At 47.8% G+C, this 60,948-nt stretch overlaps 3 protein-coding genes across 3 annotated transcripts in view; 2 read left to right on the top strand and 1 right to left on the bottom strand.

The window, feature by feature from the left end:
- Nucleotides 1-18,157, top strand: part of PRSS8 (serine protease 8) — a 25,085-nt gene extending 6,928 nt beyond the window's left edge. Inside the window, exons 2-6 of the mRNA XM_040356016.1 lie at nt 8,906-8,929; nt 10,586-10,730; nt 12,063-12,334; nt 14,657-14,826; nt 16,861-18,157. Of these exons, the coding sequence (XP_040211950.1) occupies nt 8,906-8,929; nt 10,586-10,730; nt 12,063-12,334; nt 14,657-14,826; nt 16,861-17,190 (941 nt within the window). The 3' untranslated portion in view covers nt 17,191-18,157. The remainder of the gene's footprint in view (nt 1-8,905; nt 8,930-10,585; nt 10,731-12,062; nt 12,335-14,656; nt 14,827-16,860) is intronic.
- A 5,361-nt stretch (nt 18,158-23,518) lies between these two features.
- Nucleotides 23,519-40,975, bottom strand: KAT8 (lysine acetyltransferase 8). Its single transcript, XM_040356018.1, has 11 exons — nt 40,704-40,975; nt 33,785-34,030; nt 33,626-33,700; nt 31,976-32,151; nt 31,643-31,696; nt 31,368-31,532; nt 29,132-29,362; nt 26,904-26,997; nt 25,265-25,415; nt 24,988-25,142; nt 23,519-23,859 (listed from the first exon to the last, which is right to left on the bottom strand). The coding sequence occupies exons 2-11, from the start codon at nt 34,014-34,016 to the stop codon at nt 23,795-23,797; spliced, it is 1,398 nt and encodes a 465-aa protein (XP_040211952.1). The 5' UTR covers nt 34,017-34,030; nt 40,704-40,975; the 3' UTR covers nt 23,519-23,794.
- A 306-nt stretch (nt 40,976-41,281) lies between these two features.
- On the top strand, nt 41,282-58,934 carry LOC120942999 (nuclear factor 7, brain-like). The gene is made up of 9 exons (XM_040356017.1): nt 41,282-41,609; nt 45,584-45,658; nt 49,551-49,687; nt 54,818-55,273; nt 55,354-55,449; nt 55,551-55,784; nt 56,141-56,163; nt 56,258-56,388; nt 58,235-58,934. Exons 1-9 carry the CDS (start codon nt 41,411-41,413, stop codon nt 58,771-58,773), a joined length of 1,890 nt encoding a protein of 629 aa, XP_040211951.1. The 5' UTR covers nt 41,282-41,410; the 3' UTR covers nt 58,774-58,934.
- Nucleotides 58,935-60,948: the final 2,014 nt, after the last annotated feature.

The following is a 60,948-nucleotide window of genomic DNA, read 5'->3' on the forward strand; positions in this document are numbered from 1 at the left end:
ATTTACTTTTTTGGTTGTAACATGACAACATGTGGAACATTTCAAGGGGTGTGAATACTTATTTTAAGACACTGTGTATTACATCTTGCGTAGAACATTACACCCTCCAGGCCACGCCCCATTCTATATGCAGAAAATCTTTCCTGCAGATCCTTCCTCCAACACTTTCACTATGGGTCACACTTCCCTATGACCGTCCTACAGAGCTGCACCCCCAACACGCTCATTACGCCCCTCATTCAGTTCAATGAAAAGCCTAACTACAAAAAGTGTTCCCAGCTCTGCCCAGAACTGGAGGCCAAGTGGCTGCAATCCCCTGTAAAGTTCAGAAGTATATTGAGGGAACTCTTGTGTTAGAAATTCTCACGTCGGAGACTGGCTGAGGTTTAATGATCTGCCCCTCCCCCGGGCTGTTTACACATCTCTGTATACCTGGAACAAACAGATCGGAGATAAGACTGTGTACAGAACCCGACTGCTGTAATCACTAATTATTACTATTCTTCTCTCTTGTTTGACCTCTTCCTGCAGGGCACATCACACTTTCTCACGCCGCCTTTAGTCTCCTTTTTAACCAATGAGAGGGCTGGCATGAAGGGGTTCAAAGTCTAATAAAGGTCTTTGTTCACAATAAGACACACATAAAAAAATTAAAAAATAAATTAAATCAACGCGTTTCAGGGGTACTACAAATACACCTCCCTTCCTCAGGGCTCGAAATATTCTGTGTGCCCAGAATGTGCCGTCCCTTCTGGAAATTTCCAGATCATTCAAGTAGAACTAGGGGGAAAAACGTCGTCTTCTTCTTCTTTTTTTTTTTTTTATTCTTTTTTATTTTGAATAGTAGGAAAGAGGAAACTGTCAGTATTTTTATTAAATCTGTGTCCCATTGGGGAGATTTTCTTTTACTTCCTGTCCCATATCCAAACAGGAAATCCCTGGCTGTCTCTGGGGTCAGCAGAGATAAGAAACCAAGAGATCTGTGTTTAAAAATCGTCACACATTTGCCATTGTTAGGCACACCCCTAGAGGTTAACCCAGTGGCGGTGCGTCCATAGTGGGTGCAGGAGCGCCCCCCCCCTGCATTGCATGAATCTATTGTCGCCGGCACCGCTGCCGCCCACTATTCAGATGGCCGCCCCCCCTAGTGAGCACCGGCCATCTGAATAACGGCAGCTGGCTGGCTATGGAAGTGTCTGTGCCAGCAGCTCTGATAGGCTTCCCGATTGCAGCCTGTTGGCTGTAATCGGCTTCCAAATAGTTAACCAGGGGACGCACAGGGTGTGCGTTCCCTGGTTAACACTGACACTCGTCTCAGCCAATCAGGTTCACAGGGTCTGGTTACTGGTAACCTGATTGGCTGAAGCGACATCGAGGGCGGGAGAAGACGTCGAGGGAGCGTGGAGGGAGGATGGCTGCCCCGAGAAAGGTAAGTGCTGGGCGGGAGGGCAATCTGGCGGCATTTTACGGGACAAACTGGCGGTTTTTGAGGGGGCAAACTGGCGGCAGTTGATGGGCACAGTGGTTGCATTTGATAGGCACTGGTTGCGTTTGAGCACCAGCCGCCACTGGGTTAACCCCTTCCTAGCCAGTGTCATTACAGTGACAGTATTGTCACGGATCACTGTATTAGTGTAAATCCTTCCAGAGCTCGAGTGGTTAAACCACACCCAGTATTGCATTACTTGTTTTAATCTTAATGACTGTAGAATGTACCATTGCCTAATGTTTTTTGGTTTATTGAAAATAAATAAACTTTGTTAAATAATAACAAAAAAACACCCATTCTGCACCATTTAGCCACGCCCATTTTCACAGTGGTGCATGATGCATTCTACATTCCAAGGTGTCCCTCATTCTTAAAGGGGTTTTTCACCTTTTTTTTAAGTTTATTAAAAGTCAGCAGCTACAAAAAGTGTAGCTGCTGGCTTTTAATAAACTGACACTTACCTGCTCCAGCGACGTGACGGCCGGGGGTCCGCTCCTCGCCCCCCCCCTCGCCGGCCGGTGTCTTCATTCTTAGTGTGGGCACCCGGCAGTGACAGCTTTCGGCTTCACGGCCGGGCACCCACTGCGCATGCGCGAGCGGTGCGGCGCCGTCCGATTGGACAGGCGCTCGCCTACAGGGAGGGGCTGTGAAAAGGCGATTAAGCTCATCGCCTTTCCAGCCCCTCGGCGGAAGGAGGAAGTGGGACAGGATGTTCCCTTCTCCTGAAGCCCCCACTCCCCCCCAAAAAAATGACATGCCAAATGTGGCATCTAAGGGGGCGAGGAGTGGGTTAAGAGGAAGTTCCATTTTTAGGTGGAACTCCTCTTTAAGTTACGAAGTTGGCCTGTATGGTGGTTGTGCCATTTTGAGTCCTCCCTGATTACACACAATACTTCAAGCCCTGAAGAAGGGGAGGACTTTTGTTCCCTGTGAGGTGTTGGCTTAATAAACGCCATTATTAAGGCCCCTTTCACACTTGTGGAGTCCACTAGCGGATCCACCCGCTCAGCAGGGGATCTTACCGCTGATACCCGGTGAGCAGGCGGGTGACAGGTCTGTGTCCGCTTCGCTGATGAAGAGCAGACACGGACACACCCCTCCTGTTCTCTATTGGCTGTCGGATGAAAACATACCGCTCCATCCAATCTGGGAATCCACATCCGTCTGTTTTTATCAGACAGAATCCGATCGGATGTTGGTAGGTGTCCACTGACATCTGCCGCTCCATAGGGGGCAATGGATGGTCCGATCAGTGAAAAACTGACAGGCGGACCCGATCGGTCCATCAGTGTAAAAGTGTTCTTATGCCCCGTACATACGATTGGATTTTCCGATCGTGTGTAGCCCCATTAGAGTTTTTTCATCGGAAATTCCAATGAATTCCATCGGACTTTCGATATAGAACATGTTCTATATTTTTTCCGATGGAATTCCGATGTGGTTTGGCCGGGTAAAAGCCTGATCGTGTGTACACAGCATAAGACTTTGGACTTTTTTTTTTTTGGTCTGTCGTTCCCATTGGACTTTTTACATGTGGATTCCACACGTTGGGCTCCCTAGTGGTGGGTATCCTGTTAGTGCAAAGAGCAGCCTCACTATCACATACCTGTATGAGGAGCCCAAGACTACAAGGGTGGCATATTGAATAATTCCCATCCAAGCACCCCTGGAAGTTGGGACAGGGCCTACAGGGGCAATGGAAGGGCACAAGTGCCAAGGTAAGGAGGCAAAGACTGGGACATAGGAGTATTGGTATTGGATGGGCTGGAGTCAACGCTGTATCTTGGCAAAGGCCGGCACTTTGCAGGGGGGTGGAAATGGGGGGGGGCAGCCTCTCCCCGGCTCCCTGCATTAGGAGTCCCCGCCGGCTTGCACTGTACTTTTAGTATAGTGCCAGTATAATGGGGTGTACTGGGCCAGGGGGCAGGAGGCAAATCGGTCTGGCACCCCCCATAAAGTGGCTACACCGCTGCCGGTATTATAATACCGGCTGCTGGGCCTGTGACTGGCCTTGCATTCGGACAAACCAGCGGCCGCACTTACTAGAATTGGCAGCCGCCAGTTGTATTAAGTGTGGCACTGGCAGCAGGTCTCAACAGCCCAAAGCTCTGCCTACCCTCCTCCGTGGCATCCTTGGGAGGCAGTTACGATATGTAATGCAACTTCCTCCCAGGGCTCTCCTGTGTCAATTGTGCGAAGAAGAGAGAAGGGAAGCCCTCGGGTATGGCAGCAGAGGGTCCTTCCTTTTTTTTTTTTTTTGCTTTGCATTCTTACTGCCAACTCTGAGTAGGGCATTTAGGTGTTTCCTTCCTACTTAGTGACTTTGAAGAGATATATTAAGTGATTCCGGGATTACTTCCTTGTGACTCATACGATGAGCACTAATAAATCCTACCTGTTGTCCTGGGATTGATGGGGTTAAGTCTTGAGAGCTCCGGTGTTGGCGTAATGAAAATACCGGGCTTCTGGATGAGAAGAAAAGCTGGAACTTTTTATTTATTTTTTTTGCAACCTGCTGATTTGTCTTTAGGGTTTTCTCTATAGGAACATCTTTATACCAGTTATTCCTGTTTTTTATTTAGCAAAGTGAATTGTAATTAAACATACACAGGTTACAGATCTTTCAGTCTGTGTGTTGACACGTTTCGGCCTGATTGAGTCCAAATTCTTTGACTGTGAAACTGGTTTGTGAATGTCACATGACCACCATCAAATGGAACATTATTTGGGCAGGTCCCCATCCCCCGGTGTTCCTCCTGGGTTAAGTGGCACCAAGAGCCAAGAACGGAAATTGGATGAGAGAAAATTCTGGACAGCCGCACTCCAAAAATTAGCCTTTATTTGTAGAAATTTGTATCAAAAATACATGCCACAGCAGAACACAGGACAGAAGAGCTGACGCGTTTCACACTATCAAACAGTGCTTACTCATAGATTAGCCAAGAGCAGTACCTGTGTGGTCAGATCAGCATTATATGTCCGATAATCCGCAAATATGGGTTTAGCCCAACCCTATCTGCTGGCCCACTGTGATGTCATTTATGGGTATTTTAGCAGGTGAATATGAGCAACTCCACCACTGGAAGTGCCTTTGTTATCACTTAGCACTGGCATTTATTCTGACGTCAGTTTGAGATTTTTCAGTGACCATTCAGAATTCATTGATGAACACTTGACCTCCTTCTGACCTGCATTTACCTGTGCTCCATGCAGATTTCCTGTGCTCCATGCAGATTTCCTGTGCTCCATGCAGATTTCCTGTGCTTCATGCAGATTTCCTGTGCTCCATGCAGATTTTATATTCCAATTGACTTGCAGAGATATGGAAAACCTACTTGAAGCGAGCAAAAGCCTCTCAACACAGGAGCTTGGGGTCCATTCACACCAGTCGTTGCATTGGTGGAGCCTAAAGAGGAAAGGGTGTGGTTTAAAGATGACAGGGGTGTGGCCTTTTTATTTTTTTACAAAAAAAAATGATATACATACATACATTTATTTTTATTTTTTTTCCAATAGGTCATGTTTTCAGGATTTCCATTATTTTGCACAGGTGATTTGATCGGTTTCACTGCCAATAATTACCACAGCTGCACCATCTGAAGGAAATCCTGAAAACATGACCTGTTGGGGCCTCTTGAGTAAGGATGAGCTCCGGCGTGTTCGCATAGAACACGTGCAGAGCCCGCCAGGAAGTCGGCACCCGCGCTGCGCTAATCACAGCCAGGCAGACATTTCCCGATCTCTGCAGCCGAGCATCGGACAATGTCTTCCTGGCGCGGGTGCCGACTTCCTGGCGGGCTCTGCACGTGTTCTATGCGAACACGCCGGAGCTCATCCTTACTCTTGAGGAGTTCAGAAAAAAATTCCCTAGAGATTAAAATGGCGGTTGGTGCAATATTTTATGTCATACTGTATTTGCGCAGCGGCCTTTTTAACCATCTAACCTCCGGACCACTTGGCTGGCCAAAGACCAGGCCACTTTTTGCAATTCGGCACTGCGTCGCTTTAACTGACAATTGCAAACAAACAAACAAAATTTGTGTCCTTCTCCCCCCCCCCCCCCCCCCAAATAGAGTTTTCTTTTGGTGGTATTTGATCACCCCTGCGGGGTTTTTTTTATTTTTTTTTTATCGTGACTGCGACATTATGGCCGACGCATCGGACACTTTTGACACCATTTTGGGACCATTCACATTTTATACAGAGATCAGTGCTATAAAAATGCATTGATTACTGTAAAAATTACACTGGCAGTGAAGGGGTTAACCTGGTGTAAAGCGCTGCGCAAACTGTTGGCGCTATATAAATCCTGTATTATTATTATTATTATTATAATAATAATAATAATAATAATATTTTATATATATATATATATATATATATATATATATATATATATATATATATAACAAACAAGCTGAAATGCGAGTTGTTGGTGGCCCTGTTGCCTCTTCTCATCCGATTTTATTTATTTTATTTTTTTTATTTATTTATTATTTTTTTGGGGCTAAACTTGAGATATCTTGTCGTTTTTATGGCCGGTTTAGCTCTTTTATACTTTCGTAGATGTTTGAGTAACTTTTACTTTAACATAGATCAGAATATTTACCGGATCCCATCCATGTATTCCCTCCACAGTAATTCAAAGTGCCCAACACCGCAGGGTTTATAAACGGCTGCAATAAAAAAATCTTTACCAAGCTGGGCGTGATTTCTCATAACTCGTTTACAGTGTTTGTTCTTCTTTTAAATGTCACTTTGGTCTGGTGAGGAGAGTTATGAGGCCAAATCCATTAAGGGAGATCTATAAAAATGTAATAAATAAGCTTGTATGGTTATAATATAATATATTATGTCTGAGCTCGAGGGACTGTCCCTGATGTGGAGCAATGTCCCTCTGTCCCTCATTCCTCCTCATTTGTCCCTCATTTTGGTCTGATCTATATAGATGTATATAAAATGCACTTTTTATCTTTCAAAGTGTTTTCCAGCGCTAAACCTTTCTTCTGATCTCTAAATTGCTGCATTTGTAAATTCCAAAAGCCAATATAAAGGAATAGTCGTGGTAAAAAAAAAGCATTTGTGGGTTTAACCAATCCTTCTTTTTTTTTTTTTTACAATTCTCCTTTAAGGGGGCGTGGCAAGGGGTGTGTCCTATGCCTGCATACTTTTTGCTGATAGGTGTCCCTCGTTCCCATCTCAAAAAGTTGAGAGGTATGTCTGAGTATTCAGATTCCTGCATGAGACCAATTGACAGGTTCTCTTAACCACTTGGCGCCCGCGCTATGGCCGAATGACGGCTACAGCCAGTGGCGTCACTAGGGTTGGTGTCACCCGGTGCGGTAAACATGGTGTCACCCCCCCCCCCTCTGTCTAGGCTGCCCAGCACCAAGCAGGCAGCGCACGGGCACGGGGCGCACCCCAAACCAGCCCCTGTAAATGATAGTATAGGGCAGTATAGTGGCAGGTTAGGGTAGTATAGAGTGGTATAGTGGCAGGTTGGTGTAGTGGGGTGGTATAGGACAGGTTAAGGTGGTATAGGGCATGTTGGGGTGATATAGGGTAGTTTGGGGTGGTATAGGGCAAGTTAGGGTTGCATAGGGCAGGTTGGGGTGGTATAGGGCAAGTTAGGATGGTACAGGGCAGGCTGGGGTGGTATAGTGAAGTTAGGGTGGCATAGGGCAAGTTGGGATGGCATGGGAAAGGTTGGGGTGGTACAGGGCAAGTTAGGGTGGCATTGGGCAGGTTGGGGTGGCATAGGGCAAGTTATGGTGGCATAGGGCAGATTGGGGTGGCACAGGGCAAGTTTGGGGTGGCACAGGGCAGGCTGTGGTGGCACAGGGCTGTTTGGGGTGGTACAGGGCAGGCTGGGGTGGTATAGGGCTGTTTGGGGTGGTACAGGGCAGGCTGGGCATGTCAGCTATAAAAAAAAAACGGGATGGCGGACCCCAAATGTCAGGAGGAAGTCAATAGACGTCCTCCCCTTCGCTGGCCCCTGCAGGGCGCGTGCTGTGATCCCCCGAGTCACTGAGACCCGGGTGATCACAGATCCGATTTAAAGGGCTGGTCCCCGGCCCCTTACCACGTGATCAGCTGTCAGCCAATGACAGTTGATCACGTGATGTAAACAAAAGCCGGTAATTGTTCGGCTATTTTTCTCCTCACACTGAGAGAAAAAAAGCCGATCACCGACTCATGTGTAAGGGACATCGGTTCCGAGGAGGAAGGAGGCAATTCTGCCTTCTCTGCAAAGTTAGTACCCCCTGCCAGTGCCACCTGCAATGCCCACCAGTGGTGCCAATCAGTGCCACCTATCGGTGCCCATTGATGCCAGCTATCAAGGTCACCTATCAATGCCATCTATTAGTGACACTTCTTAGTGTCACCTCTCAGTGCCCACCAGTGCCGCCTTATCAGTGCAGCCTCATCAGCGTACATCAATGAAGGAGAAAAATTCCCCTTTTGCAAATTTTAAAACAAATATATAATTTTTTTTTAAATTCTGTATTTTTTTTTTTAATCAAAAATAAAAACCGCAGAGGGGATCAAATACCACCAAAAGAAAGCTCTATTTGTAGGAAAAAATATATAAAATTTTCATATGGGTAGTGGTACAGTGTTGTATGATCGCGCAATTGACATTCAAAGTGCGTCAGTGCTGCAAGCTGAAAATTGGTCTGGGCAGGAGGGGGGTTTAAGTGCCCGGTAAGCAAGTGGTTAAAGGGACTGTGTGTGTGTGTGTGTGTGTGTGTATAATATGCGCGCGCGCGTGCGTGTGTGTGTGTATAATATGCATGTGTGTGTGTATAATATGCATATGTGTGTGTGTGTGTGTGTATAATATGCATGTGTGTGTATAATATGCATGTGTGTGTGTGTGTGTGTGTGTGTGTGTGTATAATATATGTGTGTGTGTGTGTGTATAATATGCGTGTGTGTGTGTGTGTGCCCCAGGGGAATCCTTGATCCCTCAAAGGTAGTAGTGGCAATACTCTCATAAAATCACACCAATGGGAATCGCATAATGGCCTATTTTTGGCAGCAGCTATTGCCTTTTTACACAGCAACTTTTGGCTGTCATTTTGACAGCGGGGAATTGCCAGAAAGTGAGGGGGGAGGGAATTTCAGAGGGAGCAGAAGCATAGGACATGCGGCACACTTTGATATTTTTTTTTTTATTTGATTTCGATTTTTTTTTTTCTAATTGTTTTTGATTATTAGAATTGTTTTGTGTGTGTGTGTGTGTGTGTGTGTGTGTGTGTGTGTGTGTGTGTGTGTGTAATTCATCCAGTGTGTCCAACTGGTTTATGACCGGTGAGGGAGAATCGGTCGCATGAGACGACTTGTAATAAACCTGATTGCATGGACACGTGCTTGTGACTAATCTGTATTCTTTTCTTTTCTTTTTTTTTACAGCTCTGAATTTTGCTTCTTCTCAAGGTAAGAACTCCACTACTATTTGTGACATCAGACTGTGGGTGACTTTTACCTTTATTTTTAATTATTTATTTTAAGTCTTCTCCTCTGAAGGTGTTAAATTGACAGTCCCCCCAACCCAATTTTTTGCGCCATAAACAAAAAAAGAGCAACAATTTAAAAAAATATATATATTTTTTTTGCTATAATAAATATCCCCCAAAAATATATAAAAATAAAAAATAATTTCTTCATCAAACAAAAAAAAATAATATTGATTGGTTTGCACAAAACTTATAGCGTCTACAAAATAGGGGATAGTTTTATGTCTTTTTTTTTTTTATAATTTTTTTGTTATTGGTAATGGCGGTGATCTTTTATCGTGACTGTGACATTATGGCGCCCTTTTGACGCTATTTTAGGACCATTGACATTTTATACAGCGATCAGTGCTATAAAAATGCACCGATTACTGTGTAACTTACACTGGCAGGGAATGGGGTTAACACTAGGGGGCGCTGAAGTGGTTAAGTGTTTCTTAGGGAGTGATTCTAACTGTGGGGGGGACTTTTCTTTCTTTATTTATTATTATTATTGTTTTTAGGTAGGATAAAAAAAAAGCAAAATACACACTATTGTTTCTGGCCTGTATTACGGGTACATATAATAACTAACATACACATATATGGTATAGCTGCAATTGTCAGGAGCAGGAGAATTTATTTTGGGTTGTTTTTTGGTGGAAGGCTATGGTAGTTGCAAGTAAAATACAGCTACCTTTTTAAAAGTATTTATTTATTTTTTTTCTTACTATTTTGGGCCAGTTTTCCTTTGATAATCTAACCAAATCAAGGGAGATCCATAATAACGTACCACCAAATGAAAGCTCAAATTGTCCTGGGGAAACAAAAAAAACACAGTATAATCCACCTCGATGCACAAAGTAGTTGTGGTAATATGTACGTATGTACGGTTTCACTAACGCATGTCAAAGTTGCAAAATTGTGCTTGGGCATTAACCACTTGCCTTTAGCCGTATTGTGAAAATGACGGCGTGCCTAATCTCCTTCCGTTCTGGGACAACGTCATATCGCGACGCCCCAGAACCGTCGCTCTGGCGGCGTGCAGTGCGGCGGCCGCTTCGTGTTCCTAGGACACGGCGCGACCTCGGTAAACAGCCGATGACGCTGCTCTTTACCCTTGTGATGGGCTGTGTCGGCCGGTCACATGTAGACAAGGAAGTGCCGTTTATCAGCTCTCCTCGGGCTCACACTGACAGAGTGTGAGGAGAGCCAATCAGCGGCGTCTCCTCACAAGCGAGACCTCAACAGGTAATTGGTGCACTGATTACAGCACCAGCAGTGTCCATCAGTGAGACCAATCGGTGCCCACCAGTGCCGCCCATCAGTTTCCCACCAGTGCCGCCTATTAGGGCTCATCAGTGCCACCCATCAGTGCAACATATTAGTTCTGCCTCATCAGTGCCCATCAGTGAGGCCTATCGGTGCTTGCAATTTGACAAACTAAGAATCATTTTTTTTGGGAAGGGGGGGTTAACCTTGATGTCAGGTCTGAGCCTCTGAACTGCTATGCATGGTACTGTCTTCCCCTAAGCATCCTTCTGTTCTTTGGGGGTGGATGACATTTTGGTACTAATGGGTTCTCTCTCTCTTTCTACAGTTCAGGACCGCATTGTTGGAGGAACTGATGGAAATATCGCTAATTATAACTGGCAAGTGAATGTGAGGTACATGGGCGCCCCGGCATGTGGAGGCTCCATAATCTCGGCTCAGTGGATTTTAACGGCGTGCCATTGTTTCCCTACGTAAGTATCCCTTGTGCCCCCACATCTCATGAGTCCACACATTCCTTTGACTGCTTTTCTGCTGTAATAAAAAAATTATATGTATTAAAAAAATATAAATTAGACACCCCTGAGAAAAGAGTCAGGAAGAATTATCCTCAGTGGCAGCACAGAGTAGCGCAGCGCTCCCTCCCCGGATGACGCGTGGGCGTCTTGCGGTACAGGGTCATAGGAAGCCCGGGCAGGTGTGATCTAGTGCCCCCCCCAAGTGGCGGCTCTGAGATAGCCTGAGCTAACAGCAAGTGAGTTGAGTGGATCTGGATGTCATCAAACTCAGAAGACTGGCGCATGGGTGTCCGCAAGTAGGGGCGGGGGGCAAGTGCCCCCCCCCTGGAATCAGGAATCGGCAAGGTGTCCGCACAGGTGTTGCCCAGCTCTGCATTATACAACAGAGGAGGAGGCAGGTTATCCATAGCAGCTCAATGCACCCTGTACATGGCGCACGCCTGGAACTTGCACCCTGTACATGGCGCACGCCTAGAACGTGCACCCTGTACAGGGCGCACGCCTGGAACGTGCACCCTGTACATGGCGCACACCTGAAACGTGCACCCTGTGCATGGCGCACGACTGGAACGTGCACCCTGTACATGGCGCACACCTGGAACGTGCACCCTGTACATGGCATATGCCTGGAACGTGTACCCTGTAAATGGCGCACACCTGGAACGTGCACCCTGTACATGACGCACGCCTGGAACGTGCACCCTGTACATGGCGCACGCCTGGAACGTGCACCCTGTACAGGGCGCACGCCTGGAACGTGCGCCCTGTACATGGAACGTGCACCCTGTACATGGCGCACATCTGGAACGTGCACCCTGTACATGGCGCACGCCTGGAATAAAGTCTGCTGTTTCCCCTTTGAAAATAATTACTTGCGTGTCACGGCTAAGCCCCCCTCCCCCTTCATGACATTGACAAAAGGAGCATGGGTGACCTTAAAATGATGCCCCCCCCCCGAAAAAACTTCTGCAGATGCCCATGGACTGGCGCCATCTTGTGGAGGTGAAGGTGTACTGTAGAGAGGGGTATGACACCACAGGGAGTAATAAAAGCAAATTCTCACCACAGGAGCAAGTTAAAAGTAATTCCGGGACATGGCCTAGAGGGGATGAGGGAGGATTTGGGGGTACATTTGGGAAATGCACGGACTGGGCCATTAAGTCTTGGGTAGACAGGCCTCTTCCATCAGCTAAAAGTCCATAAAGCCTCTCCAATGGCCACGAAAGCAGGGGTGAAGTTGCTGGATATCAAAGATGTTAATTTGTGCTTGCCCTTTTTATTCGGCAGCGAGCACGCCATTTCAGATTATGATGTCATCGCTGGAACCACCAACCTGGATCCAACAGATGCCGACACCCAGACTCTGATGATCGAAGCCGTGTACAAGAACCCATTGTACAACGAAGACGCCTATTCCGGAGACATCGCCGTGGTCAAACTTAAACGCCCGCTGTCCTTGACAAGCCGCGTGGGCACCATCAGCTTATTGGCCGCCGGCGTCCAGGTCCCGGCCGGACTGATTTGTTATGTCACCGGATGGGGCAACACCCAACAAGGAGGTAAGGGGAGGGGCATAGGTCACATGTTTGTAGGGGAAGCTGCAGGAGAATCGCGTGAAGATTTTTTGAAACTTTTTGTTTACAAGTTTAAATCTGAATTTTTTTTTTTTTTTTGCTAGAAATTTTTTAGAACCCCCCCAAACATCATACATTTTATTAGCAGATACCCTAGGAAATAATACGGCGATCGTTACAATTATTTTTTTTTATGTCATATTTGTGCAGCAGTTTTGTGAACTTGTATGACTTTAAAAAAAAAAAAAAAACACAAGGGCCCAGATTCTGAAAGGACTTCCGACGGCGCAACGCCATGTACGCCGTCGTATCTATGCGACTGATTCTTAGAATCAGTTACGCATAGATAAGCATTAGATCCGACAGGCGTAAGGCTCTTACGCCGTCGGATCTTAAATGCATTTTTTTTTTGGCCGCTAGGTGTCGCCTCCGTCGTTTTCCCCGTCAAGTATGCAAATTAGCTAGATACGCGAATTCCCGAACGTACGTGCGGCCGACGCAGTGAAGTTACGACGTTTACGTTAGGTTTCAGCGGCGTAAAGTTGCTCCTGCTATATGAGGGGCAACCAATGTTAAGTATGGCCGTCGTTCCCGCGTCGAAATTAAAAAATTTACGTCGTTTGCGTAAGTCGTCCGTGAATAGGGCTGGACGCCATTTACGTTCACGCCGAAACCAATGACGTCCTTGCGACGTCATTTAGCGCAATGCACCCTGGGATATTCTTCGGACAGCGCATGCGCATTAGGTTCGGCGCGGGAAGGAGCCTAATTTAAATGCTATACGCCCCCTACCCGCCTAATTTGAATTAGGCGGGCTTGCGCCAGGGGGATTTACGCTACGCCGCCGCAACTTTACAGGCAAGTGCTTTGTGAATCTTGCACTTGCCCGTAAAACTTGCGGCGGCGTAACGTAAATGAGATACGTTACGCCGCCGCAGAGATCTACGAGAATCTGCCCCAATGTATACCCCAATTGTTTTGTAAAATGTGAAAGATGTTGCGTAAATAGATAAATAATAGATGGCTAACAAAATTGCACAGGCCCCTTGTAATAGAAATAAGGATGACAGATTCTCTCTATGGAGAAATATGGTGTCAAAAACACCTCAAATCTCTTTACCCTAAAAGAAAAAGATGGGGGGGAAAAAAAATGATAGTTTTTGCTTTTATAAAAAAAAATTTTGTTTACTTCCACCCTGGACTGGAAGTGACGTCATGATGTCGCTTTGACCCTCCAAGGCCATAGGGGCGCGTGTGAGCCCCCTGCTCGCTCCTGGTGCCCGGCGGTGATCGCGCCCGCCGGGCACCCGCGATCGCTCGTGACAGAGCGAGGACCGGGAGCTGTGTGTGTAAACACACAGCTCCCGGTTCTTTTGGGGGAAAAATGACTGATCGTCTGTTCATACAATGTATGAACAGCGATCTGTCATTGCCCCTAGTCAGTCCCACCAGTTAGAACACATCCAGGGAACATAATTAACCCCTTCTTCGCCCCCTAGTGTTAACCCCTTCCCTGCCAGTGACATTTATACAGTAATCCGTGCATTTTTATAGCACTGATCGCTATAAAAATGCCAATGGTCCCAAAAATGTGTCAAAAGTGTTCGATGTGTCCGCCATAATGTCGCAGTGTCGATAAAAAAAAAAATAATCGCAGATCACTGTCATTACTAGTAAAAATAAATATTAATACAAAAACCATAAATCTATCCCCCATAGTTTGTAGACGCTATAACTTTTGCGCAAACCAATCAAAAAACTTATTGCGTTTTTTTTTTTTTTTTTTTTATCAAAAATATGTAGAAGAATACATATCGGCCTAAACTAAGGGAAAAAAACTTTTTTTTTTAGAGATTTTTTTGGGTGGATATTTATTATAGCAAAAAAAATTGCATTTTTTTTTCAAAATTGTCGCTCTATTTTTGTTTATTGCTCAAAAAAATAAAAACCGCAGAGGTGATCAAATACCACCAAAAGAAATCTCTATTTGTGTGGGGGGGGGGGGGGGATAGGATGTCAATTTTGTTTGGGAGCCATGTCCTGCTGCGAGATAAGTGGAGGGGGGTTATGGTAACATAAGTCTCAGTTTCTTTCTTTCTTTCCCTCCCGAACAAAGTCAAGACTTCACTCCTGCTGCGAGTTGCTATAGGGGGGGGGGGGGGGTCAGATGGCCCTGATGGCGGCCCTGCCTATTCTACAGTACATATTAACAGTGGGGGAGGGGGGCACAGTTTGGATCCTTGCCTTGGGAGCTGGACGAGGAGAAGCACATTGACTTACCTGTTATGATGTTCTGTGTCTTTGCAGTTTCTCTCCCTAACCCCAAGACCATGCAAGTGGGCCGAGTGCAAGTCGTCAGTTCCAGGACCTGCCAATGTCTGCACAGCATTGACCTAGGCCCAAAGGAACCCGTGACAACCATCCAATCAGACATGCTGTGTGCGGGGTACAAGGAGGGCACTACAGATGCCTGCCAGGTATGTGCGAGATCCCCGAGGATAAACATCTCTGTTAGTTATTCTCTGGATGACTTTGTAAAAATGTAAGGGGGAGAGATATGGAGAGAGGGAGAGATATGGAGAGAGGGAGAGATATGGAGAGAGGGAGAGATATGGAGAGAGGGAGAGATATGGAGAGAGGGAGAGATATGGAGAGAGGGAGAGGGGAGAGATATGGAGAGGGGAGAGATATGGAGAGGGGAGAGATATGGAGAGGGGAGAAATATGGAGAGGGGAGAGATATGGAGAGGGGAGAGATATGGAGAGGGGAGAGATATGGAGAGGGGAGAGATATGGAGAGGGGAGAGATATGGAGAGGGGAGAGATATGGAGAGGGGAGAGATATGGAGAGGGGGAGAGATATGGAGAGCTATGGAGAGGGAGAGCTATGGAGAGCTATGGAGAGGGAGAGCTATGGATATGGAGAGGGAGAGCTATGGATATGGAGAGGGAGAGCTATGGATATGGAGAGGGAGAGCTATGGAGATGGAGAGCTATGGATATGGAGAGGGAGAGCTATGGATATGGAGAGGGAGAGCTATGGAGAGGGAGAGCTATGGAGAGGGAGAGCTATGGAGAGGGAGAGCTATGGAGAGGGAGAGCTATGGAGAGGGAGAGGGAGAGATATGGAGAGGGAGAGATATGGAGAGGGAGAGGGAGAGCTATGGATATGGAGAGGGAGAGCTATGGATATGGAGAGGGAGAGGGAGAGCTATGGATATAGAGAGGGAGAGCTATGGAGAGGGAGAGGGAGAGCTATGGATAGGGAGAGCTATGGATAGGGAGAGGGAGAGCTATGGAGATGGAGAGGGAGAGCTATGGAGATGGAGAGGGAGAGCTATGGAGATGGAGAGGGAGAGCTATGGAGAGGGAGAGCTATGGAGAGGGAGAGCTATGGAGAGGGAGAGCTATGGAGATGGAGAGGGAGAGCTATGGAGAGGGAGAGCTATGGAGATGGAGAGGGAGAGCTATGGAGATGGAGAGCTATGGAGATGGAGAGGGAGAGCTATGGAGATGGAGAGGGAGAGCTATGGAGAGGGAGAGCTATGGAGATGGAGAGGGAGAGCTATGGAGATGGAGAGGGAGAGCTATGGAGATGGAGAGGGAGAGCTATGGAGATGGAGAGGGAGAGCTATGGAGATGGAGAGGGAGAGCTATGGAGATGGAGAGGGAGAGCTATGGAGATGGAGATGGAGAGCTATGGAGAGGGAGAGCTATGGAGAGGGAGAGCTATGGAGAGGGAGAGCTATGGAGAGGGAGAGCTATGGAGAGGGAGAGCTATGGAGAGGGAGAGCTATGGAGAGGGAGAGCTATGGAGAGGGAGAGCTATGGAGAGGGAGAGGGAGAGCTATGGAGAGGGAGAGGGAGAGGGAGAGCTATGGATATGGAGAGGGAGAGGGAGAGCTATGGATATGGAGAGGGAGAGGGAGAGCTATGGATATGGATAGGGAGAGGGAGAGCTATGGATATGGATAGGGAGAGGGAGAGCTATGGATATGGATAGGGAGAGGGAGAGCTATGGAGAGGGAGAGGGAGAGCTATGGATAGGGAGAGCTATGGATAGGGAGAGGGAGAGCTATGGATAGGGAGAGGGAGAGCTATGGATAGGGAGAGGGAGAGCTATGGAGAGGGAGAGGGAGAGCTATGGAGAGGGAGAGGGAGAGCTATGGAGATGGAGAGGGAGAGCTATGGCTATGGATATGGAGAGGGAGAGGGAGAGCTATGGCTATGGATATGGAGAGGGAGAGGGAGAGCTATGGCTATGGATATGGATATGGAGAGGGAGAGGGAGAGCTATGGCTATGGATATGGATATGGAGAGGGAGAGATATGGATATGGATATGGATATGGAGAGGGAGAGATATGGATATGGAGAGGGAGAGCTAGGGAGAGGGAGAGCTAGGGAGAGGGAGAGCTAGGGAGAGGGAGAGATATGGAGAGAGGGGGGAGAGATGTATACATTGTTGCCTATTTTTGTGATTTATAACTACGATTGTCTTTTTGTATTCCAGGGTGACTCGGGTGGACCCCTCGCTTGCAATATTGGCAGTAAATGGTACCAGGTTGGCGTGGTCAGCTGGGGAGACAAGTGCGCCGCAAAGAACCGACCCGGAGTCTATATAAAGCCCGACGCCTACATTGACTGGATTAAAGGTTATGTTAGCGATTGCAAAGTAGAGTCCATCTCCATAGACCAGGCTCCCATCCCAGACAACGAGAACGGCTGCAAGTCAGCAGATGGGAACGTTTACCCCTACCCCAACAAGGGGAGCGCTGTCCTGATCACCTTCATCACCCTCCCGCTGTACTGGCTGAGTGCCTATCTGCTGACCAACTTGTAGGCCCAGGACTGACCCCCTCCCGACCATTGCAAGATTAAATTCTACATCTCTCCGAGATCAAACTCCTCCTTGTGTCCAGTGCAGACCTCCTCCTGTATATGTACAATATCATGCAGCGTCATACTGTGCCCTTCCCACTTGGGGGCGCCAGCGCTCCTGTCTGCATTTCTCAGATGCTTCAACTCCAACTTTTTAGTAAATTCGGCAAAACTGACTTTCATTTGAAGTAAACGGAAAAATGAAATCTGTTGTTGGGAAGACGCCCGGGAACAGCTGAATAAGAGAAAGAGACTAATTATTTGGCCAGTATACTGGTTGGGACACGGATACCAGTGCTGCAGGGGAACATGGACTGACTGAAGGGGGCGCTAGTTGCACATTAGCGATTTGAGATTCTTCTTCTTCTGTGATCTTTTGGCTGTCACACAACAGCTGGCCTGAGAGGCTTCCTTTCACTAAACCCTGTTTAGTTTTGTTAAGCACCGTGTATCATATAAATTTGCCTCCCCCCCACCCACCTATCTTTAGTGCCCTTGATTTTCTCCCACCACTTCCTGTCTACATGCATGCGCGGTTGCAGCTTCCTGATGACGGTGGATTGCCCCCTGTGCAATGTGCCAGCACGGCTGCTCGTCGTCTCCACCAGGGGAACATGTAACGGGGTGACAACGCAGGAGCACAATTGCCAGGCAGTTGTCACCCCGTAACAGGAAGTGCCTGTACAAGGGTCTGTGTGTCAGGATCACCGGGAATTGTAATAAAAGCTGCAGATTTAGAGTGAAAATTATTTTTGAAATGACAGTAATGTGCTTATATGATTTTACCAATTTCTGGATTTATGTCTACTTTAATATCTTTAATTAAGTGTACAGTATATATGATGTGAAGTTCTGTTTTTACCTTTTTAAAGTTGAACGCCACAATCAGCAACTATTGTCTAAATATAAGAGTGTGTATTCTTCCTGAATCTCTGTGTGTGCCGTGTGTATTTCTTCCACATCTGTGCAGTAATTCAATGTGTAATAAAGACCACTCACTGCTGCTCTCTCTCCTTGTGCAGGGTGACTGGTCTAGTCTCCGCCCCCCTCCTGTCATTTTCTGCAGGAAGCCTGTAGTGGGTGGAGACCCTTGTGCAGGGTGACTGGTCCGGTCTCCTCCCCCCTCCTGTAGATTTTTTGCAGGAAGCCTGTAGTGGGTGGAGCCCCTTCGTGCAGGGTGACTGGTCTAGTCTCCGCCCCCCTCCTGTCATTTTCTGCAGGAAGCCTGTAGTGGGTGGAGCCCCTTCGTGCAGGGTGACTGGTCTAGTCTCCGCCCCCCTCCTGTCATTTTCTGCAGGAAGCCTGTAGTGGGTGGAGCCCCTTCGTGCAGGGTGACTGGTCTAGTCTCCGCCCCCCTCCTGTCATTTTCTGCAGGAAGCCTGTAGTGGGTGGAGCCCCTTGTGCAGGGTGAATGGTCTAGTCTCCACCCCCCTCCTGTAGATTTTTTGCAGGAAGCCTGTAGTGGGTGGAGCCCCTTGTGTAGGGTGAATGGTCTAATCTCCGCCCCCCTCCTGTAGATTTTTTGCAGGAAGCCTATAGTGTGTGGAGACCCTTGTGCGGAGTGATTGGTCTAGTCTACGCCCCCTCCTGTCATTTTCTGCAGGAAGCCTGTAGTGGTTGGAGCCCCTTGTGCAGGGTGTCTGGTCTAGTCTCCACCCTCCTCCTGTAGTTTTCTGCAGGAAGCCTGTAGTGGTTGGAGCCCCTTGTGCAGGGTGTCTCTGATCTAGTCTCCACCCTCCTCCTGTAGTTTTCTGCAGGAAGCCTGTAGTGGGTGGAGCCCCTTGTGCAGGGTGTCTGGTCTAGTCTCCGCCCTCCTCCTGTAGTTTTCTGCAGGAAGCCTGTAGTGGGTGGATCCCCTCCTATAGGTGTGCTTTTTCCATATGCAGAGTGACTGGTCTTGTCTCTGCCCCCTCCTGTAGTTTTTTTTTTTTGCAGGAAGCCTGTAGTGTCCCTCCTACAAGTGTGCTCTTTCCTTGGGCCCCTTTCAGACTGGGGCGGGAGCCGCGGTGCCAGTATAACGCTGATAAAAATAGCGGTGCCATACCGCCGGGATTGCCGTGGGAATCAGCCGCTAGCGGTGCGGTATTAACCCCCGCTAGCGGCGGATAAAGGGTTAATACCTCCCGCAATGCGTCTCTAAAGAGGCGCATTGTGGGCGGTATTGCCACGGTTTCCCATTGTTTGTAATGGGAAGGAGCGGTATACATGCCGCTCCAAAGACGCTGCTGACAGATTTTTTTTTTTGTCTCCCGCCAGCGCATCGCCTCACTGTGAAAGCCCTTGGGCTTTCACATTGAGTCTGCAGTGAAGGAGTTTTTCAGGCGGGATAGTAGCGCTATTTTTAGCGCTGTACCGCCTGAAACTCCTCAATGTGAAAGGGGCCTTATACAGGGTGACTGGTCTAGTCTCCGCCCCCTCCTGTCATTTTTTTATTTATTTTTTGCAGAAAGCCTGTAGTAGGTGGAGCCCCTTGTGCAGAGTGACTGGTCTAGTTTCCGCCCCCTCCTGTAGTGTTTTGCAGGAAGCTTTGTGGGTGGAGCCCCTTGTGCAGGGCGACTGGTCTAGTCTCCACCCCCCTTCTGTAGTGGGTGAAGCGCCTCCTACAGGTGTGCTTTTTACGGGTGCAGGGTGACTGGTCTAGTCTCCGCCCCCTCCTGTAGGTTTTTTTTTTTTTTTTTTTTTTGCAGGAAGCCTGTAGTGTCCCTCGAAGTGTGCTCTTTCCTTGTACAGGGTGAGTGGTCTAGTCTCCACCCCCTTCTGTCTTTCTTTTTTATTTAATTTTTTGCTTTCCAAAAAAAGCCTCTAAACTTAACTGCCTAGAAATTACTATAAACAAACCTGTGTACATGTAACACATAGGATAACATTGAATGATTTCAGGGGCAGGTGAAAAAAGCGTCTAACTGCCTCTGAACATCCGTTTAGCAACGTCCTGTGTACATGGGGCCTTAGGCCGCATTCACACTGTAACGCAGCGTATTTTGCCGTGACAAATTGCGGCGTATTTAACCCGCGATAAAACAGGTCTTTTTTTTTGACAACACATTGTTGTCTATTGCCGAACGCCAATGCCGCCTGAAAAAAAGGGTCCGGGACTTTTTTTCAGGCGTTTCGGCGTGAACCATCTCCATAGACACCAATGTGAAATCTCCCCTCCAGCGGCACGAGCGTCTGGCGTGAAAACGCCTAGATGTGAATGGAGCCTTAGGAGTAACAGACTTCCACTAACGCACACCTTCTTTGACAAAACTTGCCCCGTGGCCTGACGCTTCTGGGTGACACTGAAAGAAGTTCAGAACCTTACTACAGCCCCAATGAAAGAATGCAATCTTGCAGGATTTTGGGGTCCCAGCTCTACCCAAGGAGGTATAATGAAGTCACATGAATGCTCTTGGAAACATCGGAGACCAGGGCCAAGGAAAGTTTGTTTTTTTGGGGAGACAACTGGCTTTTTGAAGCAATTTGTGTGTGGGTATGCTGTATTTATTACTAGTTTATCTTTAATTAAAAACAAATTAACATGAAAAAAAAAAATCATAAAATATTTGTAAAAAAAAAAAAAAGAAAATGCTCCTTTTCTTCTTGTGGAACTTGCAGCAGGTTCAGCCTCAACATAGCAGTATTCCATAGAGCAGTGGTTCTCAACCTGAGGGTCGGGAGCCCCTCGGGGGTAAAATTACGATTTTCCCAGGGGTCTCCTGGGCTGTTCCTAAAGCCTACATGCGCTCTCAGCCTTATTGCAGCCGCCCACTCAGTTCACGTCATGGCTTGGGGGCAGAGACTAGAGGTCAGCTGACTGGTGAGGAATGTGAAGTGGGAGGGGCTGGAGGAGACCCTATCTCCTGATTTCAGCATAGGTGTCACTGCTACGAGACCCCACAGAGCCAGAGACACAGTGAGTAACACTACCTGTGATTATAGTTGCCATTAAAAGCAGGGCTGTGGAGTCAGTGTCGAGGAGTCGGAGGAAATTTTGGGTACCTGGAGTCGGAGTTGGCAAACAATGCACCAACTCCTACTAAATTTAGATTGTCGGAACATTTAGGAGTCAAAACATTTATCTACAGCCCTGATTAAAACTCCCCACTCAAGAGCACCCAAGTTGGCTGATCACAACCCCCCCCCCCCCCCAGCACTGCCACTCATCCCACTAAGGAGTAGGAGAAGGAATAACAATTGAAAATACATAGAAGGGAGAGGAAAAGAGGGGGGGGGCGGGAGGAATTAAAAAAAGGGAGAGAAAGAATAAGAGAATGACAGCTAGAGAAGGATGGGGGAGGGGGACAAGAAATTAGGATAGAGAGAGAGATAAAAGAGAAGAAAAAGAGAGTGATAAAACCTAAAATGTACCATAAGGGTTTTTTATACTGTGTGAGTGGAAGGGACTTGTCTTGCCTTGGGTGCCTAACAACCCACGCTATGAAAATTTTACTGTTAGGGGCCCCCACAACTTGGGAAATTGTATCAAGGGAGGGGGGGGTCACAGCACTAGAAAGTTTGAGAACCACTGCCATAAAAGGGACACAGTACAAAAAGTCAGAATGCTCCCATAGTTAGGGTGTAGTATAGAATCAGATTGGCGGTATCCTATAGTGGGGCACAGTTTAGCCTCAGAATGGCGGCATCCTACAGTGGGGCACAGTTTAGCCTCAGAATGGCGGCATCCTACAGTGGGGCACAGTTTAGCCTCAGAATGGCGGCATCCTACAGTGGGGCACAGTTTAGCCTCAGAATGGCGGCATCCTACAGTGGGGCACAGTTTAGCCTCAGAATGGCGGCATCCTACAGTGGGGCACAGTTTAGCCTCAGAATGGCGGCATCCTACAGTGGGGCACAGTTTAGCCTCAGAATGGCGGCATCCTACAGTGGGGCACAGTTTAGCCTCAGAATGGCGGCATCCTACAGTGGGGCACAGTTTAGCCTCAGAATGGCGGCATCCTACAGTGGGGCACAGTTTAGCCTCAGAATGGCGGCATCCTACAGTGGGGCACAGTTTAGCCTCAGAATGGCGGCATCCTACAGTGGGGCACAGTTTAGCCTCAGAATGGCGGCATCCTACAGTGGGGCACAGTTTAGCCTCAGAATGGCGGCATCCTACAGTGGGGCACAGTTTAGCCTCAGAATGGCGGCATCCTACAGTGGGGCACAGTTTAGCCTCAGAATGGCGGCATCCTACAGTGGGGCACAGTTTAGCCTCAGAATGGCGGCATCCTACAGTGGGGCACAGTTTAGCCTCAGAATGGCGGCATCCTACAGTGGGGCACAGTTTAGCCTCAGAATGGCAGCATCCTACAGTGGGGCACAGGTTAGCCTCAGAATGGCGGCATCCTACAGTGGGGCACAGGTTAGCCTCAGAATGGCGGTATCCTATAGTGGGGGCACAGTTTAGCCTCAGAATGGCGGTATCCTATAGTGGGGGCACAGTTTAGCCTCAGAATGGCGGCATCCTACAGTGGGGCACAGTTTAGCCTCAGAATGGCGGTATCCTACAGTGGGGCACAGTTTAGCCTCAGAATGGCGGCATCCTACAGTGGGGAACAGTTTAGCCTCAGAATGGCGGTATCCTATAGTGCGGCACTGTACAAAGAGGTCAGGGCGGTATCGTACAGTTGGGGCGCGGAACAGCTTTATCCCATAGTGAGGCGCACTACAGAAGAATTTGGGTCAAGAAAAGATTCACAAACTGCATCAGTGTGACACCACATTTTATTTTTTGATTTTTTTCAAGTTTCTCCACATCTTTTTGTATCTGAAAATATATTGTTAGCTTATCTTTTCTACAGCCACAAGACCGTAGGAAATCCTCCATAACTTCTATGAGCAATGCGGTCCTGCATTCAAATAAGAGCCGCCCACAGATTAGATACAGAGAAGGTCTCAGCACATAAAGAGGACCTGTAACAATAATAATAATTAAAAAATAAAAAGTATGCACAAGGCTTGTTTTGCTGCAGCATGTTCAGTTCCTCCTTTAGCCGGGGGGGGGGGCTTGGCACCATGTACAAAGGTTATATCTACAACTGAACTCCAGCCAAACTGCTAAAGATAAAATACCGATGGGTACTACAGGAGCCAGAAAGACCGCCCGGCACACAAACACAGGAGGGCGTGTCAAGTATCCGACGTGAAGATTCTTCAGCTGGGTGTCTAACAAAGATGAAGGATAGACGGGGGTGGAAGGTCTCCTTCTGCAAGTGCCGAGTGGGCAGCGTTAGGTCACCTTTTCATTTTTTGTGAAAAGGTGAACTTGCCCTTTAAAGGGAATCCTCTCCCCTGGACATTTTTTTTTCTTGCTTCCACCGAATTCTTAGAATAGAATTAATAAAAAGTTGAAGTCTTTTTGTCTTGTGAATAGAAATAGGACTGTCCGGGGTACGGCAGGACTACAAAACAAAATCTGTAACGACAAACCAATGAACGGTTCCCACAGCCGGCAGACTCCGGTCTCCTCCCCCTTCTGAGGTGTGGCGACGCAAACCCGGCACCGTACGCTTTTCCCGGTTGCGGATAGGGAGGCGGTGGCGCAATCACGTGACTCTTCCGATTCTCGGTGTGGGCTCTGGGGGTCATTTCTTGGTGGTCTTTATGGTTTTATGCTTTGGGGGGGTCCATTTCAGGTTCTGGGAATCCACTGCGGACAGAAACAAGCAAAAAAAATTGCAGTTCAGGGGGTCAGCCAACACTTTATATAAAAACACAAGATGTAGAATATTGGGGAGCGGGTACTAGGAGGAGGTCTGTCTGGGGAAGAAATGATTTGCTTCGGAAAACTTCACTCCAGTTAAGGCAGGCCAGAGATGTGCTATTTTCTTTCCTGCAACAAAGGGTTACGGGAAAGAAAATGGCTTGATTCTCCCCCATCAACACAGTCAGTGTTGATGGGGGAATCCCTCCTACAGAGCTACTGTGTTCTCCTGTCAGGGGCACCATCCCTACTGGGAGAACAACGATTATTGCTAGGGGTGCAACGGATCAAAAAACTCACGGTTCGAAACGTTCATCGGATCAGGAGTCACGGATCGGCTCATTTTTCGGATCGGTAAAAAAATTCTCCCCCACTGTAATATTCACATCTCCCCCCCCCACACTGTTCACCCCCCACCAACTATAGTACCTACCCCCTCGGTGCTGACACCCCCCCCTCCTCTCAGTACAGAGACCCCCACACACACACACACACACACACACACACAGTATTTGCCGGCGTATAAGACGACCTTTTATGCTTAAAAATTTGGCTCAACAATCGGGGGTCGTCTTATACCCCAGATACAGACTGCAGGCTTCCATTTTTAAAAGCCTCGCCGCCTCCTCGTGCTGTTCCGTGATAAGCTCACTGATCCGTCTATCATGGAAGAGGACAAGGAGGAGGCGTGGCTTTTAAAAAATGGACGCCCACAGTCTGACTCGCTCTGCCAGGCAAAAACGGAATGAAGATCGGCACAGTGAGGTGAGGCAATGGCACAGTGAGGTGAGGCAATGGCACAGTGAGGTGAGGCAATGGCACAGTGAGGTGAGGCAATGGCACAGTGAGGTGAGGCAATGGCACAGTGAGGTGAGGCAATGGCACAGTGAGGTGACGTCTTATACGGTGAGGATATCCCAAAACCAACATTTTAGCTGGAAAATTAGGGGGTCGTCATATGCCGGAAAATACGGTATATTGTAAAACCTTTGTTTGCGAGAATATATATATATATATACACACACACACACACACGCGCCCCCAAGTATGTGGGAAGGGCATCACATGGCTGACCTGTGATCGGGGGCTTCTTATACTGTGCGCTCTTCAGATGCTCCTCCACCAGTTTGGGGGTGACACATATGACATGCTGCCCCTTCCAGTATTTCACCATATTCAGTGACTGCAGAGTGCCGATGATGTCATTCTGAGTAATGCTGGTCATACGGCTAAAAGGGAGGGAAAAAAAAAAAAGCGTCAGTTCTGAGAAATTATATATATATATATATATATATATATAAAAATAAATAATGAAAGCTGACCACTGATCCACCATTCCTGCAAACCTCACCTGAGGTCTTTGATGGACAGCGTCCCCCGGAAGTCCCGCAGGATCTCCAGCAGCACCCAGGACCAGTAGCTGCGGTAGCTTAATTTGCCCAAATCAGACAACGGTTTTTCTGGTGAACCCACCGTGCTTTCCAGCTTGGACAGCTCATAACCTGGAGAAAAACCAGAGGAAGCCCGATAAAGAGAACCATCTCCTTACTGCTAAAGATTGGTTCAAAGGACACCATTCATTCTATTCCAGAATATCGCTTTCTGAACATCTTAACGGCTTGTTTTTCTAGTAGGAGAACACTGCCTGCATGCTTGTTGGCAGCCTGCAACCGACTAAGCCATCTATTCCAATAGAGACGAGGGGCGTGTCCTTTGAGTCTTTGTACAATGGGATACCTGCTATAGAATAAATAAGGCTGGATTCACACCGATGGCTTTTTTTGCACATTTGCACTACAGAACATGTGCCGTAGGAAACCATGTTAAATGGACTAAAACTGCATAGGTGCGATTCCAGCCTAAGGCCTCATTCTCACCTATGCATTTTTAGTGCTTTCTGCAGATTTAACATGGTTTCCTATGGAACACGTTCTGTAATGCAAATCTGCACTAAAAATGCATAGGTGTGAATCGGGCCTTAGAGGAGGGCGGTGATGTTATTGCTTGGAGTCACACATGTCAAATACTAAACGCTCATCATATTTATCACATTAAAAAGACATTTGGGGTTTAGGATGGCATATAATAATAAAAATAGAAAAAAAAAAAGTACATGTTCCATTTGACACGCCGGTAAAATACATACATGTTCAGTAGGGTTGCACCGATACTTTTTTTTTTTTTAAATCAGCGAATACAGATACCTTAGGTCAAGTACCAATATTTTTACGGTGTGATTTGCACCCATGAAAAAAATACATTTAAAAAACCCCACATACAACTCGCTCATTCATGTCATTATGGACCTTGCTTTGTGCACTGGTCCAAATCCTTTGGTGGCGGGGGGGGGGGTTGTTTTTCAGGGGTTGGAATTGGCCCCTTAGTTCCAGTAAAGGAAACTCTTAAGGTGTCAGCATACCAAGACATTTTGGACAATTTCATTCTCCCAACTTTGTGGGAACAGTTTGGGGGACGGCCCCTTCCTGTTCCATCATGACTGCGCACCAGTGCACAAAGCAAGGTCCATAAAGACATGGACGAGCGAGTTTGGAGTGGAGGAACTGACTGCAACCCGATTGAACACCTTTGGGATGAATTAAAGTGGAAACTGCGAGCCAGACCTTTTTATCCAACATCAGTCCCTGATCTCACAAATGCTTTTCTGGAAGAATGGTCAAACATTCCCATAGACACCCTCCTAAACCTTATGGACGGCCTTCCCAGAGGAGTTGAAGCCGTTATAGGTGTAAAGGGCGGGGCCAACTCAATATTGAACCCTACGGACTAAGACTGGGATGCCATTAAAGTGCATTAATGTGTAAAGGCAGGTGTCCCAATACTTTTGGTAATATAGTGTAGTGTAGTGTAGTGTGTGTGTGTGTCTTCTAATTGGCTTGTATTTTGTCACCATCTGAAGGGTTTCCTATAGTGAGTGGTGCAGAGAAATCTTTATTTCTGATAGTTGTGTGTAGCACAAAGAAGTCACTTACTGAAAGCGATGAGGAACTTTCCATAGCCGCGTCTCTGATATGGCGGGAGTGTTAGGATACAGGCCACGTTATTTCCATCCGGAGACTCCTTCTCCTGAAATTATACAGCATCTCGGTCACCCCCTTTCTAAACTGTTCCCCCATCCCAGCCCAATATGTCCCAGGGTCATGTAAAGAAGTACACATGGGGGGGGGGGGGGGGGGGTATAGTGATAGCAGTGTGTAAGTTTCAGATTCGTCTGACTTTTTCAGGTGTTTTGAATTAAAGTCTCAATAACCAGTTCCCGACCTCCTCATGTACATATACGTCAGCAGAATGGCACGGACAGGCACATGTACGTACCTGTACGTCCTCTGCTAGACGTGGGTGGGGGGTCCGATCGGGACCCCCCCCGGTACATGCGGAGGTCGGGTCCCCTCGGGGAGCGATCCGGGACGACGGCGCGGCTATTTGTTTTTAGCCGCTCCGTCGCGATCGGTCCCCGGAGCTGAAGAACGGGGAGAGCCGTGTGTAAACACAACTTCCCCGTGCTTCACTGTGGCGGCGCATCGATCGAGTGATCCCTTATATAGGGAAGACTCGATCGATGTTGTCAATCCTACAGCCACACCCCCCTACACTAGTAAACACACACACAGTGATCCCTAAATCCTACAGCGCCCCCTGTGTTTAACTCCCAAACTGCAACTGTCATTTTCACAATAAAGAATGCAATTTAAATGCATTTTTTGCTGTGAAAATGACAATTGTCCCAAAAATGTGTCAAAATTGTCCGAAGTGTCCGCCATAATGTCGCAGTCACGAAAAAAAACGCTGATCGCCGCCATTAGTAGTAAAAAAAAATAAAAAAAATAAAAATGCAAAAAAAACTATCCCCTATTTTGTAAACGCTATAAATTTTGCGCAAACAACCGATAAACGATTATTGCGTTTGTTTTTACCAAAAATAGGTAGAAGAATACGTATCGGCCTAAACTGAGGAAAAAAAAAAAAATTATATATGTTTTTGGGGGATATTTATTATAGCAAAAAGTTAAAAATATTGCATTTTTTTCAAAATTGTCGCTCTATTTTTGTTTATAGTGCAAAAAATAAAATTCGCAGAGGTGATCAAATACCACCAAAAGAAAGCTCTATTTGTGGGGAAAAAAGGACACCAATTTTGTTTGGGAGCCACGTCGCACGACCGCGCAATTGTCTGTTAAAGCGGCGCAGTCCCGAACTGTAAAAACCCCTTGGGTCTTTAGGCAGCAATATGGTCCGGGGCTTAAGTGGTTAAAAGTGATGGGTAGTGATCGGCATCGATAGGTGGCACTAGCAGGTGGTATTTTTGGGCACAGAGGAGGTGGATGCCTCCTTTCTCTTGGGTACAAATGTTCCTTGTAAACAAGCCGGTGATCATCTTTTTTTCTCCTCACACCATCAGCGTGAGGAGAAAAAAAACAAAAAAACACGATTACCGATCCTTTGTTTACATCAGGGGTGCCCAACCTTTTGAAGAGCGAGGGCCACTTAAGCAACTTGGTAACCAGTCGGGGGCCACAATGAGCGGAGCAGGTGGATCACAGACCACTTGGCTCTACAGAGCCACTCTACTCTCAGCACACCAAACTCGCAGGTGATAGAAGTCTATGGCTCAGTGTAGGTAACCCAGAGGTGCACTTCTCTGTACCTGTGGATCAGTTTGAAAGCAGCCCAGTAACCACTGCAGAACTGATATGCCCATATATACACACTTTAGTAATAAAAAAAAAAATTACCTTTAACAACAGTATTTTATTCTATCCCAGAGCGGGAGGTCGTGGGCCATCTCAGAGGGCTCCACGGGCCACTGGTTGGGCACACCTGGTTTACATCATGTGATCAGCTGTCATTGGCTGACAGCTGATCACGTGTTAAGGGGCCAGGGCCGACCCCTTACACGGATCTGTGATCCATCGAGTCTCTGATCACAGTGCACGCCGCACGCGCCCTGCAGGGGGCGCATGTTGCACGTGCAAAGGGGAGGACGTCAATTGACGTCCTGCCGGATTTTCAGACCCGCGCTGTAGCTGTGACTATAGCACGGGCCTTTAGTGGTTACTTTAATGTCAATGGGATGTGGTTTTGCATTGAAGTCAATGGAATGCAGCATGCCATTATCGCCACTTTTTTTGCCATCAGCAAAACCGATAACCCCATTTTCAGCAGCCGATATACTTGTGCATTACATATGGGTTACAATTACCTTGGAGAAATAGCCAACAATGTGGGCCCCTTGCCGATCCACTTCAGTCAGGATGTAGAACACGAACGGCTCCACATCGAAGTACAACGTTTTGTGATCTAGGAAGAGCTTGGCCAGGAGGCAGAGGTTCTGGCAGTACACCTTGTGGTCTCTCCCGTCCACTTCATACACCGAGATGTTGTTCTTCCTATAGATCTCCTTTCCCGGCGGTTGCCTCCACTGACACAGACCCTGGACCAAAGGAAAACAAAACCATGTGTTAAATGGAATCTAAAATATCTAATTTACACCTTTCCATCCACCGAGTGAAATAACATGCTTTTATTGTGTGCTGATGTGTGTTGTTAAATGTACAAAAACGCACTGACGTGTTGGAAAGCCTTCCAATAAAAATGCACCAAAGTGCAAAAGGGGCTCCAATAAAGTCACTACTCTGATTCACTGGAGTGAATGTTGACTCGAGCTTGAGCTGTTGAACCCTGTAAACATCAGACTTTCTACAAAAATAGGGGCTGAGGTGACGGTGTAAATAAAATGGGAAAATAAGCTAAAAGCTCCACCTGCTGGCTTAATAAAATAATGCATACTATTCACATGCAACACAGTTTGCCACCCACCACTTTTTGTTCATTTTATCATCTCTGTAAAGGCACTACCTTCCGTTGTAAAAAAAATGATTTACAGTCCCAACATATTTAGCTCACAGGGCCACAGAAAGCATCACAGGTCACCCACAGCCTGTAGAGGGATATGTACAGTATTCCTTCCATACCTACAGCTTGTAACATGCCACAGATTGTACTTCAAATGACCTATAGCTGACAAAAGGGCTACAGAAAATATTCCAGTCCCCCCACAGGCCATAAAGAGCCACAGACCGTATTTTATTTTACCATAGCCTGCTAAAGGGCCATGGAGAGTCTTCCAGGCCCCCACTGGGCCATGGACAAGATTTGCAGGCCCCTACAGTCAATAAAAGGGCCACAGATTGTATTTCACGCCCATTTAAAAGCCCATAAAAGACTATTACCAGCACCTCTGCAGCCCATAAGGACCACCGTTTTCTATGCCCCTAGAGCCAACAAAGGGGAAAAGATAGCATTCCAGGCCCCCTACAGCTACATAAATGGCCAGAAACAATATTCCAGGCCACATACCGCTGCTAAAGGGCCATAGATAATATGCCAGGCCCTCTAAAGCCCATAAAGGGCAACAGATAGTATTGCTGGGTCCCCCAAAGCGCCACAGATATTCTGTATTCTTGGCCCTATAAAAGGGCCACAGACCATATTCTGGGCCTCCTAAAGCCCATAAAGAGCTACTGACAGAATTCCATATCCCCTACAACTTAAAGTGAAAAAGACAGCATTCCAGGCTGCCAACAGCAAACAAAAGGGCCACAGACAACATTCCAGACTCCCTACAGCCAATGCTGTATCCTGGCCTAGGCCAACAAGGCCCAGGCCAGAACTTTGCAGGGGGGCAGCACGGACAGTGTCCCCGCTGGCTTACGCTACACTGTTGAGCAAATTAGTTTAGTTCCCCCATAAATCGGCCGCACGGCTTCCAGTATGTGGGTGGTTGGCATTCTGCAACTGTGGGGGGGGGGGGGGGGGTGCATTGCTTCAAAATTTTTACCATCCCTGTTCCATTGCAGAGATTTCCCTTCACTTCCTGTCCCATAGCCAAAAAGGAAGTGAGAGGAAATCTATGCAAATTAAGGGAATCCATTGCCCCCCCCCCCCCATCAGAACACTTGAAAATTTCAGGGTGGGTCTTAAACTGCAAGGGGTGTGGCCTTGACAGGAAGGGGTGGGCCATATTTAAATTAGGGGGTGCACGAGTTTAGTCAGGCCTAGGGCAGCACAAAACCTAAATACATCCCTGCCTATAGCCCATTAAGGGCCAAGGGCCATTGCTGGAAAGGAAACCCGGCAGTGAAACCTTTCGGCTTCACAGCCGATTCCCTACTGCGCGAACCGTGCTGCGCTTTCTAATCCGCGGCCCCGTCTCCCAGAGGTGGGGGAACGGTACCTGTTCCCACCCTCCCCCCTGAAAGTTGACAATTGTGGGGGGGGGGGGGGGGGTGATGGATAAGCGGAAGTTCCACTTTTGAGTAGAAATCCGCTTTAAGGTAACGTTTAGCCTGTGGGGTTATCTACAGTATTCCAGGTGACCAGCAGCCTGTAAAAAGGGCCATGGATAGAATTCCAGGTCACCTAAAAACACCTCTTACCAGGTGATAGCGGTAAGTTTTCTCAAACTTCATGTATTTCAGGCAGTATTCGCACACCCAGAGCTTCGGCTGCTTTCCATAATCCTCTGGGAAGGGAGAGAAGTACCATGCATCAATCTCGTAATTGCCGATGTGAATCTTGTCCACGTATTTCACTTTTGTGATCTGAGAAGAGAGAAAAATAAAAATAAATCACACTTAAAATCCTCTGCAGACTAAGTGGAGGTGAGGCAGCACTTCCTCACGTTCAGAAATCATTGGCCTATAAAACTCACCGCTTCATGTTCTTTCTCCAGTGCAGCCGTGGTGGGATCCATTTCTGCATACGTCTGTAAAGAGATTGGACACATTCATTAGCGCTGCCCCAATCATGGTCAGTGGTGAGGATCCAACAAAGTTTTTACACCATCTATATTTTTTTTTTTTCTAACCCAGTGTTACAGGGACAGAAAACGATGGTAAACCGGAATAGGAGGGGAAATCTTCCAGTGGGTACCCCTGTTCTGGTGACAACTGCCCCATATTTATAAGGACTCGTCCTCCCAGGAGCGCCAGCCCCTCTGTCCTCAGAATTTCAGCAATGCGGCTCTATGGCACAGGTTCCTCACCTTCTGAACATGATTAATCTCATCGTGCTTCCTCTTCTGATTCCTGGTGATTTTCCTCTCCGGTTGCTCGGACAGTTCGTTCAGGTATTGGTCCGTGTTTTTCTGAACGGCGTCCTTTGCCGTCTTGGTCAGCGCCAACCGGTTCTTGTCCACCCATTCATCCAACCGCCTGTTAACTACAGAGGATACAAAGACTGGCTGAGACATGTGAAAGGGGATCTTGGGCCTTTGGCTAGGAGAAAAATGGCTTCATGAAAACAAAAAACAAAAAAAAATAAGAATATACTGCTGACAGTGTTTTTAAAAGCACTTTTATTCAGTGTATTGAGCTTTTGTTAATCCCTTATTCGTTTATTTCCTATGTTATGTAGGAAGTAATTAAAGCCCATCTTTGGCAAGACATGAACCCCCTCCCACCCATCCAACCTCTCTCCCCAACCAATCCTGGAATTTGTTTTGTTTTTGATAAACTCATCTAAGTCTGTCAGGTCCCCAACCAGAGCCGTTTCCAGGTGCTAATGTCATACCCGATTTTGACAGGTACCAGCTCCCTCTTCCGTTCAGGTCGCCACGGAGCTTCGGACCGGGTCGCGCGCCCCACGGCTGGGCACTTGAGGACGTACAGGTATGTTCTTGTGCCCAGCCGTGCCATTCTGCCGACGTATATGTGCAGGAGGCGGTCCATTAAGGTAAAAAAACATCTGACAGCACCCCCCCCCCCCCCGTTTTACTTACCTCACCATTTGAAAGTCCCGGGCGCGTGCTTGTCATCTTGTTCGAGTCCCAGCCTGGCCGTTGATTGGCTAGGCTGGGCGGATTGATAGCAGCGCAGCCATTGGCTGGTGCTGCTGTCAATCACAGCGGATGACGCGGCGTGCCGGGGGGCGGGGCCGAGTGATACAGTCGGCGGCTATGGCCACCGATGTATCACGGGAGCGCGCTCGCAAAAGCTTTCCACCATGCGAGGGAGCTTGCATGAAGGTGGAAAGCTTTTGCGAGGAGGAGCCGAGACAGCCGCCGAGGGACCCTAGAAGACACGGATCCGGGTCACTCTGTGCAAAACGATCTGCACAGCGGAGGTAAGTATGACATGTTTGTTATTTTTAAAAAAAATAAAAATTCTGCCTTTAGTGTCCCTTTAAGTGGTTAAGGTGAAAAACCTTGAGAATTTGAAAGGGGGGGGGAGCGTTTCTACCACCCCTTCCAACCACAAGTAGAAATGAGGCCTAAAGGAGTTTGTCAAATCATAAAGAAAAAGTGACAATGTCTATTCGATGTATTATGTCAAATCAGGTATAAAACCAACATGAAAGTTGTATAAAGTCTTCCAATAATGAGCGCTGTTGATTGATCTTGTGCACAGTTGATAATAAATCTTCTAGTCTGGGCAGGAATTTGGGCATGGCCCATCATGTAGCTGGGATACCTGAATGTTCCATTTTCGTAGAAGAGAACGTCTTCCACCCATTTCCTCAAAACTTGGATCACAATCCTGTTTTCAAGAGACTAACAAATACAGAAAGACTCCTGTAGCTACACATGCGGGCACCTAGAGGTATATACTGTATGTGTGGGTCAAATCTCATGCCAAGCAAATAAGAAGAGCAGCGGGAGGTGAAGACGGATCAGATACAAGTCAGCAATACTTACAGCCCACATAATGTACATAGAACTCCTCTCGCCCTTCCTGTTCATTCAGCCGGGATTGGATGACCTCTGCGGAATCTGATGAGGAGAAGACACACCAGTCACACATGGGGTACACACAACGCACTGTGCGGCAGATCGGTAGTATGGCGACATACTTACGCCAAGTGTTGTCAGCTCTCCGGCACAGGTAAGTCTCTCCGATCTCCACGGTCACCTCAGGATCTCTGCCACCTCTGTCACCGGCACCACCTCTGGACAGAATGTCATCGTCTTCCTCCTCTTTAACACTTCCTTGCTCCAACCCATCCTCTTGGGATGGGAGGGCGTCATGTTGATTCTCGCCGACCGCCATGGTCTCCAACTTGTGTTCTTCGGGAATGGAATTGTCCATAGCTCCACCACGACCTGAGGGAAGACGACCATCAGCTACTTGGATGCATGTTCACATTCTTTGGCCCTAGCTGAGGTGTTGGCCCTTCCTGAAAAAAGGAGAAGCTCTTTTGGCTGGGCTTCTCCTATGGATCACTGAAGTGCAGATCGTTTTGCACTCCTGTGACTCATTTTTAGCAGAGCGCAGGCTGAAATCCGCTCTCTGCTGACAACACAGAAGCCGCTGAGAGGCTGAGCAGGCCGCCCCATCCACAACCCAGCGCTGCAATGACCGAGGAGGAGGGGGAAGAGAGCTGTGACTGACAGTCATTAGCTCCCTGAGATGTGAGAACCGAGCGATCAACTGTGTTCGATCACTCTGTTCTCAATTGGAGGTCGACCGATATGGGTTTTTCTCTGGCCGATGCCGATATTTAGAAATCTGGGTGGCCGATGGCCGATATATGATGCCGATTTTTGCGGCCGATATTTTAGGCCAATTTTTTTTGGTGGCACTGGAAGATCGCACTAGCAGAAGGCACTTATTGGCACTGGCAGGTTGCACTGGATGGCACTGAAAGATGGTACTAGCAGATGGCACTGATTGGCAGGTGGCACTTATTGGCACTGGCAGATGGCACTAACAAGTGGCACTGGTTAGCACTGACTGGCAGGTGGCACTGGGTGGCAATAGTTAGCACTGGTTGGCATTGGCAGGTGGCACTGGATGGTGGCACTGGTATTGCCACTGGCAGGTGGCATTGGCAGATGGCACTGGATGGAAGGTGGCACCAATTGGCACTGGTATTGCCACAGGCAGATGGCACTGGATGGCAAGTGGCACTGGCGCAAAAAAAATTGTGTCACCCCCCCTCAGTACAGACCCCCCTCTCCCTCCAGTATAGACACCCCCCCCCCCCCGCTACAGACACCAGAGAGCGGTGTGTGTCCCACGAGCGCGGGCCCCTCCTCCTCTGTGGGCGTAAACAGAGAGGAGGGCCGCCGCGTTGGGTGTACCAAGATGGCCGCAGCTCCAGAGCTAGGCCGAAGCCGCGGTCTTTCCTGATGCTGTAACTGCGGCGGCAATCCGCGGACACAGCATCAGGAAAGGCCGCGGCTTCGGCCTAGCTCCGGAGCCGCGGCACCGCTAGCGGCCATGTAAAATATCGGCCTAATTTGAATAAAAATCGGCTGATGCCGATTTCTCCAAAACAGCCAAATATCGGCCTGCCAATATATCGGTCGACCTCTATTCTCGATGCATGGGGACAGATGCAGCACTGGACCGATGCTGCAAACACACAGGGAAGTAAAGACGAAAAAAATTAGACAAAGATAAATCATTTCAGAACTTTTTCCACCTTTAATGTGACCCTATAAATTGTACAACTTAATTGAAAAACAAATTAAATCTTTTAGGCGGAGGGAAGATAAAATATGGTTGCATAAGTGTGCACCCCCTTACACTAATACTTTGTTGAAGCCCCTTTTGATTGTATTCCAGCACTCAATCTTTTTGGGTAAGACCCCTTTCACACTGGGATGGATTGCAGGCGCTACTGCGCTAAAAATAGCGCCTGTATTTTTTGCGCTATAAACAAAAAAAAAAAAAGCTAAATTTTGAAAAAAAAAATCAATATTTTTTACTTGTTGCTATAATAAATATCCCAGTTGTTTTTTTTTTAAGTTTAGGCCGATACGTATTCTTCTACATATTTTTGGTAAAAAAAAAAAAAAAAGCGACTGGTTTGCGCAAAAGTTATAGCGCCTACAAAATAGGGGACAGAATTCTTTTATTTATTTTTTTACTAGTAATGGTGGCGATCTGCGATGATTTTTATCGGTACTGCGACATTATGGCGGACACTTTTGACACATTTTTGGGACCATTCACATTTATACAGCGATCAGTGCTATAAATATGCACTAATTACTGTATAAATGTGACTGGCAGGGAAGGGGTTTACACTAGGGGGCGAGAAAGGGGTTAAATGTGTAGCCTAGTGAGTGTTCTAACCAGGGCTGTGGAGTCGGAGGAAATTTTGGGTACCTGGAGTGGGAGTCGGCAAACAATGCACTGACTCCAACTCCTACTAAATTTAGATTGTCGGAACATTTAGGAGTCTAAACATTTCTCTACCGACTCCACAGCTCTGGTTCTAACTGTAGGGGGAGGGGACTGACTCCTCTCTCCCTGACAGGACGTGGATCTGTGCTTTTACACACACAGATCCACGTCCTTGTCTGTGTAACCGCCGATCGCGGGCGCCTGGCGGACATCGCGGCCGCATTGGCATCTCAGTGATGCTGCGGGCACGCTCGCACACCCCCCAGTGGCTGGAGGCCGTATATAGACGGCCTCCCGGAAATTGGGATCCACACTGCGGCCGTACAAAGTCGTACGGCCAGCAGGAAGTGGTTAAAGGTGGAAAAAGTTCTGAAACTAATCTTTGTCTCTTTTTTTTTTTTTACATCACAAAAACCTGACAGGGGTGTGTAGACTTTTTATATCCACACCTTGTTACAGGTCAGTGATGCCAAGTACTGAATCTGGAGGATCGGGGGGGGGGGGGGGGGTAAAGCCAAACAATGATGTCATGTCAGGGGTCCAGCCTTCATGTTTATCCCAGGATAGGATTTAATTAACCACTTAAGGCCCGCTCTATAGCCAAATGACGGCTACAGCGCGGACCTGAAAATCCAAGTGGACGTCAATTGACGTCCGCCCCTTTGCTCGTTGACAGATCGCTGTGAACGGCCAATCGGAGTGGCCGTTTGGTAGGCGATCTGTGCGGCCAATGAGAGATGATCTCATATGAGATCATTTCTCATTGCCGGCTCTCACAGAGACAGCGTCCTGTCTCTGGAGAGGAGACCGATCTGTGTCCCTTGTACATAGGGACACAGATCGGTCACCTCCCCCAGTCACCCCCCTCCCCCTACAGTTAGAACACTAAGCAGTATACACATTTAACCCCTTCCTCACCCCCTAGTGTTAACCCCTTCAATGCCAGTCACATTTATACAGTAATTAGTGCATATTTATAGCACTGATTGCAGTATAAATGTGAATGGCGCCAAAAATGTGTCAAAAGTGTCCGATGTACCGCCATAATGTCGCCGTCCCAAAAAAAAAAAAAAAAAAAAAAAACAAATCGCAGATCGCCGCTATTACTAGTAAAAAAAATAAATAAAAATTCTCTCCCCTATTTTGTAGGCGCTATAATTTTTCGCAAACCAGTCGCTTATTGCGATTTTTTTACCAAAAATATGTAGAAGAATACGTATCGGCCTAGACTGAAATTTTTTTTTTTTTTAAATTGGGATATTTATTATAGCAACAAGTAAAAAATATTGTATTTTTTTTTCAAAATTGTCGTTCTTTTTTTGTTTATAGCGCAAAAAATAAAAACCCTAGAGGTGATCAAATACCACCAAAAGAAAGCTCTACTTGTGGGGGAAAAAGGACGCCAATTTTGTTTGGGAGCCACGTCGCGCAATTGTCAGTTAAAGCGACGCAGTGCCGGAAGCTGAAATTTCACCTGGGCAGGAGGGGGGTATATGTGCCCAGTAAGCAAGTGGTTAACAAGTCGATAAAGAAAAGCATTTTGTTGGATTGTACTTCAAGGTTTCTACTTGAGTATTAATAAAACAGGCGAGGCCAAAATACACATAATCAACTCCTTACAGAGAATGTCAAAGAATTCTGATTAGAGAAACACAAATAAAAAGCAGAAAAGTCTGGAAGACGTCCAATTCCCATAGAAAGAACAGACCAGGAAATGTCCAAGGATGTTGGGATATCAGACTATGACGAGCGAATCCAGATAACACTGGAGAGAGTGTGGGAAGAGAGACACACCTTATCTACTAAACCTGGAGCACTCAGAATCTGGGGCAACTGTGCATGGGAGCCAATCAGCTTCTAACCTCAGTTGGTTCAGTCCGGGTTTGGTAATAAAACCTGGAAGCCGATTGGTTCCCATGTAGAGTCTGATTTTGTACTCTCCAGCTTGTGTAAATAAACCCCCATTGTGTACACACCACCCACTATCCCTGCCTATTACCGACAGATCTAACACTACACCGCTTGTAATCACCGAGAAACCACCAGAGCCTAGGAACCGACTGAAAACATGGCATGTCGGTCTAAACCTCGACTCTGGACACACCCACTGCACTATCCTTCCCTCGCTGCTGCGCCTCTTCCATTGGTATCACGGGGTCTCTGTTCTCTCATTATTCATTGGGCCATTGTTCTCACTCTTCTTTTAGACAATTGATCCCCCCCACTCTTGCCCCACCTCCTCTGACCAACGCTCCCCCCCCCCTTCCTCCTCTGGCCAACGCTCCCCCCCTTCCTCCTTGGGCCAAAGCTCTCTTCCCATTCCTCGTCTGGCCAAAGCTCCACCCCTCTTCCTTCTAGCGCCAAAGCCCCCCCCCCTGCTTCCTCCTCTGGCCAACGCTCTCCCTCCCCCTTCCTCCTCGGGGTCCCAGGAAAGGTAATGGGGGCACTGTAGGGGGCCCCAGGAAAAGATAATGGGGGGCTGAAGGGAGCCCCAGGAAAGGTAAATGGGGGGACTGTAGGGGACCCCAGGAATGGTAATTTGGGGGCCCCTAGAAAAGTATGGGGGGCAATGTGGGGGTCCCAGGAAAGGTAATTGGGAGGGACACTGTAGGGGACCCCAGAAAAGGTAATGGGGGGCAATGTGGGGGCCCCAGGAAAGGTAATGGGGGGGGGACACTGTAGGGGACCCCAGGAAAGGTAATGGGGAGGGACACTGTAGGGGACCCCAGAAAAGGTAATGGGGGGCAATGTGGGGGCCCCAGGAAAGGTAATGGGGGGGACACTGTAGGGGACCCCAGGAAAGGTAATGGGGGGGACACTGTAGGGACCCCCAGGAAAGGTAACGGGGGAAATGTGGGGGCCCCAGGAAAGGTAATGGGGGGCACTGTAGGGGGCCCCAGGAAAGGTAATGGGGGGCACTGTAGGGGGCCCCAGGAAAGGTAATGGGGGGCACTGTAGGGGGCCCCAGGAAAGGTAATGGGGGGCACTGTAGGGGGCCCCAGGAAAGGTAATGGGGGGCACTGTAGGGGGGCCCCAGGAAAGGTAATTGGGGGGACTGTAGGGGGGCCCCAGGAAAGGTAATGGGGGGACTGTAGGGGGGCCCCAGGAAAGGTAATGGGGGGGACTGTAGGGGGGCCCCAGGAAAGGTAATGGGGGGGACTGTAGGGGGGCCCCAGGAAAGGTAATGGGGGGGACTGTAGGGGGGCCCCAGGAAAGGTAATTGGGGGGGCACTCTAAGGTAAGGTAACCAATTTTTTTTAAATGAAACCCGGGGACATTTTTTTTGTTTTACTAGTAATGGCGGCAATCAGCGACTCTCTGCCCGTCGCCGCCCACCTCACAGCCTGTCAAGTCTTACTCTTCGGGCCCCGGCTACTACTGGATGGGGAGCGGAGGAAGATCACTCTGCCAGGGAAGGAGATAAGCAGGCAGGTGGCTGGGACTTGAGCCAAGGCAGAAGAACATGCGAGCGGAGATGAATGGGCATGCGCCCGAAACTGAAGATCTATTCCCTCCACTCCGACCAGCACATGATCATCAGAAGGGGGCACAGATAATGGAAAAATATACACCCCCTGAGCTAGTAGGAGCGGTGGACCGGGGGGGTGTAATTCTGAATTTTTTTAATTTTATTCTGCACAAATCCAACCTGGGGACAGACTTGGTCCGGGGACCTTCCCCCGGAAACCGGGGATGTTTGGTCACCCTACTCTAGGGGGGCCCCAGGAAAGGTAATTGGGAGGGACACTGTAGGGGACCCCAGGAAAGGTAATGGGGGGCAATGTGGGATGGCCCAGGAAAGGTAATGGGGGGCAATGTGGGAGGGCCCAGGAAAGGTAATGGGGGGCAATGTGGGAGGGCCCAGGAAAGGTAATGGGGGAAATGTGGGGGCCCCAGGAAAGGTAATGGGGGAAATGTGGGGGGCCCTAGAAAAGGTAATGGGGGAAATGTGGGGGGCCCCAGGAAAGGTAATGGGGGAAATGTGGGATGCCCTAAAAAAGGTAATGGGGGCAATGTGGGGGGCCCCAGGAAAGGTAATGGGGGGCAATGTGGGGGGCCCCAGGGAAGGTAATGGGGGGCAATGTGGGGGGGCCCCAGGAAAGGTAATGGGGGCAATGTGGGGGCCCTAGAAAAGGTAATGGGGGGAAATGTGGGGGCCCCAGGAAAGGTAATGGGGGGAAATGTGGGGGCCCTAGAAAAGGTAATGGGGGACAATGTGGGGGGGCCCCAGGAAAGGTAATGGGGGGCAATGTGGGGGGGCCCCAGGAAAGGTAATGGGGGACAATGTGGGGGGGCCCCAGGAAAGGTAATGGGGGACAATGTGGGGGCCCTAGAAAAGGTAATGGGGGACAATGTGGGGGGCCCCAGGAAAGGTAATGGGGGACAATGGGGGGGGCCCAGGAAAGGTAATGGGGGCTCAGTGGAAGTTACAGACCCTATGACAGATAATGGGGGGCTGTAGGGTGCCATGGTGGCCCCAACACAGACTGTAGGGTTATGGGGGCCCCTAGAAGTTCTTTGTGTCCAGGGGCAACAGCACATTATACAAAGGGATGAGGGGCCACATGAGGATATCTGGGCTCTGTAGTCCCCCTCAGCACACTCTCCTCTGTCACCATAACAATCCATCCCAGACCTCACCGTGCCAATCACATGACCGGCTCCTCTGACGTCACCCCTTCACAACGACGTCAGGTAAAGGACAGCGGAAAGCCCGCCAACTCCTCCGGACACTCGGACCGCCCGCCGACCCTCTCCGGCTCGAATTCGGCGCCTTCCAAATCCGAACCCGTCACCTCAGTATTAGGCCGCCGCCACCAACTATCGGAAGTACGTCGCGGATCACGTGAGGAGAACGGCGGCCATGTTTGGTGGGGGCGAAGCGTGCGAGCGAAGCCGTGTGGTGGGGGGCAGCTCCGCCCACTCATTGCGCACAGCGGAAGACAAAGCTCCGCCCAGTCTCATTGTGAGAGGAATACGAGAGAGGCGTCGCCCAGCCATTGTGGAACGGTGGAAAGCGAAGCTCCGCCCAAGTCATTGGAGGGTGAGGGAGGAGCCGAAAGGCGCGGGAGGAAGAGGAGGAGCCGTGGTCGTGAGGCGCAGTTTCAACCAAACATTGAGTGAAGAGGAGGAGCCGCAATGTGCAGTTTCGCCCTGTGATTGGTCAGAGCGGAAGGAATAGGAGGAGCCGGTCATTGTGCGCATTGTGAGGAAGAGGAGTGACTATAGCCGGGTACACGCCGCAGCTTTGTTCAGTCTCCATCTTGTCTCGGCAAGTTGCAGTCCGCCCTTCACTCTCCTCCTCGCGTGTGTAACCGGCCTTCCAGCCCTTTAGACGATTCCCCGCCATGGCCGCCGTAACCCAAGCGGAGAGCGAGAAGCCGGAGGTGAAGGAGGGAGCGGAGGAGATGGAGAGCAACCCGGAGGAGGAAGAAGAGGAGAACATGGAGGACGGAGAGGAGGGGGGAGGGGAAGACGAGGAGGAAGAGGACTTCACCGTCCTTGTCGGGTCCACCTACTCCTGTAAGAGGCAGGACGGCACCTACCGTGAGTACTTACCTCATATCTATATATAGTGTGTGTATAATACCCCCCCACCTACCCCTGTGAGGCCTTGTCCCCCCACCCGGGGTGATGACGTGTCCCTTACCAATCTGATCCTAGAACCACGTGGTGCGGAAGCCGCGTGCTCTTCCCACGTGTCTGCAAAGGCGCGGGAAACTTTATTCACTCGTGTTAAGGCGACACCCGGGAAGTGCACACCCTATATTACCGGAAGTATTGGGACGCCGGCCTTTAATGTCCTCCAGTCTATGAGTCCGTAGGGCTCAATATCGAGTTGGCCCCGCCCTTTGCAGCTATAACGGCTTCAACTCGAAGAGGTGAAGCTGTTATAGCTGCAAAGGGCGGGGCCAACTCGATATTGAGGCCTACGGACTAAGACTGGAAGGCCATTAAAGGTCGTGTGTGTCCCAATACTTCCGGTAATATAGGGTTTGCTTAAAGCAGAACTATGCGGCATCTGAGCGCCACAAACAGATAACGATTCCATGCAACCCCCCATGTCTCTATACTTTGTTGCTAAGAAATCGTTTTGACAGCATTTCTGACAGCGGCCATTTTGCGTAAGGGCAGCTTCATGTAGCATTTACTTCCTGTAATCCATCTTCCCTTGGCTCAGGCATGCGTGTGTGTTTAGCTGAGAAGACTCCTCCTTCCCTCCTATAGATTCTTGGAAATGGCTGCAAGAGTCTTGCCGTTGCCTTTCCTGTGGCCTTCCCGTTGCCTTTCCTGTGGCCTTCCCCTTGCCTTTCCTGTGGCCTTTCCTGTGGCCTTTCCCGTTGCCTTTCCTGTGGCCTTCCCGTTGCCTTTCCTGTGGCCTTCCCGTTGCCTTTCCTGTGGCCTTCCCGTTGCCTTTCCTGTGGCCTTCCCGTTGCCTTTCCTGTGGCCTTCCCGTTGCCTTTCCTGTGGCCTTCCCGTTGCCTTTCCTGTGGCCTTCCCGTTGCCTTTCCTGTGGCCTTCCCGTTGCCTTTCCTGTGGCCTTCCCGTTGCCTTTCCTGTGGCCTTCCCGTTGCCTTTCCTGTGGCCTTCCCGTTGCCTTTCCTGTGGCCTTCCCGTTGCCTTTCCTGTGGCCTTCCCGTTGCCTTTCCTGTGGCCTTCCCGTTGCCTTTCCTGTGGCCTTCCCGTTGCCTTTCCTGTGGCCTTCCCGTTGCCTTTCCTGTGGCCTTCCCGTTGCCTTTCCTGTGGCCTTCCCGTTGCCTTTCCTGTGGCCTTCCCGTTGCCTTTCCTGTGGCTTTCCTGTGGCCTTCCCGTTGCCTTTCCTGTGGCCTTCCCGTTGCCTTTCCTGTGGCCTTTCCTGTGGCCTTCCCGTTGCCTTTCCTGTGGCCTTCCCGTTGCCTTTCCTGTGGCCTTCCCGTTGCCTTTCCTGTGGCCTTCCCGTTGCCTTTCCTGTGGCCTTCCCGTTGCCTTTCCTGTGGCCTTCCCGTTGCCTTTCCTGTGGCCTTCCCGTTGCCTTTCCTGTGGCCTTCCCGTTGCCTTTCCTGTGGCCTTCCCGTTGCCTTTCCTGTGGCCTTCCCGTTGCCTTTCCTGTGGCCTTCCCGTTGCCTTTCCTGTGGCCTTCCCGTTGCCTTCCCGTTGCCTTTCCTGTGGCCTTCCCGTTGCCTTTCCTGTGGCCTTCCCGTTGCCTTTCCTGTGGCCTTCCCCTTGCCTTTCCTGTGGCCTTCCCCTTGCCTTTCCTGTGGCCTTTCCCTTGCCTTTCCTGTGGCCTTTCCCTTGCCTTTCCTGTGGCCTTTCCCTTGCCTTTCCTGTGGCCTTTCCCTTGCCTTTCCTGTGGCCTTTCCCTTGCCTTTCCTGTGGCCTTTCCTGTGGCCTTTCCCTTGCCTTTCCTGTGGCCTTGCCCTTTCCTCTTGGCCTTGGCCTTGCCCTTTCCTCTTGGCCTTTCGCCTTGCATTATGATTGGCTCCGTATTCAACAGGAAGATTGGAAACCCCCCTCAGTTTTGTGTCTATCTGGGATTACACTTCCCTTATGTTTGGCTGATTGTGTTTATTGAAGGGGGTGGGGGTGAAGGGCACACTCAGGTTACTCTTGCTGCACCTGTTTTGCTGGTTGGGTTGCTTACCTGGGGGGAGGAGGGGTTTCCATCCTAGAGACATGTGCGTGACCATGCTGCTTGACTGACGCAGTGTGTTGCTTATTTAGCCTCTTCTTTCTGATGTTGGACCATGAATGAGGGTTCTCAGTCCCCCTGCAGGGTTCCCTCTTCTGTATTCTTCTTCTAGCAGTATAGGCCGAGGAGGACAATGGCGGGTTCTGTTCTGGCATTAGATGGCTCTTCATGTTGCACAGGATGTGGACTTCCGGACGCACAATCGTTCAGCTCTCTGCTTCCTTTGTGTTCCGGGCTCTGAGGGGGGGAGGGGCTGACATCGGGGGGGGGGGTGTTGGAACAGTGAGTAGGAAAAAAATTAGAAGAGGGTGGGGGGGATAGAGTGAGGGGGAGAACACAATGAAGATTTTTTTTTTCAATCTGTTAAAATCTGCAGCTTTAGTTAAAACACAAGACTCGGTGATTGGGGATGAGCTCCGGCGTGTATGAAAAGTCCATGTGCAGAAAGTCAGCGCTGCTCTGCGCTAGTCACAGGCAGGGAGACATTTCCTGATCTCTGCGCCGCACATTGGGAAATGTCTCACTGCCTGCGAGCAGCGCTGACTTCCTGGCGGACTTTGCGAACACGCCGCCGGAGCTCATCCTTTGTGGTGATCCTGCCCCAAAGTTCATTGTACTTCCTGTCCTAGTTCACACCCCCCATTGTCACATGGGCTTCTGATGGAGGCTACAAGAGACCATTTCATCACACAGAACAATACCCACCCAGAGAATCACTGTGCCCACCATCACTGCAGGGCATGTAGATGGGAAGTAACTAAAGGGGCATCATAGAATCGGCAACACTGAGATGTCGCCAAGAATTGGGGGGGGGGGATAAAATGCATTTTATATACATATGTATATAAAATGTTTTATATAATTTCAGTGCTGGTTGTTACTGATACAGCAGGTGGGTAGAATCTCACCCACATATTGGGCAGGCAGCAAAAAATGGTTTGTTCTGCTTTTGTCTGGGTATATTAAGTATTTTATTCCTCTGCTCCTATTGGCTCCTGCCTGGTTATATTTAGTATTTTATGAAAGGGGAAAAAACGCATATATAAAGTCCAAGGGCCGCACAGCCCAAAAGTGCAAAAACAAAATGGAAAGGTCCCCCGTTGGGGTTTTTTAGCGGCATGATGTGCATCATGCCGCTAAAAATCCCCACCGGGGGACCCTTCCGTTTTAGTATTTTATTCCTCTGCTCCCATTGGCTCCTGCCTGGGTATATTAAAGGGGTTGTAAAGGTACAATTTATTTTCCTAAATAGCTTCCTTTACCTTAGTGCAGTCCTCCTTCACTTACCTCGTCCTTCCATTTTGCTTTTATATGTCCTTATTTCTTCTGAGAAATCCTCACTTCCTGTTCTTCTGTCTGTAACTCCACACAGTGATGTGAGGCTTCCTCCCTGGTGTGGAGTCGTTCTCGCCCCCTCCCTTGAACTACAGGAGAGTCAGGACGCTCTCTACGTTGCAGATAGAGAAAGGAGCTGTGTGTTAGTGGGCATCCTGACTCTCCAGTAGTTCAAGGGAGGGGGTGAGCACGACACTCCACACCAGGGAGAAAGCCTCGCATTACTGTGTGGAGTTAGACAGAAGAACAGGAAGTGAGGATTTCTCAGAAGAAATAAGGACATTTAAAAGCAAAATGGAAGGATGAGGTAAGGGAAGCTATTTAAAAAAAAAATGTAACTTTACAACCCCTTTAAGTGTGTATTATTCCTCTCCTCCCCATTGGCTCCTGTCTGGGTATATTTGGTGTTTTATTCCTCTGCTCCCATTGGCTCCTGTCTGGGTATATTTGGTGTTTATTCCTCTGCTCCCATTGGCTCCTGTCTGGGTATATTCAGCGTGTGTATTTTCTATTGCAGATGACGCAGAGATTGTGAAGACCCGGATGAATAAACAGGCCGGCAGGGAGGAGTTCTACGTCCATTACGTTGGTTGTAAGTAATAAGATGGAAACCTCCATTTCCTTTCTGCCCCCCCCCCCCCCCCCCCCCCCCCTCTGTATGAATAATATGCTGCTTCTTCCTACAGCAGTGTCTTTGTTTTCAGGTCACTCTAACAACGACCGATCAGTATTATCAGCTAGGATGTGTATTGTCTGGGATGTAATAAGGAATCTGCCAGGAAGTGATTGAGAAGCTGAACTCTCAAGAACACTTCCAGTATTTCTCACTGAATTTCTATAGAATGTATACATTACTTGTCTGTCGCAGGGTCCCGTCTACTTCAGCTGGCCACATACATTAGTCTTTAGTGCCGGCACACAACCTCTAGGCCAGCTCCATGCTTATGCAGGCCGGTCGGTAACGTATGTTCTATGTGAGTTTTGGAGGCACCCTGTTGGTTTTTAATAGACCCCGATAAAGAGCGCACCGCTATACATTGAGGTGTGCTGGCCAAAAAAATGGTCTTACTTTTTAATGCGTTAAAGCTTGTTAGTCCCTTCTGCCAGTTGCATGCATATATATGGAATTGCAGTGATAGTCTTTAACACCGTGCTGTCACATGCATACAGCTTGGGCGGTACGTTCTGTGCTAGGGGTGTGATTAATTGCACGCCCCAGCACTGTCAGGCGGGCGTTTATGGCGCAAGAGGCTCCTGATACATGGGCACTGTGATAGGCAAATACAGTGGTCACATGATCAGGAAACTCCTCTAGTGCCAAGGCTGCCCTTAAAGGACTGGCTCCTGCTGGCAGGGGGGAGTTTTAAGAACCCATAGGAAAGGAATGGGCAGATGCCGTGCACATCACCTGATAGAACACACAGAAGTGTGAATTGGGCCTGATGGAGAAAAACATATCAAGGTGCTTTCACAACAGCACCTGCCCACAAGGACTGGAATTGTACAATTCTGATCATCAGAAAAACAGTTTTTGGATGGTTGAACCTTTCCGGCTCCATTTTTATTGGTTTGGGTCTTGTGATTCCAGGCGAGAGCTGTGCAGTCGCCTGTGCTGCCCGGGGGGGTACCGGGGCTGTAGCAGTCGCCTGTGCTGCCCGGGGGGGTACCGGGCTGTAGCAGTCGCCTGTGCTGCCCGGGGGGGTACCGGGCTGTAGCAGTCGCCTGTGCTGCCCGGGGGGGTACCGGGCTGTAGCAGTCGCCTGTGCTGCCCGGGGGGGTACCGGGCTGTAGCAGTCGCCTGTGCTGCCCGGGGGGGTACCGGGCTGTAGCAGTCGCCTGTGCTGCCCGGGGGGGTACCGGGCTGTTGCAGTCGCCTGTGCTGCCCCGGGGGTAATGTATTTGGTCAGCTGTAGGTTGGGAGCACCCAGGAGCTTTTCATGGCTGTCGTCTGTGCAAAATAAATTGGCTGGTCTGACTTGGAGGGTTTCCTTCTGACTTCCACCAATGATAATTGGCTTGCTACTCAAATGGAAAGAAAAGCCACGTGTAAAGCTCCCGTGTCAGCCCCTCCATTGTGTGTTTTAACTTTATAGAATGCCTTTTGCCCTTGAAAGTGACAGAACCGGTTTGGGAAATGTTTGGGTGAATATGTGCGATCCCTGAAATGGAATATGACTTTGCAGGCTGCAATTGCTGAACTCCTAGGAAATGAAAGTCGCGTGGCTTTTTGCACACAGCCACCTGTTATCAGAGCTTAAAGCGAAACTAAACCCAAGCCGAGGAAGCGGCCATCTTGGCCTCCGTTTGATCTTCAGCTGCTGTTGTGCTGCACATGTGATCAGTTGTGACACCAGATATTTGACAGTTTGGTTGAGAGCACACGCACGTGTCATGGCATTCCTTTCATGCTAGGAATAGAACTGTTTTTAAATTAATGGGTTTGGTTCCACTTTAAATAAAACTTTATTGTGCCTCTCCTGCCAGGCTCGGCTCCTGCTTGTTTCACGGCTTTTTAAACGTATTGGGCACATGCAGCCAGGCAACTAGCATTTTCATTCAGCAATGGCAACCTTTCTTCCTTATGTCAATCTGTAATCCTTTTTTTTTTATCTTGCAGGGATGGGTTGTTAAATGTTTAACCCATGGCTCCCATCAGAGCTAATAGAAAATCACATTGTTTAAAAAAAGTGGACAAGTTGTCTCTGGCTATAAGGGTCCGCTATCTGCGGCTTTACTTTGGCTGCATGAGTCCAAGACCCCTTTCACACTGGGGAGGAGCGGGGCTTTAGCAGTAAAGCGGCGCTGGTTTTAATGGCGCTTTTTGGCTCCTAGCGGGCGCTTTTAACCCCTACTGGCTGCCGACTAAAGGGTTAAGAGCGTCCGTGTTGCGATGCACTTTGGCAACTGCCCATTCATTTCAAGGGGCAGTGGAGGAGCGCTGTATACATTGCCCCAAAGATGCTGCTTGCAGGGCTTTTTTTAATTGTTATCCTGCAAGCGCACCGCCCTAGTGTGAAAGCACTTTGGTTTTCACACTGGGGAGGTATGAGAGGTGCTATTTTTTTTGTGCTAAAGCGCCCCAGTGTAAAAGGGCATACGTGCCACTTCATCAGTTTTCTTTAGTGCACCGATGACATGGGGACATCTCCTGAACCATGCAGGTTTAGGAGATATCAAGGGTAGCTACAGGTAGGCCTTATTATAGGCTTACCTGTAGCTAAAAGTGTGTTGTGTTTACAACCACCTTCAGTTTTATATTGTGGTCTCCTAGAGCCATTCCAATGGGGCCCTTCTAGGACCCATCCAAAGGGGGCTAATGGCTGGAGAGCAGGCTGCAGACTGAAACTTGAGCCAATGCTTATTTCAGCTCTGCACTTAATATAAAACCAGCACACAAATGACAGGGGAGGACTTCTGCCCTCCCTAGGGCATTGGTGTGTATGGAGTCTAAAATTGGCAAATGCCAATTATGTACTATGAGAACAGTTGTTTTGATCGGCTTGTAGCCAACCTTGAGTAAGAGGGTGATTGGATGTGCAGATCTGATCTCCCTTCACTCCTCTGTGTAGGTGAGGTTTAGGTCTTTAGCCTATGCAGAGGAGTGATGAAAGGTCTGCTGTTGCTTACAGGGGGGGGGGATAGCGGTAACTGTCAGACATGGATTCTCACCTTTGACAGTTGCTACCTGCCCCAATGTGGTGATGGAGTGCCCCACAGACCTAAGACTGGTCACACATGATGGCTTTGGGCACCTAAAAAGCCAAATCATCTTTGTGACCATGTTTTCATGTTATGCTGATATTTAGGGAGTAACATGAAGCATGGTTACATACAACATACCACACAGCTGCATCATTCAGGGCTGGGATTGTTGACAAATGAAGACGGCATTCTCTGGTCTGATGGGACATGCTCAACCTCCTACCACTCTGTAGTTCAACAGCACTTCCTCCAGCCTTGGGTCTGTACCTTTTGTACAGACCTTAGGCTGGATACACACTATACTATTTTTTTTCTTTAGATTTACCAAAACCATATGAGGTCAAACCTAAACACGTTGAATTTGTATGCAATCAGGCGAGCCCTTCTACTACATAGTTGAAGAGAAATCTAACAATGGTTGTATAGTGTGTATCCAGCTTAAGGGCTTGGAAGAGAAGAGCTGCCTGTGCATTGCACCCAAGAAGCATCATTCAGTTGCAATGCTCTGCAGACAAGATGGCAAACAAAAAATGCACATTGATGGGTGAGATGAGTGTTGCTGCATTTAGTCGTCTTCTCCAGTAAATGGAGGGCGTGTGAAGGGAATTCCATTCTACCGGTTTAATTCAAATGTTTATAACTTTGTCCACCTTTTCCTCCAGTGTCCTGGGGTCCTGCGGTAAGTAGAAGCTGGGGTTCGAGCCACACTCCATACCCCCCGCCTTCTCATCTTGTCTGTGTGTTATGAAAAAATACCTATTGTGAGCTCGCTTTTTCCGCAGTGGCTCGCCGTCAAAACGAGTGGGTGGACAAAACCCGATTGGTGCTGAAACCAGCGAAAGAGGAGGAAGTGCCCAATGGAGACGCCGCCGAGGACGAAAAAACGGAGGAGAAAAACCCAGACGAACCTGAAGCGAAGGTAACGCACGCGGGCTGTCAAACCCACTCCGCCAAGCTCTCGCCGCCTAAGTCGATGCCTTTCAAACATTGGCGCCTTATTTATTTTTTTCCTTTTGTTCTTAACCATCACTGTAGCCAGCTGTTAGATCGCAAACACATTTTATCTTATGATTTTTGAGGATCGGCCCTTTCAGGGTGCCATGTCTGGAGGCTGAGACCCCTGGAGGTCTGTCTCTGGAGGCGGCTGAGAAGTTCAGTTGGCTTCATTCTCCAGGGTGCCTCACGTTTGTATTTAAAGGCACCCCCAGGAAATGTACTGTTCTGAATAGAGCCCTACATTGATCCCACTTTTCTTGACATTTTTTTTTTTCTACTTGCCTTTTTAAGGGGTCATTTAAACAGCACCCCACGCTAAAATGTGTGAGAACGTCTGTCCAGGAACATTTGAAGCTTCGCACTTTTTTTTTTTCTTCTAAACTTTATTTTCACAAAGTGACACTTCATCCGCATTGGTGGTGATGTTTCCCAGTGCGCTGCAGTAAAACTCTGCCTGTATGTACCTTCCGCCTGTGTTGCAGTGTGAATAGGGCACATAGTGGGCCATTATGTCTGCCCTTTATCATATACGTTTTTTTCCTTTTTTTTTTTTTGTATATAAAATGTATTCTTTTTCTGTCCTACAATTGAGGGTTTTCTTTCTCTTATGGGACATTTGTGAATGTTAAACAAATGTTTTATTTTTTATTTTTTTTCTCTTTCTCTTCTCTTTTCTCTCTAGTCGATGCTTCTTGCATATTGTGCTCTTCAGTGCGCATGTGCCACTTGCCATCTGCAGCTTTTGTAAGAGGCTTTTCACACTAGGGCGGTAACGGTTAAGCGGCGCTTTGGCACCACTATTCAAGAGGGAGTGGGGTGCTTTTAATCCCCTAGAAGGGGTTAAAAGCGCTCATGTAGTGCTGCCAAAGTGCAGACGCTTCGTCAGTATTGCCCATGCATTTCAATGGGCAAGGGCGGTGGAGGAGCGGTGTATACACCACTTGCAAACTGTCCCAAAGATGCTGCTTTCAGGACTTTTTCTAACGTCCTGCAAGCACACCACCCCAGTGTGAAAGCACTCGCGCTCTCACACTGGGACTGAAGATTAGGTGAGTTATAGGTGCTATGTGAAAAAGGGGTCGAAATGTCGTGTTATTTTTTTTATTTTTTTTTTCTCTCTCTCTCTCTCTCTCTCTAATGCGCGTAAATACGTTAAGTGGAGTTTCTGGAAGCTTTTGCTTTGAATTGCAACTCTGCAGAAATGTAATATCATGAAACATCTATGCAATGACCGGCACCATACTCAAACCGCACGCTCATGCTCTGCTCTTGCAGGTTTGCTTTTAAAGGCATGGTCTACCTTTCATATTTAGGGTGTAACACCCCAAAAACCAACACTGCCCTGCTTGCCCGAATTGCTGGCGGCATCCTCTAGGGGAATGCCGATTTATTTTTAATGTGCTGTGGTTGTGTGTGGGTCCGCTGGTACAGCCACATCCAGCTTTTTATTGTTTGCATTCTTTTTCCTACAAGTCTCGTTTGCCACTGTGGCATGTAGGGAGCACAGCGACCACCCCTCTTCTCACTTCTGTACTTCAGTGGCCCTTCTCAGGCCTCCTCTTCATACAGACCTGTGGCTGAGGAAAATATTTTGCATGAACCTATGTCTTGCACCTGTGACCCACTCGTTGCAGTGCTCTGCAGACTTCAATTCAAAATTTGGTAAATGCATGTTTTATTTTATCAATGTTGGTGCATTTGCCAACTTTTTTTCTAAAAGGTGGACTATGCCTTTAAAATGGAGCAGAATTCTGGTTGCCATTGTCCTCTATGATTGGTGACATTCTGCCGTTCTGAAAAGATTATGACACTATGGTGTGTAGAGGTTTTATGTCGACTGCTAATGACAAACAAGTTCTACTGCATTTCAACGACTGTTTTATCTGGCAAGTCTTTAGCGCACTGAACCAAAATGTGTATTTTGCACCAAATGCTTTTGGATTTTCACTAAGGGCTCTTTAACACAGGCAGACTTGGCCAATGGATCTGCCTGCTCCGTGGGGGAATCTCTCAGCAGTCCATGTCCGCTGGGCGATACGGAAACAGCCCACGTTCTATGGGCAGACCGCCTGCCCACTTTTTACATTTGACTGATCAATCCGTTTTATCAGCAGTCGTCGGGTGTCAACAGACATATGTCCATTCTACATTCTGCTCCATAAATGTCAATTGATGGTCAGATCGGGTCTGCCTAAAAGGACAGGCGGGACCCCATGAAGTCTGCCAGTGTAAAAGGGCCCTGAAGGGAATCTATAGTTTGGTAATAAAATGCTATGTCTATAATCTGCTTTCTTTTGCATCACATGCTTTATAAAATTTATTACAGGTCATGTCAATGGTGTAGTGTGTGCAGTGCATGCTCTCAGGCCTGCTTTTTATTTAATTTTTTAGGAATATGTGAAGACTTGACATTTCCTTTTTTATGAATCATTTAAACATTTCTCTACCTATTATCGTTTGTTCATTTTCAACTGTGATTGTGTTTTGTTGCTGCTGTGAACATGCAGTACCTGGAACAAGCTAACATTGCTGAGTGTTGCACTTCAGACGGAGAACCACCCACATAAATTTATATATTTCAAAGCCTTGCTAAGTTGGGGTAACGAGGACCTCTTAATGCTCACACATGTAAAGCAAGTTGCTCTGTGTGGACCTTTTGTGCTCCAGCATTTACAGACCAACATCAGTCTGTATATTTCTATAATTTGTGAATTTCTGGTGGTTTTTGACCACCTTGGATACCAAACTTGTAACACTCAATGAAAATTTTGGAGTGTAATGAGGCAAATACTAGGAAGACTCATACACTCCCATTGACATTTTTCTTTGATCTTGAAATGGGGACGGCTCTACAGAGAGCATGTGACAGTGAGGCGACGCCATCGCCTCCTGACCATCTACTTGAACCCCAACAACGCAACTTCATACAGTTGGTCCTCGCAGAGCAGCCCTATTGACTTGAATGAGTAGCACTTAGCAAGGCTTAGTTACTGATCGCCAAGAAAATTGCAGCAGCTGCAGCATGTGTCCTCTGCAGCTAAAGGGGGAGCAGTTGGGGGCGGTAAGTACACAACTCGGCCGTGGAATCTTACCACCCCCTCAGCCATTGTTGCGAACAAGCACTTAATCAGGTGTTTAGAATTTTACTGAGGCAAAGCCTGAGTAGTGAATACACTTCATTTTTTCCCTGCTTGTGTGAATGGGGAGCTCTGGGGTGCATCACTCTGCAAATGTTAGTGTTCTGTGTAAAATCGCTGATTCTTTCTTTCTCTACTTTGCTCAAACCCTTGGGAGAATGGTTCAATGTGAGAAATTTAAGTAAACCTTTTGCGAAAATGGAACAAAAGAAAATTTTACCGTGCTAAAACAGTTAAAATTGCTAACGAAGCTGCAACAACGGAGTGTCATACAAACACAATACACATAGAAAAAGAAGATGTAGCGCAACATCTTCTTTTGCGAAAATGCACTTGTGTTTTGTAAACTCTCTGATCCATTCACAAGAGCTGTGAAAAGATTACAATGGAGGGACTTGTAAATCTCAATGCATCACATGTGCAGTGAAGGTGGTTGTAAACCCTTACAGACCACTTTTTGCTACAGGTAAGCCTATAATAAGGCTCATCTGTAGCTACCCCGGCTATCTCCCTAAACCTGCACGGTTTAGGAGATATCCCCTGTAATTGCATGTGCCGATGAGATCGGCACTGAAGTAATGCCACATCGTGCCGTTTCAGTTAGACTGTGCCAACTGTGACGTCATTGTGGCTCCAGCAATCACAGTGCTGGAGCCGCGATACCTGGAAGTAACTCCAGGAGTGATGTCGGGTACTGCAGTGAGGGCTTCGATCTCAGGTGAGTATTGCATAATGAGCAAGTGTGTTTTTTTTTTTGTTTTTTGTTTTTTGGTCAATATGGGTTTACACCACTTGAAGTCACTGTGCTGTTTCTCCAGCTACATAAAATGGTAGGTCCAGACCTCTGTATGCACCTGGGGCTGGGAGGAAGAATTTGTCTGGGCCTGTGCATTGCATCTGCAATGCAGTGTTCTCTGCAGGCTCCAATGCAGACAAATGAATGCACTCCCCCCCCCCCCCCCCCCACCTTCAATGTGAGCTGTGCCGCCTTATTGCTGGAATGACCTGGTGATTTGAATTGGAGACCGAGCAGATTTTGCCCGTGTTCCAATTTTCCGTGGTCTTGGCCAGTCTGTCTGCCATGGAGATTTTAGTTATTTCATCTATTTGGCTCCTTGGTTCACCAGTGCAGAATAAAGATTGAGCTAGCTATAGATGAGACGACCTGATCTGGGTGTCTTAATCCTGATTATGCCCGCCTATAGCTATATAAGCAAAACTACTTTATCTAGCTCTGGATCTTGCTCTACATTTTATAATTGAAGCGACAAGATTCTAAATGCGTATTGGTCACCTCGGATGAAACAGTAATTTGAGGATTTGCCTTTTTTGGTCGAAATTATCTTCATCCCAGCATTCCATAAGCCAGCTACCATTTATTTGTATTTTTTTGGCTCCATTGTTTCCAGGAGAAACTACTAAACACAAAAATGAAGACCAGTGTTCACCCCGACCCGGTTTTTCCAAGTTTGCATTTTACCAGTGTTTGGGGTTTTTTTTTTGCACGTATTGGAACACGTATTTAGATACTTCTCAAATTGGTTGGTCTTTGGGATGGTGCTTTATATATACATTTTTTTGTGGTTTGGAAATCGGTTGCACTTTAAAATCTACCTGGTTGAGTTTATGGGTCTGATTATAAGTTCCCCAAGTCTTTGTGTACAATTTAAAGTCTATAAAAGTACTTGTGTGTTTATAGGAAGTGTACTTTAACCAATGTTTCTCCTAAATTCCTTTTAGCTGGAAGAGTTTCCTGGGACATCATGCTGTTTTTAATAGACTTTTTTTTTTTGTTAAATAAGTGACTATCTGATCTATACTATCGCACATGGACGTTTATCATTAATACCCCATTTCTTTCCTAACTGCAGTAAATTGCTGTCCCTTAGACTTTTTTTTCTTCTTCTTTGTTCTAGAAAGCCAAGGTGGAGGTCCATGAAGCCCCTCCCGTGTCCTCTGGAGATTTCTCTGAGGAGTTGACCTGTCTGCTGTGCAATGAGCTATTCAAGGATCCCGTCATGGTGGAATGTGGCCACAACTTTTGCCGCAACTGCATGGACAAGAGCTGGGAGGGTCGGGACTCCTTCACCTGCCCCGACTGTAAGGAAGAAATTACAGAGAAGCGATACACTACCAACCGAGCCCTGGCCAACCTGGTGAAGAAGACTGCCGGTTCCTCTGCCACCGTGACTCCTTCCAAACCTGTGGGAAAGGAAAAGTCCCGTTCCATGGAGAACTGCCCTGAGCATGACGAGAGGCTGAAGCTGTATTGTAAGGATGATGGAACCCTGAGCTGTGTCATCTGCCGTGACTCCCTGAAACATGCAAGTCATAACTTCCTTCCCATCCTGGACGCGGTGGGCGTGTACAGAGTAAGTGGTCTGCAATATTACTGCTGATCCTGAGATTGAGGTTGAGTATTTTATTTATGATGGCCTTGTTTCTTTTCCAGTCTGAGCTGTCCTCCATAGTGTCTCCCCTAGAAGAAGCTTTGAAGGTGACAGAACAGCTGACCAACCAGCAGAATGAGAAGATTGAACAGCATAAAGTAAGCCAACTCTTGGTCCGTGCATTAGATTGTGTGATTGACGCATGTCTCGGAGAACATGTTTATAGCGTGGTATCTCACCCTACTTCCTTCCTCTACAGACCAACCTGAATGGATTCCAGGACCACATTGTGTCTGAGTTTGAGAAGCTGCACACGTTCCTGAAGGAGCGACAGGAGAAACTGCTGGAGCAGCTCCAGGAACAAGGCGAGAGTCTCAAGAAAGATATGGAGAGCAACCTGGTGAAGATGCAGGAGAATAGAGACAACATCCAGCAAACCATCGGTGTGGCCAAGGAGAGAATGGACGACACAGACTCCATTTCTTTCCTGACTGTAAGTGGATCTTCCCTGCTTTTAGCCCCTTTACAGCTGCCCAACACTTGTGCAGTAGCAAAAGCGTGGGTTTTAATGCCACCACACATAAATCAAGCCAAGCTTTGTGCTGAGTGGCTTTGCCAGCGTAAAGACTGAGCTGTCAGACTGCTCTCTCCGTCTGCACTAAAGATCGGTAGCTAGCGGGACTGATAGTGGTCACATGATCACCTATCCTTCCCACCCCCTGGTGTTCCAAGTAATTTAAATGGTATGCTGGAGCAGGCGGGAAGAGCTTACTATTGGAGTGTTTTAATCCATTGTGGTGGTTGCAATGAGCGGTAAATAACTTGACTTTTTCCCTTTTAATTTTGCAGGACATCAAGTCATTCATTGAGAAGTAAGTTTCACTTTATATTTGCATAAATCTTCATCAGAATCAACAAATTTGTTGGGTGCGTTTTTATACTTAAGTTTCTTCCCTCTTTAACCAGATGCCAGGAGCAGCAGAAGGAAGTTACATCTGGTGGCAATACCCTTCTTTCAAAGGACCTTTGCCAGGGCACCTTCAAGGGACCTATTCAGTACGCAATGTGGAAGCTGATGAAATCCTTCATTTCTCCATGTAAGTACAGACTTGTACATCCAACATGATTTGGTCAATGTGTTCTGTTTTTGTAAAATTTTTGGGAGGTTCCTACTTAAATGCATACTCTTTATATATTTGATGTGAATGTAAAGCGCTGAGTAAATTGACGTCGCTTTATAAGCACCTTTTAATAATGTCCTTGAATCCCAGACTACAGCACCAGGCCCACATGCAACTATAATGAACGTTTGCAGCCCTCTGTGTAGTGTTTGGGGGAGGGATACGGCTCAGGGCCCCCGATACATAATACTGATTGCTGCCCTCTTGATAATTTTGGGGGACCCTTATACAGGGTGGGCCATTTATATGGATACACCTTAAAATGGGAATGGTTGGTGATATTAAATTCCTGTTTGTGGCACAATAGTATATGTAAGGGGGGAAACTTTTCAAGATGGGTGGTGACCATGGCGGCCATTTTGAATCCAACCTTCGTTTTTGGTGTAGCCATATAAATGGCCCACCCTGTACATTATTTGTGGCAGTCAATAGTTGGGGCAACGCTGACTAGAGGGCCACAAATGTCACTATATGCAGAGTTAAGGAATAAAGTGGGGCTCCACTCATACCGTAACAACCACAGAAAGCTAGTCTTGTAAACAAGTCCATTCCTGAGACTTGCTCTGCTCGTATAGAGGCTCTTTAAATATCGCTCATGTTCTCTAAACTTCATTTAAGGCCCCTTTCACACGGGCGGACTCAGCCAGCTGATCTGCCTGCTCAGCTGAGGATCTGTTTGCTGAGCAGGTGGATGACTGGTCCATGCTTAACGGACAGACAGCTCACTCTCCTGTGTGGTCAGATGTAAAGGGACCGCCTGTCGGTTTACATCCAACTGTCATCTGATCCAATTCGCCAGACGGATGAGAAACGGGTCCCCAATCAGTCTGTCCTTGGCGGATCAGATGTCAACACGCATGTCTGATATCCACCGCTTCATAGAGGGCAATGGATGGTTCAATCTGAACCCGCCTAAAAAAAACCTGACCGGTGCACCCAATTATGACCTAACCCTGCTTTACACTTCTCCACAACTTTATCCATGATCTGTCTTAATGTGTTCCTCAGCCTTTGTGATGCTGTTTTTCACAAAGGTTCTCTAAACCAACCTTGTGAGGGCTTCACAGAACAGCTGTATTTATATTGAGATTAAATTGCACACAGGTGGACTATTCACTAAATAGGTGACTTCTGAAGGCAGTTGGTTCCTCTAGATCAGTGTTTCCCAACTCAGTCCTCAAGGCACACCACAGGTCATGTTTTCAAGCTTTCCATCATTTTGCACAGGTGATTTGATCAGTTTCACTGCCTTAGTAATTGCCACAGCCGTTTCATCTGAGGGAAATCCTGAAAACATGACCTGTTGGTGTGCCTTGAGGACTGGAGTTGGGGAAACACTGCTCTAGATTTTAGTTGGGGTTATCAAAGTAACGGGGGCTGAATACAAATGCCCCCACACTTTTCACATTTGTAAGAAAAAAAAATTGGAAAACGATTTTTCCTTCATTACAATTATGTGCCGCTTTGTTGGTCTGTCACATAAAATCCCAATAAAAAATATACTGAATTTATTGGCGTATAACACTCCCTGATAATAGAGGGTAAACTGTACCTGCGTGTTATACGCAGGGTGCTGTGGGAAGTTTTTTCCCTGAAACTTCCCTCTTAAAGTTAGGGTGCGTGTTATACGCCGATTAAATACGGTACTTGTTTTTGGTTGTAACATGACAAAATCTAGATAATTTCAAAGGGGTATGAATGCTTTTTCAAGGCGCTGTACTGTCAACTTTTTTTTGAACACCACTTCTCTTTCCTTGTGCAGATCTGACTCCGATGCTGTTGGATCCCGGCACGGCTCACCCCAATCTGATCCTAGCTGACGGGCTAACCAGTGTTAAATATGGTGACACCAAGCTCCCCCTTCCTGACAATCCTAAGCGTTTCAGCCAGTGTATTCTTGTGCTCGGGTCTTCAGGCTTTGATTCAGGCCGCCATTACTGGGAGGTGGATGTGGCAGACAAGACCGCTTGGGATGTCGGTATGGCCAGTGAATCCAGCAACCGCAAGGGTAAGATCAAGCTGAACCCCAAGAACGGCTACTGGGCAATCTGGCTGAGAAACGGCAACTCTTACAAGGCTCTAGAGTCCCCATCCAAGAATCTGCTTCTTAATGTCAAACCCAAGAGAATCGGAGTGTATGTGGATTATGAAGGAGGCCAGATATCTTTCTACAATGCCGACGACATGACTGCCATCTACACCTTCAATGCCACCTTCACGGAGAAGCTGTACCCGTATCTGTCTCCATTCCTGCACGAATCCGGGCGCAATGCTGAATCCTTGCGTATCGTTCATGAATAATGTTATGAGTTGGAACACTCTGCAGCTGTTCTGTAATTTTCAGCTTTTTTTGTTTTAATAAAACTTGCCAGTGGTTATGTTTAGACAGTTAATTTTGCTGTTCATGTTCTTGTGCATCTTTTTTTTAATTTTAGTTTCTTAAATAAATTGTTTAAATCAAAGTAGCTGATCTTTTTATTTAAGTATTTTTTTTAAATGTATATTTTCACTTCTGCAGTCAAATTGGAATAGCACTTATTTTGTTTGATGCTATTAACGTTGCATAACAATGCTGGAGTGGTGACAAGACAGGTAAGTCTTGAGGTTGGGGGATTGTAAACATTTAAAAGCAAAATGGAAGGAGGACTGCACTAAAGTAAAGGAAGCTATTTAGGGGGGAAAAAATTTCCTTTACAACCCCTTTAAAGGTTTAATTTTTAAAAATAAACATGTTGTACTTGCCTGAAAAAAAATGTCTGCTGTGGTGGAGCGGCAGCTGACAGATGAGGACTATACCAAGCTTGTAAATCTTAAAGAAAAGTGTGTAGCGCCAAAAGTAAATTAACCACTTGCCGCCCGCCAATGACATATTGACGTCGGCAAAGTGGTTGCAGTATCCTGACTGGACGTCATATGACGTCCTCAGCATTCTGAGCCGCTGCGCGCCCCCGGGGGCATACATCGCGGCGATCGTTGTTGCAGGATGTCAGTCTGACATCCCGCAACACCGATCAAGGTAAAGAGTCTCTCACGGAGACTCTTTACCACGTGATCAGCCGTGTCCAACCACGGCTGATCACGATGTAAACGGGAAGAGCCGTTGATGGCTCTTCCTCACTCGCGTCTGACAGGCGCGGGGAGAGCCGATCGGCGGCTCTCCTGACGGGGGTTCGCGCTGATTGTTAGCGCAGCCCCCCCCTCGGATCGCCACACTGGACCACCAAGGAAGGGCAAAAAAAGCTTTAAAAAAAATGCCAATCAGTGCCCACAAATGGGTACTGATTGGCAACATGGGTAAATCTGTGCCGCCCATGAGTGCCACCTCATCGATGTCCACCAGTGCCTGTAATTTAAAGAGAAAACTTCCTTATTTACAAAAAAATTAACAGAAAAAAATAAACACTTTTTCCCCCTCAAATTTTCAGTCTTTTTTAGTTGTTGCGCAAGTGCCCAGTATGGAAGTGGTTAAAGCGGGGGTTCACCCTTAGAGGGCACTTTTCCCCCTTAGATTCCTGCTCGTTTTTACTAGGGGAATCGGCTATTTATTTTAAAATATGTGCAGTACTTACCCGTTTACGAGATGCATCCTCTCCGTCGCTTCCGGGTATGGGCTTCGGGAATGGGCGTTCCTTCTTGATTGACAGGCTTCCGACGGTCGCATCCATCGCATCACGATTTTCCGAAAGAAGCCGAACGTCGGTGCGCAGTATAGAGCCGCACCGACGTTCGGCTTCTTTCGGCTACGAGTGACGCGATGGATGCGACCGTCGGAAGCCTCTCGGAAGGCTGTCAATCAAGAAGGAACGCCCATTCCCGAAGACCCATACCCGGAAGCGACGGAAGAAGATGCATCTCGAAAACGGGTAAGTACAGCTCATATTTTAATACAAATAGCCGATTCCCCTAGACCGAACGAGCAGGAAGCTAAGGGGAGAAAATTTTTTTTTTACAAATGGGTGAACTCCCGCTTTAACATCGATGAATTGAGAATACGTATAAAATGTATATGGCTTGAAAACAAAACAGTGAAAACCAGATTTAAATGTGCAGTCCCCTGATAGGATCAGCAGTATCAACTTGTAGGTGTAAACAAGAGTTCAGTGCACACATTTTGGAGGTGACTTGAAAAATTAGGTGATCATCCAGTACATTGCTCCAGAATTGTTTGCTGCACCCCTGTGAAATGGACACTCATCAGAAAAGCTGGCTGCCGTCACAGCAGCAAACACGCACTCGGTGTAGAACCCGCCCTCTGTTGTGGGGAAGGCTGTTGAGCAACTCGCACCATCCAGATGTAGCTGTAGTAAATAAAGCTCACTGGGAGCCAGATGACGTCTTCATAGTGTCGTTTTTATTCGATTTGTATGTTAAAGCGGAGGTTCACCCTAAAAAACATCTATATACCATTACATGAAGCATACTTGCGTCAGCTACAGTATGCTGGTGTTTTTTTTTTTTTTTTATCATCGCTGTACA

The sequence above is a fragment of the Rana temporaria genome, chromosome 6 (assembly GCF_905171775.1).
Source record: "Rana temporaria chromosome 6, aRanTem1.1, whole genome shotgun sequence".
Classification (NCBI taxonomy): Eukaryota; Metazoa; Chordata; class Amphibia; order Anura; family Ranidae; genus Rana; species Rana temporaria.

What these genes read in the sequence shown, in the direction of transcription:
- KAT8 (XM_040356018.1), bottom strand. Translation starts at nt 34,016, where the DNA reads ATGGACAATTCCATTCCCGAAGAACACAAGTTGGAGACCATGGCGGTC. An exon ending in TTGTTGGCTATTTCTCCAAG is followed by an intron (nt 26,998 to 29,131) that starts GTAATTGTAACC and finishes GTATAATTTCAG; the next exon opens with GAGAAGGAGTCTCCGGATGG. An exon ending in CTGTCCATCAAAGACCTCAG is followed by an intron (nt 25,143 to 25,264) that starts GTGAGGTTTGCA and finishes CCTCCCTTTTAG; the next exon opens with CCGTATGACCAGCATTACTC.
- LOC120942999 (XM_040356017.1), top strand. Translation starts at nt 41,411, where the DNA reads ATGGCCGCCGTAACCCAAGCGGAGAGCGAGAAGCCGGAGGTGAAGGAG. An exon ending in CAGACGAACCTGAAGCGAAG is followed by an intron (nt 49,688 to 54,817) that starts GTAACGCACGCG and finishes TCTTTGTTCTAG; the next exon opens with AAAGCCAAGGTGGAGGTCCA. An exon ending in ACGCGGTGGGCGTGTACAGA is followed by an intron (nt 55,274 to 55,353) that starts GTAAGTGGTCTG and finishes TTTCTTTTCCAG; the next exon opens with TCTGAGCTGTCCTCCATAGT.